At 45.7% G+C, this 72089-nt stretch overlaps 1 long non-coding RNA gene across 1 annotated transcript; it reads right to left on the bottom strand.

Moving 5' to 3' along the window:
- Positions 1-6846: 6846 nt before the first annotated feature.
- Positions 6847-30281, bottom strand: LOC115082476. The gene is made up of 3 exons (XR_003854178.1): positions 30127-30281; positions 7025-7182; positions 6847-6923 (listed from the first exon to the last, which is right to left on the bottom strand). It is a non-coding gene; the product is annotated as an uncharacterized LOC115082476 (long non-coding RNA).
- Positions 30282-72089: the final 41808 nt, after the last annotated feature.

Raw genomic sequence — 72089 nt, forward strand, 5'->3', positions numbered from 1 at the left:
CTTTGTGAATACTCGTGGTGCTGATGCAAGGCCGAATGGCAGCACTTTGTATTGAAAGTGCTGATCCAGTACCTGAAATCGCAGGTATTGGCGATGAGGAGGAAAGATGGGGATGTGAGCGTAGGCATCTTGAAGATCCAGAGAGCAGAGCCAATCTCCCCGTTGAAGAAGAGGTAGAATGGTGCCTAGGGACACCATCCTGAATTTTTCTTTTTTGAGAAATTTGTTGAGATTTCTGAGGTCGAGAATGGGACGAAGGCCTCCTGTTTTCTTTGGAATGAGGAAATATCTGGAGTATAATCCTCTGCCCTTTTGAGGTCCAGGAACTGGTTCTATGGCCCTGGCTCTCAGAAGGGTGGATAATTCTGTTTGAAGAATTATGGAATGACGATTTTCTGTCCAAGATGGAAGTGGTGGGTTTTCTTTTGGGACAGTTAGAAAATCCAGTTTGTAACCGTGGGCTGTGATGGATAACACCCACTGGTCGGTGGTGATGGAGGTCCAAATGCTGTGGAAGTATTTTATTTGACCCCCTACTGGCATATTTGGGAATGGGTTGATCTGGCTGCTGCTCTCTGGGGCTTTTCAAAAACCAGATGTAGTGGCAGTTTGTGGTGGTGGTTGAGCCCTTGCAGGCCTTTGTCTAGGCTGCTGGCGTTGAGATGGCCGGCCAGTTCTGGGCCTACTTGCTGGGGGGTAATATCGACATGGACGGTAATAAGGCCGTCGAGTGTCACGCCTTGGAAGCTTCCTTGCAGAAGGCTGAGTATCTTGTGGTAGAGAAGATAACTGCTTTAATGTTTCAGTGTGGTCCTTCAGGGTTGCCACAGCTTCTTTTATCTTCTCTCCAAAAAGGTTATCCCCCAAGCAAGGCAGATCTGCTAAATGTTCTTGCACCTCTGGGCGTAGATCAGAGGCCTTGAGCCATGCCCACCTCCTTGCAGCTATACCAGATGCTGATAGTTTTGCTGCAGTCTCGAAACAGTCATAGGTGGCTCGGACCTCATGTTTACCTGATTCGAGGCCTTTGTGAATGATATCCTGTAATGGTTCCTGATACTGTTCAGGAAGAGAGAGAGACATTTCTTGAACCTGTTTCCAAAGGTTCCTTTGGTACTGGTTCATATATAATTGATAAGATGATATGTTAGACACTAGCATAGAACCTTGAAATATTTTCCGTCCCAGGTTGTCCAGAAACCTACTCTCTTTTCCAGGTGGTACAGAGGAGTGGGATTTTTGTCTTTTCGCCTTCTTTTGGACGGATTCGACGACCACTGACTGGTGAGGCAACTGTGTTTTCTGAAACCCTGGGATAGTTTGCACCAAGTAAGTTGCCTCTGCTCTCTTGTTTACTGCCGACACCGATCCTGGATGCTCCCAAATCCTGTATTGCAGTTCCTGGAAAACTTCATGGACAGGGACTGCCAGCATTTCTTTGGGAGGGTCCACAAACTGCAGGACCTCTAAGGTCTTTTGTCGTGCATCCACCTCTGTTTGAATGGGAAAGGGGATGGTTTCAGCCATCTCTTTAACGAAATTTGTGAAGGAGAGGTCCTCAGGAGGTGACTTCCTGTGGTCATCAGGTGGAGAAGGTTCTGAAAATATTTCTTCATCCGAAGAATATTCAGAACTGGTGTCCACAGGCATCTCACGTGGTGTGTGGTGAGTGACTGGCTCCTTAGGTCGTGGTGGTAAGACAGGAGAACGAGGCCTTGGGGGTCTTGGTACTCCAGATGGGCCTGGAATAGGTTCCTCTGGTAGTTTATTAGAGAGAATGTCCAGGAGTGTGTCCAGTTTAGTAATCACTGGATGTAGCATGGAGACATCTTCTTTGGGCATCGGTGCTGGCATCGATGGCACCGGTGAAGGTATCGGTGGAGGTACGGCATCGATGTAGTTGGATCCCTCGGTGATGGAATTGGCATCGATGGAGGTGTCGATGGCTGAGGCGGAATGCCATCGCGCAGAGCCTGTTGCACCGCTTGACGTACGAACGTGTCAAGTTCCACTCTCATAGCTGGTGATATCAGAGCAGCTATGGAGGGAGGCGGTGTTGGCGATGCCGATACCTCCTCAGAGCCCTGAGGAGGTATGGAGCCCGTCACCGATATCGGTGGGGATCGGCCTGGATCACTAGGCCTCAGAGCCTCAGTCCCCGTCCGGGGTTACTTTGCAGGTGATGCCGTACCTGACGATGGATCCTCGGTCATCGGTGCCTGGCGTCTTCGATGCCGGTGGCGATGTTTTTCTTTTTGCTTCTCGCTACCCGAGGTCGATGCCTTCGAGATACGGAAGGGGATGGCGTTGAGGCATCTCCCGCCTCCGGACGTTTCTGCTTCAGCATTAGTTGACGGACTGAACCGGATGGCGATGATTTTGCTGACGTCGAAGGCCTTGGAAGCAACTGAATATTGAATAACTGCTCCATCTTCTCGGCTCGAAGACGACGACCTTTGGTAGTCATCTCCGCACAAGATTTACATGTTTGGATATTGTGATCTTTGCCTAAGCAAAGAACACATTCAAAGTGAGGGTCAGTTATCGACATTGTCCTCACACAATTTGGGCATTTTTTAAAGCCGGAGGCCATGGCGCCGGACAGCCGTCGACGGCGATGACCCAAAAAATATCGGTCCCGGCCGGGAACCGAAAACGGAAAAAGTTACCGCTGGTGATACTGAGGGAAACCCCTGCGGTGGAAGTAATTTTTTTCTGAAAAATATTAATTTTTTAGATAGGTGAAAATCACCTCAGGACTCCAATTTAGCCTGCGATGCTAACGGCTTCGCGGAAAAAAGAAGACTGAAGGGAGACCCCTGTGGCAGGGAATATCATGGCATGCTGGGCATGCTCAGTAGGCACTCCGGTGCCATTCAAAAGTTTCATGGAAACTTTTAAAGAAGTTTTTCCGTACATAGGGCTCCATTACCGATGTCACCCATATGTGAGGACTAGCATCCTGCTTGTCCTGGGATAATAACACTTTTACTATGGCAGTAGCTTTAAGAAGGCTTGCTTATTAAGAAGTGCCTGATGGATACCAGTACAGCCTACTTTTAAAAAGAAAAATACAATACTCACCTTCCTGCTGTAGACATTGCATGGTGTCTACCCACAGCTGCCTCAGATAAGGTGCTGAGTATCAACTGCTCAGAGGGAGTGAAGCTGATGTGGCTGCCTCTGCAATACTCCAGGCCTGCTTCTACTTCACAAGTCTCCTCAGGTCTCTCCACTTGTGCGTTAGTTCCCCAATACTACAGTTGTGGTGGAACTGCCTGATTCGCTTCCAGATCTGCTCCTTCCTGTAAGCACCCACTCTCAGACTGGGGACCATACAGCAGATTCTGGTACCACATGACATGGTCAACAAGCATATCTACCTCAGCTGGCAAGCAGTTAGGGTGGGAATCAGAGCTCCACATGCCTGACATGGTGAAGGTGGACCAATAGATCCTTTTGTAGGCCACATAATTTGTACCCCTCCCCGCATAAATTACACAAACAGGTGGGTCCTATCTGCATGCATAACAGTTAGGCATGCTGATCATTAAAATTGATGCAGATAATGTGCGTGCTGGCTGATTTGTGCAAGCTGCCAATTAACATTAATGGACAAGATGTGCACTCAGGTCAATTTGTGCATATAGCAATTAGAACTGATAGCCCATATGTGCATGCTGGTTGATTTGTGTGTACAATTGAGATTGCTGGTGCACATGTGCGTGGTTTCATTTCTGCATGTGAACTGAAGATTCATTTTCTACAAGAGTTAATTGCTATTTGGCTTAGGCTCCATCCACTCTTTAATATTGTGGAAGACCTGACTGCCTTACTGTATGGGGGAGTGGGTTGATTAGCACCTAGCCATGATTGAGTTGACCTTCTCTCTGACCTTGCAATCCAGATCCTGCAGTATTCACAAGGGCTATTATGTGCACAATAACTGTGCTGAGGCTGTTTAAGCAATCAAGGGGAGCATTTAGAAGGTAAAGCTTGATCATTGTGTAGAACCTTAACACTTGGCTATCTTGCTGTGTGGGGGAGTGGGTTGATTAGCACCTAGCCATGACTGAGTTGATCTTCTCTCTGACCTTGCAATCTAGATCCTGCAGTGTTCACAAGTATGTGCACATACTGGAGTGTTATATGCTGCTGCTATAGGTGTTATGCTCAAGTTTGTGAACCCTTGGGCCGACAGGAGGATGGTATACTTTAGGAGGAAGATCCGTAGGTTCTCCCATCGGGTGGCGAGGCAGAGCAGAAGATGCGACCAGCTGACCCTCGGCACTGGAGACTGAGGCAACTGTGGAAGCAGTCGAAGAGTCATGACGACAAGGAGAAGAATGGAGTCTTCGCCACTGGAAGTCCGCGGTCCCCCCACAGCTGGGACTTAGGTGGACCTTTGAGAGGTTAAGGAGTTGAGTGTTCGGTGCAAAGGCTAACTGGAGCTTCACCCCTGGAAGCCCGCGGTCCCCCCGGGAGGAGCCTGTAGGGACCCGGGCCGCTGGGACTTAGATGGGCCTTTGGAGACAATGGTCCAGAAGAAGTCCGAGGTCAAGTGCCAGAGGGTCGTTGCTTACCAGTCTGAGGTCTTACACCAAGGGATCGCCGCTTGCCAGTCCGAAGTCACACACCAGGAATCACCGCTAGCCAATCCGAAGTCAGGAACCAGGAACACCAAGACGAAACAGGAACAAGGATCCGAAGTACAAGAACTCACCGAAGCAAGCAGACCTGACTACGAGGAATGTTGCCAAGTCGAGGAATGAGTAGAGGAAGCCTCCTTTTATACTTCCTCTGCTCTGGCTCATAGGGAACAGCTATAGATGGTTAAAGGGATCAGGTCCCTTTAAATCTAATGAGGAGGCGCGGCCTCGTGCTTAAAGATGGCAGCGGCCATATTGGATTTCCTCCGCGGAGGAAATACTGCAGGACGCCGCGAGGGAGGAGCAGGGACGGCTCCCCACCCGGCGGCCAGACCGGGGACCTTCGCCGGAGCGACGGGCACCGGCTCAGGGGTTATTCTAGGAGCTGCTGCGGTGGGTCGCTACTGCGGTGGGTCGCTGCTGCGGGTGAGGTAGGGGGCCGCGCCCGTGGCCATCCACGGGCGCAGAACATAACAATAAGAACAAGAGTAAAACATTTAGGTAAGAATGATTTGCAAATTTATGCCTAGGGGGTCATGTTAATAATGTTTATCAGTTCAGGGATATTTATGTTGAGAGTTTGTATCTCCGATTTGGACTTTTCATTTTCTCTGTTAAGGGATCCATGTCAGATGTTAGCTTTCAAACATTTATTTATTTATTTATTTAAGTTTTTTATATACCAACATTCAAGACGGTGGTCCCATCATGCTGGTTCACAAGAAACAGGGGTGAAACTTTACCATTTAACAAAAGTGCAGAAAAGCAGTTACATAAAGCAAGGGAAAACAATAACTTGGAATGTCTTGTCTTGTCTGCTTCTCACATCTTCTCACATCTTGTCTTGTCTGCTTCTCACATCTTCTCACATCTTGTCTTGTCTGCTTCTCACATCTTGTCTTGTCTGCTTCTCACATCCCTATGTGAGGTCAAAAATCAATGTATTGTAGCTGCTCACTCTTCTATGTCACTTGAATCTCTTCCCACGAAACTAGTTCAGCTAAATATCTTGTAGCAAGACTGTATTCTATAGCTTTGCATGTTGAAGCCTTTTGAGAGGTAGAGGGGACCTGTATTACATACCAGGGACAACATAGCCTTTTTTCAAGGCTGGAGACAACCTGAAGCTCTATAAAAGTGGTGAGGTAACAAACTATTTTGCTTTTCATGTCCTAAACAATATGAGCATGTGGATGGGTGTACAAGATGAAAAGTGTGGATGTGAAAGAGTGGTAAATTGATAGGCAACAATGAGTACTCTGTTTCTATAATTTACTATGTATGTACTATGATAGTTGAAGAGTCTGATTTGCAGATATATTTTGGCCTATGCATGTCTTCACAGTCTGTATAGTACTGCAGAGTAGGCACTCTGTCTAATAGTAGAAAAAGGTATAGGGCTGGTAAGTACAATGGCATTCTGTCCTTCGGCATATACTCCTTCACCATGTGTTATTAATGATCCATATGTGCACTACACCTAGCTCCTGGGAGCCTTTAATCTTTTTCTGGCAGCAGTATTACAGTTACAATGTGTAAAAAAAACAAAAAAACAAAAAACCCCACACTTACCAAAATGTAACCAAAAAAGGTTTGCTACACAGCCCTATGTGCCTCCCTGGGAACCAGAACTGTGAAGAAATAATGAGAAGATTGCAATGGAAATCTTAGTAATGTGTTTCTTTATATGTGTTGCATGTCCATGTAGTTGGACCCAAAAAGCAAAGAGGAAGACGGTCTAAAAAAGCAGTGAGGAATTAAAACAAGGAATAGCCGAAAGTCCTTAAAAGATGTGTTTATTAAATAAATGAGTGCCCGACTCTAGGCCTGAGTTTCGCCCATTGTAGGGCTGCTTCAGGGGCTAAAATAAAATAAATAATTTAAATTAAAAACACACAGATGCAGAAATAACTTAACATAGACTTTTAAACGTACAGAGAATTATAGTCATATAAATACAGGTACGGGGGGGGGGGGGTACAAACGTGTTTTGAACAAAAGGGGGGGAAGGGGGGAACGAGGAGGGAAAAATTGGAGCACATATAAAAATTGATTTTTTACCTGAAAACAACAAAATGTTACTTTTAAGATGTGCTTTTCAATCACTCAAGCCTAACAAGAAAAAAATAAAACATCAAATAATGTATGAAAAGAGCAACTATCTTAGAAAGAAGTGGTAAAATTATGTAAAATCGTACCTCATTCAGGACAATGTCCAAAACATGAATGACAGGTTCAGTGGGTGTGCTCTTTCCATGGGAGTTCATAAACAGACTTAAACATAAAACAACTCGTATTAATACAGGAAATTGAAAAGTTAAAAAGATAAAAAAATAAAAATTGAAAATAAAAAATGAGTTCAAAAACATTATTACCTCTTAGGCACACGATTATTAAGCACTCAGGTTTCTTAAAATCAGAGCAGCTACAGAGGTAGTGTGCATTCAAACAGCAGCATAACTTCTGAATTTCATTCAGAGCGGCTCCAAACTCCGACAGGAGGTAATGTGCATTTCAAACAGCAGCAAATGTTCTAAATTAAATAAGATAACCCCATAGTAAAAATGTAAATAAGGATAGGCAATACATGATCCATTTGTATTTAAAACCTGTATCAAAATCTACTAAAAATTATGAATTTTTACTACCTCTTTGACTAGCTTTTCAAGACAAATTCACTAACCCTAACCCTTCCTCTAATTTTGAATAGCTTTTTATGATAAATACTCAAACTCTAAGCTTTTCCTAACTTTATGAACAAATATACAGTCTCTAAGCTCTTTCCACCATTTGGCTAGCTTTTTATAAACAAATACACAAACTAAGCTTTTTTCACAGTTTGGCTACCTTTCTTTAAAAAAACAAATACCCAAACTCTAAGTGGACACATCAAGGGTGGCATGTATTTTGCAAAGTTCACGCATATGTGAACTATGCGAAATATGAGCACACCTTTTTAAAATCTACCCCATAATGTCACTATTGTAGGAACCCAAAAATCTTTTTTGTTATCTTTTCTTTTTATTGTATATAACACTGTATTCAAACATCACAAGAACACATTCCTTAAAAAATACAAAGATTCACAATTTTTTAAAATATGGATTAATATTCAAAAGATGACCCACTCTTCTACTTACAGTATTAATGAAACATAACTTTACAGACTTCCTCTCCACAAGCTATTTAGCTGGAGTATAAATTCTCCAAATGTATAAGATCAGAGTCTAATAATACCAGGATTTCTCAAAGTATATAGGATCACAGAGTCTCCTAACACCAACATTTTTTTAAACTTTCAAGTAATGGAGTCTTCTACCTCAATGATGGACCCAAGAAGCAAAGAGGAAGGCAATCTATGATAGGAAACAGAAGAATAGATGCCAGATGTCTGAATGTATTTATTGTAGTGGAGACATGTTTTTATAAAAAGCCCGACTCAGCCGAGTTACGCCACACATCTAGTGGCTGCCTCAGGGGCTATAGTAAAATAACATCACATACAGAAAAATTAAAAAAGACATACACAACTTAAAAAATCAATATAATATTAATATACAAACATATAAAAGAACATTTAAAATGGTGACATACAGAACATGTAAAGGAGATCAAGAGCTAGAGCAACTACATATGCCTAAAATGTAGTAAGTGTAAAACCTACATAGGTCATGAAGAAAGTTAAGTGAAAGTCTTGTTAGAATCTTAAAAAAGAATTTTAAGTTCAATGTATTTCAGTAAAATTATTATCTATTGAAATTACTACATAAAAAAGATTTTTTAATTAAATGTATTTCAATTAAATGATTTTCTATTTGAATTACTATATAAAACTTTTTTTTAAAAAAAGATTAGACAATGAATTACCTCTGATTAATGAGTTTGGACCTAGTATGGTCTTAAATCAATATTACTTGTAATACATAAATTCACGATAAAACATCCGCAATCGTAGCATGTCTGTAAAATACACACAGAATATCTATGAGAACTCTAAAAAAAAAAATCTTATAAATGCTTCAATTGTGCTATTGTATTCTCAAACAAAGGGGGGAAAACCAACCTATAAATAAATAAGGCACCAACTAGTTAATAAAAAGGTCTGGGTCTTACTTGAATTGTAAATTAATACAATAAAAAAATACTAAAAAAATGAAAGTGTTATTCAAAAAATTGCACCATCGCCCGAGGATGAACCAATATTTATAGATCCCTAGCTGATCCCATAATGTATTATGCAGGCAGAACATGTAATAGCGAAGCTGACTTTTATAGAGGAAGCCTGTGGTGAGACAATGCCTTTTACACATACAAATCAAAATGGCTGCAAATACTCAAAGCAGCGGGTCATGTTACAGAGCTGTGGGCTGAGATCTACTTAAAAGCCTTGTTACGCCTGTCGGTTGCAGAAGGCTGCGACCACTTACGTTCACCTCTTTCTTCTCTGCACTGACTCCATTGGGGAGAGTGGCGGCCTCCGCCAGCTACCGCCGACCTGCCTGGCTTCCCTGGGATGGTGTGGGCGCTGCCGACCACCATCTTGCCTCCGGGATCACATAGGCATGCGAACACAGGTCAGTCTTAAGCACATCTTGACAGGAACCTCAGGGGCGTCCCCCTAGGACGTCTCCACTCCTGGATACTTAAGCCGACTGAACCTGACCACTGACGACTTGGCAACGAGTTCCCTCATTGCTGATTCCGCACCACACTCTATGGACTTCTGTTCCAGCTTCTACCTCGGCGTGAGACCCTCTTTGTACCCGCTCCTCAGGGGCCCTTCCTTGTCTCTGGCTATCCGCTCCTCGGAGGGTCTTCTGCCTTGGACTATCGTTCTACCCCGTATCCCAGGGCTACTTCTGGAACGCATCTTGCTGTGAGTACTTTGACTCTTTGGATTACTTCTACTCTCCAGTGTACCCCGCTCTGCGGACCATTACCGGATTGCTACTACTGAGGTATTCCCTCTGGGTATACCCCATCACACAGACAGTCTTCTCCTGCACTGCCCGCTCCTTGGGTAGTGTCTCTCTCTCACTCTAATAAAATACTCTATTCCACAGGTGTGTCTGACGTCTGCCAAGACCTTGCCTCCTGACAGTGAGACTCATAGGGCTCCTCCCTGTGGGTGGTTCCATCATTCCCAGGGGCCCACAAACCCTACAGATTGCCAAGTCCTGGACCTGGCACAGGTCTTGGCGATTCAGGCCATCCCTGGCCTGGCCCAACATATTACAAAGCAGTAAAAGGTATTAGAGACTTTGGCTAATGCCATAAACCAGTTAAGTAATTGGCTGGATTCTGCCTCAATGCCTGACAAGCCTACTCCTGCTTCACATGCGTCTCTGTTCCGGACTTCAGTGCTCTTGTTGGCACCTCCTCATTTTGCAGGTGACCCCTTGTCCTGTAGGAGTTTTCTGAATCTATGCAACATGCACTTTGCCTTACGACCTGCATGTTTTTCTGATGTAACTGCCAAAACTACATTCATCCTGTCTCTCCTGGACAGAAAGGCTTTGGCCTGTACATCACCCCTTTGGGAACAGATGGACCCGATACTCAACGACCTGCCGGGTCAGTATTTGATGACCCCAGTTGCAAGACCATCGCTGGATCCACACTCCTGCATTTACAACAAGGTACCCGGTTGCTGACCAAGTATGTCATTGAGTTCAAGACTCTTTCCTCAGAATTACACTGGTACCTGGACTGTCTGCGTGCCATATTCCTTGAAGGGTTAAGTTCACGCATCAAGGATGAATTAGCTGCACGAGAACTCCCTGAGGCTTTGGACTCCCTTATTGACCTCGCTGGTCGCATTGATCATAGGATACGTGAGCGATCACACGAGGCTAAAGGAGCCAAGAAAGTATCATCGGGTGTTCCTCGCATCCGTCCAACACCTACCATCTAGACTGCTCCTACACCCAGTATCATTGAGGATGAACCAATGCAAATGGGTCACAGTCATCTATCCGTGAAGGAGAAGTGTCATCGACAAATATCACGCCTCTGCTTGTAGTGCAGCCAACTGGGCCATACGGTACCCTTCTGCCCGGAAAACTCCCAGGCCTAGGAGCCGCTGGAGAACTCCTCCTAGGTCTAACAGCACCATCTCCTCCACAAACACTACCTGTCTCTATTAACTCGGACACCCTGGAGTTTCACACATTAGCGCTGGTAGATTCCAGGGCTGGCGGTAACTTTATACTTAAACAACTCGTGGATCACCTACAAATTCCCACCAACCAGATACTGACGCCACTGTTATTGTCTTCCATCCATGACGAGCCATTACCAGGTGAAGTCACCCGATCCATGGTTCCTATCCAACTTCACACCTGGTCAATGCACACAGAGACCTTCTCGTTCTTGGTTCTAGACAAAGCTATATACTAGGGATGTGAATCGTTTTTCAACGATTAAAATTATCGTCCGATAATTTTAATATCGTCTTAAATCGTTATAGAACACAATACAATAGAAATTCTAATGATTTATCGTTAAAAATCGTTAAATCGTGTTAGTGCGCACTAACTCCCGTTAGTGCGCACTAACAGAAAATGATACAAATTGACACTTTCCAGGTCACTGAAGGTCAGTTAGGAATGAATATGTATTCCTATTGGCTGGCTGCCCTCTTATCTATTGATGTTACCAAGGTTCCCACTGAGGTGATGGTTGGGGGGATGGGAAATGGAACTGGAAACTCACGAACACCAACGGAAAATGATACAAATTGTTGACACTTCCCAGGTCAGTAAAGGTCACTTAGGAATGAATATGTATTCCTATTGGCTGGCTGTGCTCTTATCTATTGATGTTACCAAGGTTCCCACTGAGGTAATGGTTGGGGGGATGTGAAATGGAAACAGTTGGAAGCTTGACAAAAAAAGTGTGACTAGAACTTGTTTCTTTATTATTTTTGTTAGCAGGTACGTGAAATGCTAGTGCATGTTGAATTCGACTGCAGGAGGTCGTTCCGGACCCCCGCTGGACTTTTGGCAAGTCTTGTGGGGGTCAGGAGGCCCCTCCAAGCTGGCCAAAAGTCCCTGGGGGTCCAGCGGGAGTCCGGGAGCGATCTCATGCCGCGAATCATTTTTCTGTACGGAAAATGGCACCGGCCATAGCCGTATGTATAGTGGCCAAATCTTCATTGAGCTGGATAACTTCTGAGTTATGCAGCTAAATGCTTTTGAATATAGACCTCTGTGCTACTAATGACTGATCCCTTCAGAAGTTACCTCTGCCTGAGAACTGAGATACCACCATTATTATGGTATCATGCTCAGCCCTATTGCTTTAAAAGTTATTTTTCTTTATGCTAATCACGCAAGGCCCAATTTAAACTTTATGTAGTAGGGCACCAGATGGCTCCATGTCACAAGGGACAGACACAACTGTAAGTGCAAATGCAGATACAGAATTTTCAAACAATGAGTTTCCAGTCTGTCACATTAGTATTGATTTTAAAGCAGAATTCTAACACTGCTGAGCTGAAAACCAGCTTATTATATCTTGAATCTAATAGAGCACAAAATCTACAGCAAAAACTGTTACATTTACAAGAAATTCTGAACTTATAAATGGGCACCACCAGGGTCTTACTCATAACAAGGAAGAGTGATTCACATGCACTGATCAAATGATACTGAAGCTTTTTTTGCGCCATTTTGCGCCGCCATTTTGCTCAAATGGAGATTCACATCTCTAGAGACCTGCCTTATCCCCAAGCTGGAGTCAGTGTGTGCAGTAAAGGAGACCTGCCTTTTCCCCAAGCTGGAATCAATGTGTGCGCATAATGCAATGCACAGGAAGCAATGATGTGACTGCTGGAGTGGTGCACTGCCTGCCTACCTAGGCTTGAATATATTAATGCTGCAGTACTAATAAAAATAAATTATAATTCTGCTAAAATGCCACTAGCCTCACCAGTTACACTAGGCTAATAGCCTAAGCCTAGTCAGACACCACCACCTAATAATAATTAATTATTAATTCAGTGATATAATAAATCATTTAAAAAAAATTGAGTAGGTTAATATAATAGATGACTGTAGTAGATTGAATAAAGATCTGATGTTTCTACTCTCCACACATCAAACAAAAGCAACACACAAACAGAGAAGCCCTTCTTATAAAGCTGAGCTAGTGAGTTAAGTAGGAGGAAAATTAAACATACTGGTAGCCAGTGTGGCTACTTAAAAAATACACTTACCAACAATCAATTACCACATAATATATTTGAACTGTGTAGTTCCAGCCAGGACCACCTTTCTAAAATGCACAGTGATTGGCAAATTCAACATGCACTAGCATTTCACGTGCCTGCTAACAAAAATAATAAAGAAACAAGTTCTAGTCACACTTTTTTTGTCAAGCTTCCAACTGTTTCCATTTCACATCCCCCCAACCATTACCTCACTGGGAACCTTGGTAACATCAATAGATAAGAGCACATCCAGCCAATAGGAATACATATTCATTCCTAAGTGACCTTTACTGACCTGGGAAGTGTCAACAATTTGTATCATTTTCTGTTGGTGTTCGTGAGTTTCCAGTTCCATTTCCCATCCCCCCAACCATCACCTCAGTGGGAACCTTGGTAACATCAATAGATAAGAGGGCAGCCAGCCAATAGGAATACATATTCATTCCTAACTGACCTTCAGTGACCTGGAAAGTGTCAATTTGTATCATTTTCTGTTAGTTAGTTAGTTAGTTAGTTAAGTGCGCACTAACACGATTTAACGATTTTTAACGATAAATTGTTAGAATTTCTATTGTATTGTGTTCTATAACGATTTAAGACGATATTAAAATTATCGGACAATAATTTTAATCGTTGAAAAACGATTCACATCCCTAATGGCCAGGACCTCTTTTGGAGGGTCCACGAACTATAGAACTTACAAAGTTTGCTGTCTTGTGTCCTCTTCAGATACCAAGTTAAATGGTATTGTGTCTGCCATGTCCTTAACAAAATTAGTAAAGGACAAGTCCTCTTGTGGGGATTTCTTCCTACCTTCCGGAGGAGAAGGGTCAAACATAAAACTCTTGGAGGAAGTATCCGTATGCTTGTCCTCCCAGGAATCATATGGGTCTTCTCTACAAGGAGAAGTGGGAGAAGACCGCGGTGGTCGAAAAAGTCCTGAAGGTCCTGGCTGTGGATCATCAAACGGTGTCCGTCCAGGGACTTCTTCATGTGGTTTGGATGGAATCTATTTTGGTGGTAGAGCACATACGATCGCATCGAATTTATCCATGAGAAGATGAAATAACGCTAATTCAGGTTCTCCTGGGGCCCCAGGCACTGGCATCAGTATTGTCGGAACTGGATCCAGTCTTGGTCCGGGTATCGGCGATGGTAAAGGCATCGGTGTCGGCGGATGCTTTGGTACCGGTAGGCAGCGGCTTCGGTATTGGTACCGGCATCGGCATCGATGGTCGATGATCCTGTAATGCTTGCAGTACCGCTTGACGGATAAATCCGGTCAATTCCTCCGTGATAGCTAGTGCAGGCAGAGCAGCTACACGTGTGGCGGTGGAGGTGTTGTCGGTCCTTCCACAGGGCCCTGTGGAGGTTCGATGGTCAGTACATGGAGAGGAGGTGAACGCCTCAGCATCGAAGGCCTCGGAATATCCTGAAGGTAATGCCATTTGGCGGTCAATTTCTCTGGGGAGAGTAGAGCTTCCGGGATCGATGGATGGCGATGTCGATGCTTCGGTCGATGTTCCGCCGCTGACTTTGATGTGACGGATGGGGTCGGCAATGAACGATCCCCCGAACCTTCCGGATGACGTTTTTTGAGAATTAGATGTTTTGAAACTCCAGCTGGAGATGATTGAGTGGACGTCGATGGAGAAGGTAACAGTTGTAGATGGAACAAGTGTTCCATCTTTTCTTGTCAGGCCTTTCGACCCTTCGCGGTCATTTTGGCACACTTTGGACAAGATGTTACATCGTGTGTTTGACCAAAACAAAGAAAATACTCGAGGTGTGGATCTGTAATGGACATGGTCCGATTATACCTGGGACATTTTTTAAATCCCCTGGCCATATTTCCCTCGACAGCCGTTGATGAAAATGAGAAGAAAAAGCAAAATGTTGCTTACCTGTAATAGGTGTTCTCACAAGACAGCAGGATGTTAGTCCTCACATATGGGTGACATCACAGGATGGAGCCCAATCACGGAACACTTTTGTCAAAGTTTCTAGAACTTTGACTGGCCCCTACTGGGCATGCCCAGCATGGCACTAACCCTGCAGCCAGCAGGGGTCCCTCTTCAGTCTTATGTAAAAGCTACAGGTAGTGTCGAAAAATAAAATAATAAAACAAACCCAACACCGCAGGGTGGCGGGCAGGTTTCGTGAGGACTAACATCTTGCTGTCCTGTGAGAACACCTGTTACAGGTAAGCAACATTTTGCTTTCTCACAGGACAAGCAGGATGGTAGTCCTCACATATGGGTGAGTACCGAGCTGAGGATGTCCGAACATGCACCAAATGTAGCCAAAGGCATGCAACAGGCACAACAAGTGGGGCGGAATTTGGTACAGGGCATCCTGAACCCCACCGGGCAGGCGGAAGGGTGTTGGTATGTCACGTCGTAAATAGGTTATGCAAGACAGACTGGCAGAAGATGGAATCTTGTCTTCCGGCTTTGTCTAAGCAATAGTGAGCTATAAAAGTATGGAGAGAACTCCAAGTGGCAGCCCTGCAAATGTCAGGAAGCGGCACAGATCGTAGGTGTGCTACTGAAGTCACCACCTCACAGTGTGCGCTTTAACACGGTCCTGGAGTGGAATGCCCGCTTCTGATAGCAAAAGGATATGTAGTCCGCTAGCCAGGAGGAGAGAGTCTGCTTACCCACAGGCTGCCCTAATTCGTTAGGATGGAAAGACACAAATAATTGAGTGCTCTTCCTGTGGGCAGCTGTACGGTCTAGGTAGAACGCTAGAGCCCGTTTGCAGTCAAGGGTATGCAGAGCCTGTTCTCCTGGATTGGAATGGGGCCTGGGAAAGAAGGTAGGTAGTATAAAGCAAAATTGCTTACCTTGTAATAGGTGTTATCCCAGGACAGCATATGGGTGACGTCACTGATGGAGCTCTAGTGCGGGAAATCTTTCTGTCAAAGTTTCTAGAAACTTTTGACTGGCCCTGTGAGGCCACTGAGCATGCCCAGCATGCCATGATATTCTCTGCCACAGGGGTCTCTCTCTAGTCTCATATGTAGCAATATGCTTTAGCAAAAATAAAATAATAAAGGTATAAGACCCAACTCCGCGGGGTGGCGGGTGGGTTTCATGAGGACTACATCCTGCTGTCCTGAGATAACACCTATTACAAGGTAAGCAATTTTGCTTTATCCCAGGACAAACAGGATGCTAGACCTCACATATGGGTGATTAGCAAGTTATAGGCTGAGTCATTTTGTAGTGAAGCAACATTGAAGTATTGTTGGTGAAAATGAGGCAGCCGAAGATCACAGTAGATTGGATGTAGAAGGAGTTGGGGTTAAACTGGAAACAAGTTCTTTAAGAACTTGTTGCCCTTGTTTGTCCAAACAGTAATGAGCTGCAAAGTTGTGAAGAGAACTCCATGTTGCTGCTTTACATATGTCAAGAATTGGCACTGAACGATAGTGTGCTACTGAGGTTGACATTGCTCTTACTGAATGCGCCTTTACTCGCCCTTGGAGAGGAAGGCCTGCTTTTTCATAGCAAAACTGTATGCAATCTGCTAGCCAATTGGATAGAGTATGTTTACCCACTGCTTTACTTGGTTTGTTTGGATCATAAGATACAAAGAGTTGTGTGGATTTCCTGTGGACTGCAGTGCGGTTTAAGTAAAAGGCCAGTGCATGCTTACAGTCCAAGGTATGTAAGGCCCGTTCCCCTTGGTGAGACTGAGACCTTGGAAATAATGTGGGTAAAACTATGGATTGGTTCAAGTGGAAATCCGTAACCACTTTGGGAAGGAATTTTGGATGGGTACGGAGAACCACTCTGTCATGTAGGAATTTTGTATAGGGTGAGTACGTGACAAGTGTTTGTAACTCACTAACCCTTCTAGCTGATGTAACATAGAAACATACATAGAAATGACAGCAGAAGAAGACCAAACGGCCCATCCAGTCTGCCCAGCAAGCTTTCGCACTTTTTATTTCTCTCTCATACTTATCTGTTTATCTTGGCTCTTAGTAACCTTTTTTTATTCTATTTCCCTTCCACCCCCACCATTAATGTAGAGAGCAGTGTTGGAACTGCATCTAAGTGAAATAGCTTAATTAAGTTAGGGGTATTAACCACCGCAATAAGCAAGCTACACCCATGCTTATCTGTTTACTCAGACTGTGTAATTCAGTCCTTGTTGATTGTTGCCTGAATATAGCTCAACCTTTCTTCATTCTCCCCTGTCGTTGAAGCAGAGAGCCATGCTGGCTACGTATTGAAAGTGAAGTATCAGTCTTGCCCCCCTGCCGTTGAAGCAGAGGACTATGCTGGATATGTGTGAAGTGTCAAACTTCCTCCCTGCTGTTGAAGCAGAGAGCTATGCTGGCTTTATATTGAAGTGAAATATCTGACTATGGCTATGGCTACGGCTATGAGGAAGACAGTCTTCCATGTGAGAAATTTAAGATCACAGGAAGTCATGGGTTCAAAAGGAGAACTCATGAGCCTTGTTAAGACCAGATTCAGGTCCCATTCTGTGACTGGCGGCTGAATTGGTGGTTTAAGTTGAGTTAAACCTCTTATAAACCTGCTGACAAGAGGTTGTATGGATATTGGGGCATCTCTCATCTTGTTATGGTAAGCTGAGATTGCACTTAAATGTACTCTTACAGATGAATTCTGGAGACCAGAGTCTGAAAGATGGTATAAGTAGTCTAGTAAAGAAGTTGTGGGGCAGGTGAAAGGATCAATATTCTTTTTCCTGCACCACAAAGGAAACCTTTTCCATTTCGAAGAATAGTTCTTTCGTGTTGAAGGTTTACGTGAAGCTATAAGCACTTGAGATACATTGGTTGAGAGATTGAGTGGTTGTAAGATCTAGCTTTCAACATCCATGCTGACAGGGATAGGGATTGAAGGTTGGGGTGGCGCAACCGACCCTGATTCTGAGTTATGAGAGTCGGAGCTACTCCCAGACGAATTGGATCCCTGACTGAGAGGTCTAGAAGTGTGGGAAACTATACTTGTCGAGGCCAATACGGAGCTATGAGAATCATGGTCCCCCTGTCCTGTTGTAGCTTCACTAGAGTTTTGGTTATGAGCGGTATTGGAGGATACGCATATAGAAGGCCTGAGTTCCAAGGGCGAGCAAAGGCGTCCTTGGCTGGCTGGTTCTTCTGTTTGTGTAGAGAACAGAATTTGTCCACTTTGTGATTCAGATGTGACACAAAGAGATCTATTGTTGGTTGCCCCCAACGCTGAAATATCCTGGTCACTACTGAGGGATCCAGGGACCATTCGTGTGGTTGGAAGTGACGACTGAGTCGATCCGCTCCTACATTGTGAATGCCTGCCAGATAAGTGGCCCGGAGGAACATTGAGTGGTTCAGGGCCCAGCCCCAAATCTGTGCAGCTTCTTGACAAAGGAGATACAAGCCCGTACCTCCTTGTTTGTTGATGTACCTCATGGCAACTATGTTGTCCGTTTGGATGCGAAGAGGCTTGTATGAAAGGCAGTCCTTGAACGCATGCAGAGCATAACGTATAGCTCGAAGCTCCAGAAATTTGATTTGAAATGTTGCTTCGAGTCTTGTCCAAGTACCTTGGGTTTGGAGGTTGTGTATGTGAGCTCCCCAACCCAAGGTGTAATTAGCGTTATTTGTGGGACTGGTTGTTGGAAGGGTAGGCCCTTGGGCAAAATGTCCTTGTTCACCCACCAAAGAAGAGAGGAACGTAGCCGGTGGGTTACTTGAATTGGAGAGTATAGTGGTTGAATGGCTTGGGTCCATTGTGATCTTAAAATCCATTGGGTTACTCTTATGGCTAGCCTTGCCATAGGAGTGACATGAACTGTGGAGGCCATGTGGCCTAGCAAGGTTAGAAACTGATGAGCTGTTGCTTGTTTCGTTGAGTAAATGGAATTTGCCAAAAGGGAAAGTGCCTCTGCCCGATCCTTGGGTAGAAAGGCCTTTGAGAGGATGGTGTTCAATTCTGCTCCAATGAATTGAAGTAGGTGAGATGGAGTGAGATGGGACTTTTGATAATTGATGAGAAAACTCATTGAATGAAGTAGAGTAATTGTTCGACTGAGAGAAGCCAGAGCTCCGTGTTGAGATTGACTTCTGATGAGCCAGTCGTCTAAATAGGGAAATACATGGACACTTTCCTTGTACAAGTGTGCTGCTATTACTGCCAGACATTTGGTGAATACTCTGGGAGCAGAGGCAAATCCAAATGGTAGTACTCTGTACTGGAAATGTTGATGCCCCACCATGAAGCGCAGGTACTTGCGATGAGGATAGAATATTGGAATGTGAGCGTAAGCGTCTTGAAGATCCAGAGAACAAAGCCAATCTCCTGTTTGAAGAAGTGGAAGCATGGTGCCTAGAGAAACCATCCTGAACTTTTCTTTCTTCAGAAATTTGTTGAGATTTCGGAGGTCTAGGATGGGACGTAGGCCTCCGGTTTTCTTTGGAATGAGGAAATACCGTGAATAGAATCCTCTGCCCTGCTGAGTCCGGGGTACTGGCTCTACAGCCCTGGCTCTCAGTAGGGTGGATAATTCTGCTTGCAATTGGATTGTGTGATTCACGTTGAGAGAGAGAGAGATCTCGGAGGAGAATCTACTGGAAATGAGAGGAAATTGAGTTGGTAACCTCGAGATATTATTGCAAGCACCCATTGGTCTGATGTTATTTGAACCCAATTGTTGTAAAAAGAGGATACTCGACCTCCTACCAGAAGTTGTGGCTGAGGATTGGAGAGGTGGCTGTGTTCTCTGGGAGTGTCTTCAAAAGCCAGCAGCAGGTCCTGTCTGTGGCGTTGGTTGAGGCCTAGCCACCCTAGGTTGTCTGGGCTGAGGCCTATGTTGTAGTCTGAAGACCTGGTTCTAGATGTAGGAGGGTAGTACCGTCTTTGCCTATAGAATGGTCTTCTAGTATCTTTTCTTTGAGGCCTACGAACTGAGTGCGTAGGTGGATCCTGTGAGATTGAGGAAAGCTGTCTCAGGGTTTCCGTATGCTCTTTTAACTTCGTAACTGCATCCTGTACTTTGGATCCAAAGAGGTGATCTCCCAGGGATGGGAGATCTACTAATTTATCCTGGACTTTAGGCCTGAGGTCCGAGGCTTTAAGCCATGCCCAACGCCTGACACTGATCCCTGATGCAGCCACTCTGGAAGCTGTCTCGAACCCATCATAGGCTGCACGTACTTCATGTTTGCCTGTCTCCAGTCCTTTTTGGATGATGGCTTGGGCTGCTTCTTGATATTGTGATGGAAGAGATGGAATAAATTCTTGCATTTGCTTCCACAAATTTCTTGATATTGGGTCATGTAAAGTTGATATGAAGATATCCTAGAATTTAACATGGCCCCTTGATAGACCTTCCGCCCCAGAGAATCTAAAAATCTGTGATCTTTACCTGGGGGATTTGAGGAATGTGGTCTAATCCTCTTGGACTTCTTTTGCGCAGACTCTACCACTACTGACTGGTGAGGGAGCTGTGATTTTTGGTAGCCAGAGGTAGACTGCACCAAATTTGTACTGTCCATTCATTTGTTAACAGCTGGCACTGAGCATGGATGTTCCCAAATGCGATGTTGCAAATCCAGCAGAACATCATGAACTGGTATAGCTACCACTTGCTTTGGAGGGTCTACAAATTGAAGCACCTCCAATGTTTGCTGTCTGGTATCTTGCTCTGTGACCAAAGTGAATGGTATGGTGTCAGCCATTTCCTGTACGAAAGATGTGAATGAGAAATCTTCTGGAGGAGATTTTTTCCTTGGATCTGGTGAGGATGGATCAGAAATAAAAGCTTCAGATGAGGTGTCTGCATATCGCTCCAAGTATCATATGGATCTTGGGCTTGAGGAAAGGTTTTGGCAGTTGCAGGTGGTCGATGAATCCCTATAGGTCCTGGTAATGGATCATCAATAGGTGGTTCCTCAGGTTGTTCTTCCAGTGGATTTGAGGGAAGAGAATCGAGCAGTTTATGACATTTTTTCATTAACAGCTGATATAGTGCCAATTCTGAATCTCCTGGATCCCCAAGCAAGGTTGGCATCGATGGTGACTGTTAGAACCGAAGATAGTGTTGTTGACTTCAGTGGTCGCATCGATGTCACCGCAGTTGTCATCAGTTTAGGTACCGGCATCGATGTAATTAGTGACATCAGCATCGGTATCGACAAAGTCGTTGACATCGGTATGGTAACCGGTGTTGGCGGAATCACCAGCATCGGCGAAGGTATCTGCATCGGTTCAAGAACCGACATCGGTGTTGACACCGGCATCGGTGACGCCACCGGCATCGTCGCCGGAATAGGTGTCTGTTCTTTCAGTGCCTGGATCACCGCTTGTCTTATAAAATTAGACAATTCCTGCGATACAGCTGGTGTGGTCAGAGCAGCTGTATGCGGTGGCGGTGTAGGCATTGATATTACCTGCACAGATCCCTGTGGAGGTTCAATTGATGATGGTGTAGGCCCCGGCACCGCTGGTATCGCAGTTTCCTGAGGTTTCTGCCACTTAGCTGTCGGTTCCTCCGGGGAGAGGGTTGACGCTAGAGTCGGTGTGTGTCGATGTTGATGTTTAGGCCTATGCTCAACTACTGACCTCATCGATGTCGAAGTCGATGGTGATGCTTGATCTCCCGATCCCTCCAGACGTTTTTTCAGTAAAACATTTTTTGAAACTCCTGCCAGGGACGATTTCGTCGATGTTGAAGGAGAAGGAAGAAGCTGAAGGTGGAAGAGATGTTCCATCTTCTCCTGTCGAAGTTTTCTTCCTTTGGGAGTCATCTCTGCACATTGGGGGCAGGATGAGACATCGTGTTTATCTCCCAAACAGAGAACACTCTCAAGGTGTGGATCTGTTATAGACATCGTCCGATTACATACCGGACATTTTTTAAATCCTGAAGCCATCTTTTCCCGACAGCCATCGATGAAAAGAGGGGAAAAATTCTGAGAGAGAGTTTTTACTTAAAATAAAAATGAGACTATGATTTCTCACTGGCCAGTGGAAATGTGAGAGAAATCCCATATGGGAGAAAAATATGTTGAAAAAAATCAATGACTTTCTAGTCAGTAAGTCTGTGAGAAACTCACAGGGCTCCTTGCTACGTGATGCTTTCAGCAGCACGGAAAAACGAAGACTAGAGAGAGAGACCCCTGTGGCAGAGAATATCATGGCATGTTGGGCATGCTCAGTGGCCTCACAGTGCCAGTCAAAAGTTTCTAGAAACTTTGACAGAAAGTTTTCCCGCAATAGGGCTCTGTAGTGATGTCACCCATGTGTGAGGACTAGCATCCTGCTTGTCCTGGGATAATGGATTGATTGAGATGAAACTCTGATACTACCTTAGGTAAGAATTTAGGGTGAGTGCAAGTACCGCCCGGTCTTGCATAAGTTTAGTGTAAGGCGGATAGGTAACTAGGGCCTGTAACTCACTAACTCTGCGAGCCGAAGTGATTGCCAAAAGGAAGATCACTTTCCATGTGAGAAAGTGAAGTTCACAGGATTGGAGAGGCTCAAATGGTAGTTTCATGAGCCGACCCAAAACCAGGTTGAGGTCCCAAGAAGGGGCCGGAGGATGCAGTGGAGGCTTGAGGTGAAGCAAGCCCTTCAAGAAGGGGTTGCACTGAGATAGGGACATCCCCGATACCTTTATGGAAGGCGGCTACCGCACTGACATGCATTCTATGGAGGAAGTTTGAAGACCTGACTCTGACAAGTGCCAGAGGTAGTCTAGAAACTTCGGGATGGGACAGGTAAAAGGATCAAGGGCCTGAGAAGAGCACCATGATGTGAACCTGTTCCATTTGTAGGAATACGATTTTCTCGTGGAAGGCTTCCGTGAAGCAATCAAGACATGGGAGACTGGATCAGAAAGGTTAAGCAGCTGAAGGATTAACCTTTCAACATCCATGTTGTCAGGAACAGGGCATGAAGTTTGGGGTGGCGAAGGCACCCGTCGTTCTAAGTTATTAGAAGCGGGTCTGTTCCCAGAGGAATGTGCCTGCGAATGGAAAGATCCTGAAGGATTGGAAACCGCACTTGGCGGGGCCAGTGGAGTGCTATCAGGATCATGGTTCCCTTGTCCTGACGTAACTTCACGAGAGTCTTCGAGAGAAGTGGAAGTGGAGGGAATGCAGATAGGAGAGTGGTTGACCATGATAGGGAGAACGCGTCTCTTGGTGGATAATTGTGGCTGCGAGTGAGAGAGCAGAAACTGTTGACTTTGCGATTCTGGGGTGACGCAAAGAGGTCTATTTGAGGATAAACCCATTGTAGGAAGATGGAGTTTGCTACTAAGGGGTTTAGAGACCACTCGTACGGTTGGAAATTGCGACTCAAATTGTCTGCCAACAAGTTGTCCACTCCTGGCAAGTAGGTGGCCCTGAGGTACATTGAGTGGGAGAGGGCCTCCGTCCATATCTGTGCAGCTTCCTGTCACAGAAGGTAGGATCCTGTCCCTCCCTGCTTGTTGATGTACCACATGGCTACCTGGTTGTCCGTCTGGATCAGGATGACTTGATTGGACAGGCGATCCTGAGATACTCTGAGAGTGTTTCTTATTGCTCGAAGCTCCAGGAAATTTATTTGGTGCTTGGCTTCCTCTGGAGACCAAGAACCTTGTGTCTGGAGATCGGCCACATGGGCTCCCCATCCGAAGTTGGAAGCATCGGTGGTTAGAGTTATTTGAGGGTTTGGCGCCTGAAAGGGTAAGCCCTGTAGAAGATTGATGTGATTTGTCCACCAGGCGAGAGACAGATGGAGTGAGTCGGTGACGGGGACAATGGTCAACAGAGGCTGAAGGGACTGTGTCCATTGCGACCTTAGAGTCCACTGCATGACTCTCATGGCCAGGCGGGCCATTGGTGTGACCTGAACTGAGGACGCCATGTGACCAGAGACACGAGAGTGAGGGCTCGTTGTTGAGGCAGGAAAGCCTTTGCCTGTAAGGTGTCCAAGTCTGCCCCAATGAACGATAAGGTTTGAGATGGGACTAAGGAGGATTTGTTGTAATTGACGAGAAATCCGAGTGAAATTAGAATGTGTAAGGTGAGATGTAGGGATGACAAAGCGGATTGCTGAGTCGGAGCCCTGATTAACCAGTCGTCCAGATAACGTGTCCACGTCTACCCTGAGTCCTGAGGAAGGTGGCAACTATGACGAAGCATTTTGTAAAGACTCGTGGTGCAGATGCTAGGCCGAATGGAAGCACTCGGTATTGATAGTGCTTGGGGATGGCTCGATGGTGCCTATGAGGGTATCGTATCGATCTCGATGGCTGAGGCAGAACTCCTGAAGGAGGGATGCGGAATGGTGTTTCTCCTCCCGATAATAAAGTCAACGGGGAGGGCACCGGAGCCATCGGTGACCCGGGATCCACCGGTGGAAAAACGGCAATAAGTGCTTCCATCCTCGATAGCAGTGGTGCCAATGCTGCTGGAATTGGGTCGGTGCTCGGTTCCACTATCGGTACCGATATCGGTGCCGGGGGAACCTGGAGTTGATGCATCACCTTGTCGATGGCCTCCTGAACCATCCGGTCCAGTTCTTCTCGTAGACCTGGAGCAAGCAGCCCTGGCTTCGGAACAGAAGAAGGAGGCAGAGGTATAGCTGGAGGGACCACCGTTAAAGGCGGAGTCGCAGTTCCCGACGCCCTGCCGGGTGAGGATTGCCTCGGTGACCCGGTTGCCGAAAAGGTCGGTGCCTTTTCTGGATGGGGTTTCTTTGGTGGCAGCTCGGACGATAGCGAAGTCGATGGTTTCGATGCCTCGATGGTCCAAGACTTTCGGTGCCGATGGCGATGTTTCTCCTTACGATCCCCTCGGTCCTGAGGGGGAGAAGAGGGTGTCGAAGGCCGGGAAGTGATCAACGCCGGGCGGTCACCGGTCGGTGGACGAAGCTGGCGCTACCTTGACGGTGCCGGTTCCGATGATGTCGATGCAATGGACGGAGTTGGGGTTTGAGCATGGAAGAGAAGTCCCATCTTCTCCATTCTGACCTTGGGACCTTTTGGTGTCATTAGGGCACATTTGGTGCAGGTCAAGACATCGTGCTCTTGTCCAAGACACATTACACAGACTTTATGCGGGTCTGTAATGGACATGGTACGAGTACAGTCTGGACACCAACGGAACCCCGACGCCATGGCCACAGAAAAAACGAGCCGCGGTACGGTCGATGGCCAGTAGGCAGGGCCAAACTCGACGGTAATCGATGGAAAATGGGTAAAAACTTACCGGAGTACCGCGGACTGAAAAACGTTAACGGAGGGACCCCTGTGGGGCAATTTAACTTTAAATTATTCCGTGAGGAAAATTCCTGTCAGGAATCCTTGCAGAGCTCCTTAACCGCGTAGCTACTGCTGTGCAGAAAAAAGAAGACTGAAGAGGGGCCCCTGCTGGCTGCAGGGTTAGTGCCATGCTGGGCATGCCCAGTAGGGGCCAATCAAAGTTCTAGAAACTTTGACAAAAGTGTTCCGTGATTGGGCTCCATCCTGTGATGTCACCTATATGTGAGGACTACCATCCTGCTTGTCCTGTGAGAAATAATTTTACTCAAAAGAGTGAGAATGAGACAAAAATTACTCACCGGCCAGTGGTAACGCGGGAGACCCCAATATGGGAGAGAATTGTTTTGAAATCTGATTTTTAGTCAGAAAGTATGTGAGAAAACTCACACAGCCTCCTGCTCCGCGATGCCAAAAACAGCGCGGACAAAATGAAGACTGAAGGGAGACCCCCATGGCTGAGAATATCATGGCATGCTGGGCATGCTCAGTGGGCTCAAAGTGCCAGTCAAAAGTTTCTAGAAACTTTGACAGAAAGTTTTCCCCAATAGGGCTCCGTCAATGACGTCACCCATATGTGAGGACTAGCATCCTGCTTGTCCTGGGATAAAGTATTTTTTTCACTCAATGCCCAATTAAATTGTGGAATTTGTTGCCAGAGGATGTGGTGAAAGCAGTTAGTGTACCTGGGCTTAAAAAGGGACAAGTTCCTGGGAGAAACATTCATTACACATTAGCCATGTAGACCTGGGAAAGCTACTGCTTATCCCTGGCTATGAGCAAGACGATTTAGACCTATTCTTTGAAATCCAGGTATTTGTGATCTGGATTGGACAGTATCGGAGAAAGGATGCTGAGATTGATGAACCTTTGGTATGACTCAGTATGGCATAGATTTATTTTTAATTTAATTTATATTCTGCTTTGCAGGCACTTCAAAGCAGATTACATTCAGGTAGTGTAGGTATTTTCCTGTCCCCAGTGAGCACACAAATTATGGGGAGACTTATCAAGCCAGACACCCAACCCTATTACAATAAGCTACTTGGGTCATGCATACTGAATCCTATGTAAATAAAACAACAGAGCTGATTTAGAAATCTGTCAGCCATATTATTTTATCTACACTTATGTAAAATCTACCATTGGAGCACAGAGACTTTAATGCAGGTACCAATAGGGTCCTGTGACCCAATACAGCATCCCCCCTAAAATAATCAAAAAAGTTGCCAGGGGTCTTATTAGACACCTCCTCACCCCCCCTGTTCATGCCAGGGTCACCAATTTAGGCAACTCCACAAAAAAAAAAAAAAAAGAATTTAGAACAGTGCTGCATGCAATGGTGACCCCCTGCCCATTTCCCCTCCCTAATAGTGACCTCTTTCCATAAAAATCATTCGGCTTGTAGGATGCTCCCTCAGTCCCCTGACCCCCAACCTTTGAAAAAAAAAATCATTGGTGGCCAAATAGTCCCTCGCCCTTAAACCTTTAATTTGCCATATCTGCAAATGTAGAGGACCTAGAGCACATCCTAACTCAGTTAGCACCATTTTCCAAACTGGCGCCGACCAGACTTTAACTTTGTCACATGACAGGGTCAAGGTCTGGGAACTGGATCATGGCCACACGGTTTTGGCCCAGTTCCATGAACCTTGCCCCTCTCACATAATAGGGGCAAGGACTGGTCGGCATCATTTTGGAAAATGGAACCAACCGGGCCCAGGGCTAGGGGCTGCCTTTGGTCCTCTACATTTGTAGATATGGTCTGTAGGAATCTGGGGTGAGGTGGCCACTAGGTCACCAAAGATTTTTTTTACAATTGGAGGTGGAGGGTGATGGGCCCTATTGGCCTAGATTTTTAAGGAAAGGCGAGGGGAGTCACTATTTCGGAGAAAGTATAAGCGCATCAGGAGGAGGGTAGCCGGAGGGGGGGGGGGGGGGGGGTGTCGTCGTCATACGGCAATGTTCTACATTTTTTTTCCTTTTTTTCTTTTCAAGGGCTGCCTCATGTGGAGGTCCCAGGGTAGGCATGGCTGGGGGTGGTGCCCTAATAAGACCCCTGGTGACTTTTTTGATTCTTTAAAGGGGTGTGCTGTATTGGGCTATATCACTCTATAAAGCAATGGCAGCCTTATGCACTGGGTTCTGCCATCGCGTTTTGCCACAGCCCCCTTCCACATTGTTTTGTCTCATGGACTTTTTCTGCGAGACAAAAGAACACAGCAATATGGCCATGATATTTTGTCAGAGAGGGGCAAAATATTGCAGGACCGCTCCCCTTTGGCCCCTCCAATAAAATATCGCAGCTTCATTAATCCAAACCTAAATTTGTACCTGAGGCAATGGAGGATGAAATCATATGCCCAAGGTCCCTAGAAGTAGCAGTGGTATTTGAAACCTGGTTTATAGCCCACTAACCAGTAGGTTAGTGTAATTAGGTTAGTGCTTCTCTCCACTCCCTCCATTTCTTATGTTCTTATGAAATGGATAGCTTGTTTCTGTTCTCTGAGAACAAGCAAACAGCAGGGAAACCAACCAAAAATGGGCTCTATTCTGCAAACAGATGTAATTATCCAATTACTCAATTAAAAATAGTGTTCTCTGTCACTGCAATGCCCAATTTGTTCAGATCAAACAAAACAAAAAGCTGGGTGAACTTTTTATAAGTCTTAGTCCGCTCCAGATATATGTAAATTGCAGATTCACTGTTCTTGGCATGTGGCTTACATAAGCACAGTGGAAGAACGACAGACTGATTAAGGTAAAAATCCAATCACTTTAGGCAGGAACTGAGGATGGCCAAGCACCACCCTATTATGACTTTTGGTATAAAGTTACTAAGGCCTTAAGCTTATTGACTATGAATGCTTAAGCTCCATATAAAAAGTGACCTTCCACTTAAGGAATTTGAGCTTCAAGAATCTAGAGACTCAAAAAGGACTTTTATCAGCTGAGTTAAAACCAAGCTGATATCCTTTCATACAGGGGGAAGCTTGATGGAAGGTTTCAATAGAAGTAAGCTCTATACAAATCTGACAATTAAATGCTGGACAGAAATTAGGTTCCCTTTGTAAACATGCTGGGGTGTGGCTAGAGCACCCTTCTGAAATGGGTTCTTGGATCTCTTAGGGCCTGATTTGCAAAAGCATTTACATGTTTAAAACTGGGTTTTACAAGTGTAAATGTACTTTACTCATTTAAGTGGGCTTTTGAAAATTGCTACAGTATATGCCATTGAATTAATAGGTTTTACAAGTATAAGTGCACTTTACACTAGTAAATGGCTTTTGAAAATTGCTACAAAAGTATGTTACGCTTACATGTTAACTTCTTTGAAAATTGACCTGTTAGAGTAAACAGAATCACATGTTTATATACCATCAATGTGAACTATTGTAGCATTGGTAATGGATAGGGATGTGAATCGTTTTTTGACGATTTAAAATATCGTCCGATATATTTTAAATCGTCAAAAATCGTTAGGGCCACGATACAATACCAATTCCCCCGATTTATCGTTAAAAAATCGTAAATCGGGGGAAGGGGGAGGGCAGGAAAACCGGCACACTAAAACCCCCTAAAACCCACCCCCGACCCTTTAAATTAAATCCCCAACCCTCCCGAACCCCCCACAAATGCTTTAAATTACCTGGGGATCCAGCGGTGGTCCAGAACGGCGGCGGTCCGGAACGGCCCCCTCAATTGAATCCTTTTGTCTTCAGCCGGCGCCATTTTGCAAAATGGCCGCCGCAAAATGGCGGCGGCCATAGACAAAAACGATTCGACGCAGGAGATCGTTCCGGACCCCCGCTGGACTTTTGGCAAGTCTTGTGGGGGTCAGGAGGCCCCCCCAAGCTGGCCAAAAGTTTCTGGGAGTCCAGCGGGGTTCAGGAAGCGATTTCTTGCCGCGAATCGTTTTCCGTACGGAAAATGGCGCCGGCAGGAGATCGACTGCAGGAGGTCATTCAGCGGGGGTTCCGGACCGCCGCTGAACGACCTCCTGCAGTCGATCTCCTGCCGGCGCCATTTTCCGAACGGAAAACGATTCGCGGCAAGAAATCGCTTCCTGAACCCCGCTGGACTCCCAGAAACTTTTGGCCAGCTTGGGGGGGCCTCCTGACCCCCACAAGACTTGCCAAAAGTCCAGCGGGGGTCCGGAACGACCTCCTGCGTCGAATCGTTTTTGTCTATGGCCGCCGCCATTTTGCGGCGGCCATTTTGCAAAATGGCGCCAGCTGAAGACAAAAGGATTCAATTGAGGGGGCCGTTCCGGACCGCCGCCGTTCTGGACCACCGCTGGATCCCCAGGTAATTTAAAGCATGGGGGGGGGGGGGTTCGGGGGGGGGGGGGATTTAATTTAAAGGGTCGGGGTGGGTTTTAGGGGGTTGGCTCACGATTTTAACGATTTTTCACGATATTTTTAAAACCCAAACGGCAACAATACGATTCCCTCCCCCTCCCAGCCGAAATCGATCGTTAAGACGATCGAGGACACGATTCACATCTCTAGTAATGGAGGTCTAAGAGTTAGAACTACAGAAACAAACAAACAAACAAATAAAAGGAATAGCTAACTTTGCCTCAGTACTAACTAGCCAATAGCATTTTTCACTATTTGGGCCATCTAGGTCTGTTAGCCCCCAAACAATAACAATTTGTAAAACATATTTACCATAATAAAAAATGTGTTAAAGCTTCAATTTGTTTTAATTGTGTATTTTAACTAGATTGTAAATTCCACAGATCAAGAATTCTCTATTATTTGTATCTCTACATACACTGCATATCTAGTATTGCTATAGAAAAGACAAAAAGTAGTAATAGAGTGGTATCTTGCATGTCAAATAGCCTTATTTACGAGGGTTCATATATCCATCTGACCTACAAGTGACTAATTGGGCAGGTCCAATTCTCTAATTAATTTTATAATGCTGTAATGCAACTTTCAGTTCATTATTCATACAAAAACTGTGTGACCAGAATTATCTACTCACATGTATCCCCTGACCAGTCTTCTCAATCAATATTACCCTCACTATATACTTATAACGGTCAAAGTCCATTTTCTTCACAGCAACTAACATGTCAGCTGACAAGGAAAGTGCTAGGGCTTTGCAAATCTCTGGGTCGTACTTGAGTCCATTAACTTTATCCTAAAGAATAAAAAAAAAAAATTTTATCTTCAGAAGAAATCATTTTCAAATTATAACATGGGAGGAGCAACAATGAAAAGCATTTCCATGGGTAAAATGTTGTTTTACTTGCAGAAATGGACATAATTGCCCACCCTCTACAAAAGTGAAATTACATGCATATATCAATCATGCATTTACTTTTACTCATGCATTTTGTAGGTGTTCCAGTGGGTAGAGTTAGGTTGAGGAAAGCAATAGGTGAATAATTTTTAAACAATATACACACAGATTTTATTATGTATTTTCAAAGAGAGCTTACATGTATAAGTTATTTTTGAAAATACTCAGGCAAAGTGATGCACGCAGGGAAGAGCAACCGAAAATACAGCTACATAATGCAAGGTTCCACAATAAGAGTCCCCACCCAGGAAAAGGATCTAGGTATCATCGAGGATATGTTGAAATCCTCTGCTCAATATGCAACAGTGGCCAAGAAAGCAAATAGAATACTAAGAATTATTAGAAAAGGATTGGAGAATAAAAGAGAATATCATACATAAGACAAAAAAAATTGAAAAAAAGAAAAAAAGCAGCGCTGAAACTGGGAAGAGATGAATTTGAAAAGAATAAAAGGTCTGAAGGACCCGCCCCCCCCCGACATCATCGCTTATGGAACTGATCCATTAAAAGCGCCAAGCCAGCAGGCGCCGCACGCCATAGGGGCGTGACAAAGGGGCACTCCTCTTTGTGCACCCCTTCGTGCATCCCCTAGTTTTAAATATTCCCCTTGTTATCTTTTATCTATTGTTAACAATTTCTTCTTTATAATTGTTTTACATTTCTGACAAAGGTAATATATGCTTTTTAGTATAATTTGTTGATTGTTCTATGTAATGCTCACAGGCGAAGTTATGTTTTATTGTAAACCGGTGTGATTTGTATTTTATACAGGAATGTCGGTATATAAAAGTTAACAATAAATAAATAAATAAATACTTCTGTATTGCTCCACAGTGCGACTGCACCTCGAGTATTGTGTGCGATTCTGGTCATCATATCACAAAAAAGATATAGAATTAGATATAGATATAGAATTAGATATTAGATATAGATATAGAATTAGATATAGATATAGAATTAGAATTAGATATAGATATAGAAAAAAGATATAGAATTAGATATAGATTATAGAATTAGAAAAGATACAGAGAAGTGTGACCAAAATGATAAAAAGGGATTAAACTATTCCCTTATGAGGAAAGGGTAAAAAAAAGTTAGGGCTCTTCAGCTGAGGGAAGATATGATAGAGGTTTATAAAAAGAGGAATGGAGTGGAATAGGTAAACACAAATCAGTTGTTTACACTTTCAAAAAGTGAAAGACTAGGGGATACGCGATGAAGTTACTTAGTAATACATTTAAGACAAATAGGAGAAAATATGTTTTTTACTCAGCGCATAATTAAACTCTAGAATTCATTGCCAGAAGATGTGGTAAAAGCTGTTAGTGTAGCTGGGCTTAAAAAGGTTTAGACAAGTTCCTGGAAGAAAAGTCCATAAACTATTAAGATGGACTTAGGGAAAATCCACTGCTTATCCTGGAATATGCATCATGGAATATTGACCTTTTGGGATTCTGCTAGGTACTTGTGATCTGGATTGGGCAATATGGGAAACAGAATAATGGGCATGATATTCTTTTGGTCTGACCCAGTATGGCAAATCTAATGTTCTTAATTGGCAGAGTATGTGCCATATTCATTTTTGTAAAGTTACACCTCTTTGGAAAAGCAAGTTTGCTTACCGTAAACGGTGTTTTCCATAGATAACAGATGAATTAGCCTTGCTGTCTGGGTACGTCCTCTGTGCCATTAGGTGGCGGAGCTCTCTAAGATCACCCAAAGTCTTTTGGTGAGGTGTTCCTCCCTGCATATCAGCCGTGCCTCCTCGAGGCTCCTCAGTCCGTGTCAAAGCAAGATGAAATGCAATGCCGAGCTGTCCGGGGAGGTGGGCAGGTCAGCATGGCTAATTCATCTGCTATCTACGAAAAACACCGTTTACGGTAAGCAGACTTACTTTTTTCCCCATAGATAAGCAGCTGAATTAGCCATGCTGTCTGGAGTCACCAGCTGAAGTATTGAGCATGTAGTTTATGTGAGTATTTAGATGTAATTGAACGCTCAATATTATGTAATAGGCGGGACAGTTCCTATAAGTAAGTTCAAGTAGAAGTGCTCTTGGTTACGATTATCCGCCCCATCACTGCATCGTCTTTGGCTTGTTTGTCTAAACAATAATGAGATGTGAAAGTGTGCAGTGATGACCAAGTGGCTGCTTTACGGATATCTGAGATAGGGACATTGTGAAGATGTGTGACGGAGGCAGCCATCGCTCGCACCTGATGGGCTTTGGGTGTGGAGGATAATGTTTCAGAATGTTTTTGGTAGCAGAAACGTATGCAGTTGGAAATCCAGGATGATAAAGTTCATTTAGAAACAGGAAGTTCTGGAGCGTTTGGATTGAATGAGAGGAAAAGTTGTGAATGTCTGTTGGGAGACTGAGTTCGTTTCTTATAATATGCAAGTGCATGTTTGCAGTCCAATGTATGAAGGCGCCGCTCGCTGTCATTTGTGTGTGGTTTGGGATGGAAAGTTGGCAAGGTCATGGTCTGATTCAAGTGAAAAGTGGAGACTACTTTTGGAAGGAAATTAGGATGTGTACATAGTGACACCTTGTCGTGGTAGAATTCAAGATAATGTGTGTAGTATACTAATGCATGAAATTCACTGATTTGCCTTGCAGATGTAAGGGCGACTAAAAACAGTACCTTCCAGGACAGGTATTGAAGATGGCAGCTGTCCATTGGTTCGAAAGGTGGTAACATGAGTTGTTCCAGAACTGGGTTGACATCCCATGGTACTGGTGGTTTCCATAAGGGGGGTTGTAATAAGAGTATCACAGGCTATTGATTCCCCGTTGAGAGGAGTGTGGTAAGCTGCTATCGCGCTAAGGTGGACTTGAAGAGAAGCAGTGGCCAGACCTTGAGTATAAAGTAGATGGACGTAACTTAGAAGACACGGTGGACACGTCAGTGGGTCTGTGTTCGTTGAGGAACATCAGGATATGTAATGTACCCATTTGCGTTGGTAGTTTTGTCGTGTTGATGGTTTCCTAGATGCGATCAAAATATCTTCCAGTTGAGGTGAAATGTTCAGATTTTGGAACGAGACCCTTTCAATCTCCATGCAGTGAGATTCAGTGATGTGTGGAGTGGATGGAGCATTGATCCTTCTTGCTGGGTGAGGAGGGTCGGGGCATTCCCTAGAGGCATTGGCTTGCAAACTGATAGTTGAACTAGGTAGCTGTACCACGGTTGACATGGCCATGCTCGAGCGATGAGGATCAGATTCGAACCGTCCTTGATGCACCTTTGTACTGTTCGGGAGATCAGTGGAATAGGAGGGAATGCATAAAGGAGGTCCTGGGACCAGTTCAGGAGAAAGGCATCTTGTGTCAGCCGGCATGCGCTGGGGTACACTGAGCAAAAAAGATAGACTTTCTTGTGGTCTGTTGCAAAGAGGTCTATTCGAGGAAGACCCCAAATGGAGAAGAGTCGGTTGGCAACCCTTTGAAAGAGTTCCCACTCGTGTGGGTGAAAAATTCTGCTCAACTTTTCTGCCCTGAAGTTGTTGATCCCGGGTATATATGTGGCTTGGAGGGAGATCCCCTTGGAGTGGGCCCAGTCCAGAATCTGTATTGCTTCTCTGCAAAGGATCCATGAACCGGACCCGCCTTGCTTGTTTATGTAAAACATTGCCATTTGATTGTCGGTGTGGATCATGCCGACATGGCATAGTAGGGCGTGTTGAAAGGCCTGGAGGGCGTACTTGACAGCCTCAATTCCAGGAAATGTATGTGATAATTGGGTGGACCACAACCCTTGAGTCTGAAGGTCGGAAAGGTGGGCTCCCCAGACTTTGGGGGAGGCATCCGTGGTTAGAATCAGTTGATGTCGTAGGGGTCTGAGAGGTGAGCCCTTTGATAATGAAGGTGGGGTTAGCCACCAATGGAGGTCTATTTTCATGTTGATTGTTAGTTGTACAGTTGTGTATAATGGACTTAGGAATTGAGACCATTGGTTTTTTAGGCCCCACTGTAGACGACGGATATGTAGTCTCGTGTGTGGGACCATGCTGTCATGTGACCCAGTAAGGTTAAGACTTGACAGGCTGAAGTTCTGGCAAGTGGTAAGAGACTCTGGGCCAATGTGGTGAGAGCCAATGCTCGAGGTTGTTGCAGGAAAGCTCTGTCTTGAATGGTGTCTATAGAAATCCCTATGAAGGTTAACGTTTGTGTCGGTTGCAGAGATGACTTTTCGTAATTTATGAGAAGACCTAGGTTGTTTAGGCAGTTTATCATTTGAAGTAAATTGTTCCGTAGAAGGACTGGATTGGGGGCTACTAACATCCAGTCGTCTAGATAGAGAAAGATTTGAACTCCTTGTCCTTGTTGACGTAAGTGAGCCACCACTACCCGATAGACATTTCATGAATACTCTGGATGCGGAGGAGAGACCGAACGGAAGAACTTTGTACTGGAAATGTCTCATCTTCGTCTGAAAACATAGATAAGTCCAAGAATTTGGATGCATTGGTATGTGGGCATACGCATCTTTCAGATCTATGGAGCACATCCAGTCTCCTAATTGTAGGAAGGGGAGAATGGATTTGAGAGAAGTCATTTTGAATTTCTCCTTTGTTATGAATTTGTTGAGGGAACGTAGGGTCTAGAATGGGGATAAGGAAGTATTGTGAAAAGAATCCCTTGTGGTATTGGGATGGAGGCAACTCCCGTATGCAGTGTTGATGGAGTAGCTGGTTTACTTCCCTAAGGAGAATTTCCCGATGAGTTTTCTGGTGCTTGTGTAGCACTGAATGTGGTAGTGATGGAAGGGATATAAAACTGAGAGAGTATCCATCTCATATGATATTGAGGACCCATGAGTCTGATGTTATAGTGCTCCATTGAGAAAGAAAGTGGGACAGCCATCCTCCAACTTTCTGGTCAGGTAGTGGTGGCCGCTGACGAGCAGCTGGCTGTTGATAAGACTGTTGACGAAGATTGGGATACTGTTGTGGCCTATAGGCAGGGTAAGGACGATATTGTCGTCTAGGATAAGGTTTTTTTTATATGTACCGAAAGGTCGTTTAGAGGATGGTGTCTCATGCTGAGTTAGCGAGAGTACTGCTACCTTTTGTTCTTTTAATTTAGCAACAGTCTCTGTTAACTTGTTTCCAAACAAGTTGTCTGGTCTACAGGGAAGGTTGGCAAACTTTTCATGCACGTCATCACGTATGGCACTTGCCCTTAACCAAGCCAGTCTCCTGGCTGCAATGACATTAGCTGATGTTTTTCTAATGTTTCAAATCCTTCATGAATTGATAGCACGAGATGACGAAGACCCTCTTCCATATCATGGAATTCAGGTGGAGTGGTGTTATCAAGCGATTGTTACGGTTTAGCAATGTTTGGGTGGATTCTTGGGTACTGTGGCAGATGACCATGGACACAGAGAGGAGCCCCATAGGGAGCCACAGTACTGGGCTAGACTCAAGATGCACAAACAAAGATTTAGTTCTTTTATTGTACAGCTGATGTATACCACCAGAGGTGGCAGTAGTGAGGTGATCCAGAGGTAGCAGTCCAGGGACCCTCGGCAAGGGGACCCGTCTCACCAAGTTGGTATAGGGATATCCAGATGTAGACTTCCCCGCACGGCAATGCTGTGGATGAGACAGACTGAGAATAGATTACTCACTTAGATGTTAGCTGTAAGGTTAGCAATTCCACCAGGCAGAAGTAGATGGTAAAAGGCACTGAGGCAGGGAGAGCAGGCCCTCGAGGAGAGAGTACCTGATCCCAGTAAGGCACCTGAAAGTAAAGCAGAGGGCCCCCGAGGAGCGGGTACCCAGGTTAGAGAAATACCCCGAAGGGCAGAGAGGGCTTCCAGCAGCAGCAGGGAAGCAGCAGAGTAGCTTAGACCGGCTGAGACCAATCCTTGATAACTCAATGAGCTAGCAAACAAGTGTAGGCTATATACCCGGATATCGTGACGTCACTCGAGAGGGACGCCTCAGAGGTTCGCGCCAATGCTGGCATAAAGACGTGGGTAGCGAGCGCACCCTAGAAGGTCCTTGAGAGAATCATGGCGGGAGGCAACGCCATAGCCGTTCCGGGGACGCCGGAGAGAGCGGCTTACAGACGCGGCGGTGTCCATTTTCCCAAGGCTTGCGGGAGGAGTCGAGAAAAAGGTGAGGCACAAGGGGCGAAGCAGTCTTACTCCGACGGACGCAACAGTACCCCCCTTCAAAGGGTTCCCTCCAGTCCTCCTACCTGGTCTTGATTTCTGAGGATGCATTCTGTGGAATTAGTGAAGCATCTCTTTATCTATGATATTAGCAAAAGGTTCTTAAGAGTTTTATTCAGGTCCATAACCTTTCCAAGATAGAAGGTATTCCCATACTCTGCCTCTCTTTCTCACGTCAAGGATAGAGTCTACCTTGTATTCGATGTCTTCTTCTGCATCAATAGGTGTAGGTTCCGGTGTCTTAGTTGAGAACTCACTAAGAACTAATGGCTTCAATAGTGAGACGTGGAATGCATTATGAATCTTTAGCGCTGATGGAAGTTTCAGGGTGTCCAGCCAGTTTAGAGTCGTGAGCCCAAATTAACAGCTTCTTTTCCTGGCTTAGCACAGCCCCTACGCCTATGTCTGAGGCATCGACCTCAACAATGAAGGGCCTGGTAGGATCTGGATGTCTGAGGCATGGCTTGCTCGAGAAGGCTCTGAGTTTCTGCAACGCTGTTACTGCCTCTGTAGACCAATTGGAGGCGTTGGCAACTTTCTTGGTCATAGCTATAAGAGAAACAGCTAGTGAGGAGTAGTTTTTAATGAATGTTCTGTAGTAGTTGGTAAATCCCAGAAATCATCTAAGAGCCTTTAGACCTGTGGGTTGTGCCCATTTCTTTATGCTCTCCAGCTTCTTCTGTGGGTCCATCTGGAAGCCTTGGTTGGACACAATGTACCCCTAAGAAAGGCACTGATTCCTTGTGAAAATCGCACTTACACAACTTGGCATATTGACTATTCTCGCGGAGTCTTTGCAGCACTCTTTTGACATCCTCCAGGTGAGTGTTCATATCCTGGGAGAAGATTAAGATGTCATCTAAGTACACTACGACACATTTGTAGAGTAAATCATGCAGAATGTCGTTCATCATGTTTTGGAAGACAGCTGGGGCATTGCACAGGCCAAAGGGCATCACTAGATATTCAAAGTGCCCATTCCGGGTATTGAAGGCTGTCTTCCATTCGTCGCCAGAGCGAATGCGAACTAAGTTATAGGCTCCCTTGAGATCCAGCTTGGGGAATATCTTGGCTCACTGTAGTCTATCAAATAGCTCTGAGATGAGTGGTAAGGGATAACGGTCCTTCACAGTGATCTCGTTTAGACCTCTGTAGTCAATACATGGACACAATGTTCCGTCCTACTTCCTTACAAAGAAGAAGCCTGCACTAGCAGGAGACTTGGAAGGTCTTATGAAGCCTTTCTGAAGGTTCTCCTGTATGTATTCAGACATGGCTTTATTCTCAGTCACAGAGAGAGGGTAAACCCTGCCTTTGGGTGGTTCAGTGTTAGCCTTCAGATTGATGGCGCAGTCGTAGGATCTGTGTAGGGGGAGTATGCCTGCAGCTTTTTTGGAAAACACATCTTGAAAAGATGCATACTGAGGTGGCAACCCCGGCATCGATAGGGTAGTTGGCAGCAGGGTATTGGAGAGACCTCCAGACATTTACCATGGCAATCAGTGTGAAAGTTCCAGGGTGGTCCAATTGAATTGAGGCATATGCTGTTGTAGCCAGGGTAACCCCAACACTATAGGGTGCATGGCCTTCTCTAGGACAAAGAAGGAGATGGTTTCTGAATGGAGAGCACCGGTTCATAGACTCAGGGGTTCAGTGAGCTGGGTTACTTCGCCCGGTAAGGGCTATCCGTGAATTGAAGACAGAAGTAGTGGAGTTATCATGGCAGTGGTGGGTATCTGCAAGTGTTCCACTAATTGTCTCAGAATAAAATTGCCTCCTGCCCCTGAGTCCACTAGGGCAAGAGTCTCATACTCTAAGGGTCCGCAGATCAAGGATACCGGAATAGAGAGTGGAGAAGTGGGTGCAGTTAGACCTAAGAAGAGTCCTCACGCAGGACTTAGGTCTGCCAGTTTTCCCGGACATATAGGGCACGTCTGTACAGCATGGCCAACTTGTCCACAATACATACATAGGCCTAATCTCTTCCTCGTTCTTCTCTCTTTTGACGTCAGGCGACTGCGGCCTAATTGCATAGGTTCTTCTTTGCCAGCAACTGGAACCGAAGGAACAGACCTGGGTGTAGGTTTAACTCTAGTTTCACTCAGAAGGGGTCTTCTGAAAGTCTTGGTCTCTTGAACCTTGTTACGAAGTTGGCGATCAATCCTTGTTGCCAACTTCACCAGTTCAGCCAAGGTCTCAGGCATTTCACAAGCGGCCAGCTCGTCTTTTAAACGAGAGTTCAACCCCTCAAAGAAGAGGGTCCTCAGGCATTTAGGGTCCCAATGCAATTCAGACGCCAGTGTCTTGAATTCTATGGCAAAATCCAATAAATGTTTATTACCTTGCTTCAAGTGCATCAGCGAAGATCCCGCAGTGATATGCTGGGCAGGGTCATCAAAACCTGATCTGAATAGTTCAAGGAACCCGGCAAGATCACGTAGAATAGGATCATCGCGTTCCCACAACGTCTAGGCCCAAGCCAATGCTCTTCTGTCCAGATACGACAAGATGTAGGTGGTCTTGGCGTAGGCTGAAGGAAAATGGTTAGGTTGCAGGGAAAAATGCATGCAACATTGGTTGACAAATCCTCTACATTTCCAAACTTCCCCTGAGAAGCGTGTTGGAGCAGATAGAGGTACAATTGTCTTGACCGCCACTTCAGGCGGTGTAACTTCTTTACCTGTGATGGTAGGTAAGTTCATCTGTGCATGCAGCTGGTTAAATACAGCAGTCAAATTCTCCAGCGCGTTCTGCTGTTCGGAGATTCACCGGGCCAAGTCTGGAATGGGCTGCAATGTGGTGAGCTGAGACGGATCCTTGGGTTAGCAATCTGTTATGGTTTAGCGGTGTTTGGGTGGATTATTGGGTACTATGGCAGATGACCACGCCCACGGAGAGGAGCTCCGTGGGGAGCCACCGTACTGGTCTAGACTCAAGACGCACAAACAAAGATTTAGTTTTTTTATTGTACAGCTGATATATACCACCAGAGGTGGCAGTAGTGAGGTGATCCAGAGGTAGCAGTTCAGGGACCCTTGGCAAGGGGACCCGTCTCACCAAGTTGGTATAGGGATATCCAGATGTAGACTTCCCCGCACGGTAATGCTGTGGATGAGACAGACTGAAAATAGATTACTCACTAAGATGTTAGCTGTAAGGTTAGCGATTCCACCAGGCAGAAGTAGATGGCAACAGGCACTGAGGCAGGTAGAGCAGGCCCTAGAGGAGTGAGTACCTGATCCCAGTAAGGCACCTGAAAGTAAAGCAGAGGGCCCCCGAGGAGCAGGTTACAGAAATACCCCGAAGGGCAGAGAGGGCTTCCAGTGGCAGGAAGGAAGCGGCAGAGTAGCTTAGACCGGCCGCGACCAATCCTTGCTAACTCAACAAGCTAGCAAACAAGTGTAGGCTATATACCTGGATGTCGTGACATCACTCGAGGGGGTGCGCCCCCGAGGTTTGCGTCAATGCTGGCATAAAGACATGGGTAGCACGCGCGCACCCTTGGAGGTCCTTGAGAGAATCATTGTGGGAGGCAATGCCATAGCCGTTCCGAGGACGCTGGAAAGAGTGGCTTGCAGATGCGGTGGTGGCCATTTTCCCAAGGCTTGCAGGAGTCGTCGAGAAAAAGGTGAGGGACAAGGGGCGAAGCTGTCTTACCCCGACAGATGCAACAGCGATCCCTGCTGTAAAATAGGTTTCAAAGATTGCAGACATTCAAAGAGGTATTGCGCCACATAAAATTGATGGTTTTGTATTTTGGTGTTTAGAACCCCTGATTGAGAAGCTCTTTAGCGAAATCATCCAGAGTTTTATTGTCACGACCTAATGGATTGTTGGAGTGTAGCCTGGTTTTCCTTGCTTTTTGCATGGCTGATTCTACAACCGCTGAAACATGTAGTAGTTGTACGTTAGTATAGAAAGGTGAGTCACGCATTCTGTATTTCAAGTCTGTTTTCCTCAAAGTGTGCGTCGTGGAAAACGGAGAGTCCCAGGACTTTTCTAAGAGTAAATCTAAAACTGGATGTGAAGGTAGTGCTGTAGGTTCAGCAGGAGTGTAAAAAATTTTAAGGAAGCCAAACATTTCTTGCCTGGGGCTGGTATCTTTTTCATTTCTACCCCAACTGGAGACCCACTTTTTCCAGAAATTAAGAGTAGGTTAGATCTTCTGGCGGGGAGATCGGCTCTGGTGGCATAGAAGACATCATTTGCATCCCACCAATCCTGTGACTATAGGAGGTGGCAACATCCACTCCTGAACAGCGTTGGAAGTCTATGGAGCTGGCTGTCCAAGAAAGACTCTGAGTTACACACAGAAGATGATCTTTGATGTCAAACATTGTTTGAACAAACTTTCTGCAGAGTTTAATCTTGGCCAAGGTTTTTTCCCTGTGATTTCCTTCACAGACTTCAGAAAGCGGTCTGAGAGAAGTGTTTCCAGTCACACTAGCACTGTGAAATGTAAGTTAAGACTGAATTTTGCTCATTAAAGTACATGCAACGTTTTGCCTGATTTACCCTGAAAGAATATTTAGCCAATTAATGTTTTTATTCTTTTTCTGCCGTCACACACCACAACGTCTGTGAAATTGAGAAATTACTACTTACCTGATAATTTCCTTTTCCTTAGACCAGACAGATGAACTTAGAACCACTAGGCTATGCACCTCTACCACCAGATGGAGATGGAGCAAATTGGACATTACTCCTGCAGTGACATTAGCCTGCCAGTAGTCGCTTATAAAGCCAACTGTAGCCAGATGCCCTCCCAGGCCTGCACATCCAGATGATAATACCTGGAAAAGGTGTGTAAGGATGTTGTAGCTTGGCAAATGTCAATGGGAGACAACAAGTGAACTTCCAGCCATGACACTTCCTGAGCCCTAGTGGAATGAGCCCTAACGTGACTAGGTAACTGCTTTTCAGCATCCACATAGGCAGTCGTGACTACTTTCTCAATCCAGCGAGCTATTGTAGCCCATGAAGCTGGCTTGCCCTGTTTACCTCCATTATGAAGGACAAACAGGCGATCCATCTTCCGGAAAGGTTTAGAAAACTCCAGATACCTCACGATATGTCTCTTGACATCCAAGGGTCACAAGAGGAGATATTCCTCTGCATCTCTTTCCCTATCCAGAGACTGCAGGGAAATAGACTAATTAAAGTGAAAAACTTAGACCACTTTGGACAAAAAGGAAGGAACACTATGCAGTTGTATCGCCCTCTAGAATCAACCGATATTCGACAAGCAGAACAAATTGCTACAAGAAACATCATTTTCAAGGTCAGTAACTGCATGGAAAGGCTACGCATTGGTTGAAACGCAGGGCCTGCAAACCCAAAAACAGATTAAGATTCCACAAGAGTACCAGTAATTGCAAGGGAGGACGAAGACTCTTCACTTCCTTCAAGAAATGGGCCACATCTGGATGACCCGATAAGGATTCACCATTCACCTGATCCCTGAAACCAGCAAGAGCCGCTACTTGCACCTTTAAGGAATTAAACGCCAATCCTTTATTCAATCCATCCTGCAAAAATACCAAAATGAGTGGGATCTTAACAGAATGAGGAAAAAACCTCGATCTTCACACCAAGCCTCAAACACTTGCCAAACCCGAACATCGGCTAAGGAAGCAGATAACTTTCTCGCTCTTAGCATGATAGTAATCTCTGCTGTAGAATATCCACGCTTCAGCTAATGAGCCCTCTCAAGGGCCATACCGTAAGACAAAATTGAGTCGGATCTTTGTGAAGAATAGGTTCCTGCCGCAACAGATTCCTGTGCACCGGAAACCAGAGGGGGAGGAAGTCTACCAGGAGTCATTGCAGATCCGCATACCTTGGTCTCCTGGGCCAATCTGGTGCCACCAGAAGCACCCTATGTGACTCACAACCCTCTAAAACATTCTACCCAGCATAGGCCATGGGGGAAAGGTATACAGCAGCTTGTCCTCCGGCCATTCCTGCATGAGAGAATCGATACCCAAGGACTTCAGATCTCTTCTGCAACTGAAGAATCTAGAAACCTTCGTATTGCGAGAATTTGGCAGCAGGTCTAGAAATTTTTTATTTATTTATTTATTTAAGGTTTTTTTATACCAGCATTCAAGAACTCGTTCTCATCATGTCGGTTTACAGAAAAACAGGGGTGCAATAATATAACCAAAAACATAAATAAACGTGGAGAAGAGAAGCAGTTATAATTAACAAGGGCTAATGAACTGGGATTGTAAGAAATAAAAGAGATAGAGGAGGATAATTATATACAAGTGTACAAAGTAAATAAGGAGTCCACTATATATACAAGAGAACAAAAATAAATATGGAGTCCACTATATACAGCTACTAGCATAGGAATTATTGATGGATCTTGTTAGGTGGAGTTCGGGAAGGCTTGCCTGAAAAGCCATGTCTTAAGTCTTTTCCTAAACGTTAAGAGGCACGGTTCATTTCTGAGATCTGGTGGGATAGAGTTCCATAGCGGAGGACCTGCTGTGGAAAGGGCTCGGTCTCTCAAGGTTCTGTGATTAGTAGTTTTTACGGGTGGAACAAGGAGGCATCCTGTGTAGGCTTCCCTAGTCGGTCTTGTTGATTTGTGAACACGGGGAGGAATTTGTAGGTCGATTATGGTATGTTGGTGAATGATTTTGTATAATAATGTGATGGATTTGTAAATTACTCTGAAGTGGATTGGTAACCAGTGGAGGGCTTGAAGGACTGGAGAGATGTGGTCTCTTTTCTGGTGTTTGTTATTAGATGTGCTGCTGCGTTTGGACCATTTGGAGCGGTTTTGTATATGAGGAGGGAAGGCCAAGAAGAGTCGCGTTGCAGTAGTCTAATTTGGAGAAGATGAGGGCTTGGAGAATGGTTCTGAAGTCTTTGGCGTGGAAGAGTGGTCTTATTCTTTTTAAAACTTGCAGTTTATAGAAGCAGTCTTTGGTCGTTTTGTTGATGTGGGCTTTGAAGTTCAATTTGTTGTCGATTAGCACACCTAGATCCCTTACATGAGTGGTTTGTATGTTGGTTGGGAGACAGACTGTGGGTTTATTATCAGGAGTTATGAGTAGGACTTCAGTTTTAGATGAGTTTAGTACCAGATTAAGGCTGTTGAGGAGGCTTTTAATTTCTAGGTGGCAGGATTCCCAGAATTCGAGGGTTTTAGAGTATGATTCTTTGATAGGGATCAGGATCTGGATGTCGTCCGCATAGAGAAAGTGTATTAAGTTGAGGTTGGTGAGGAGTTGGCATAGTGGAAGGAGGTAAATATTAAAGAGTGTAGGGGATAAAGAAGAACCTTGTGGGACTCCGACGGTCGAGTCGTGGCGAGATGATTCTTTGTTCTGGATTTTTACCTTGTAGCCTCTGTTGGTTAAAAATGATTTGAACCAGGAGAGCGCTAAGCCAGAGATTCCTATAGCAGCTAACTGTTTAATGAGGATCGTGTGGTTTACGGTATCAAAAGCTGCTGAAAGGTCCAGAAGGACCAGCAGAAATGATTGTCCTTTGTCTGTACCTAGGATGAGGAGGTCTGTTAGGGATGTAAGTAGGGATTCTGTGCCGCGATTTTTGCGGAATCCATGTTGTGAGGCGGAAAGCAGTTTGTTATCTTCAATGAAGTCTGATAATTGGGAGTTCACAAGCTTTTCCATAATCTTAGCAATGATAGGGAGATTAGCTATTGGGCGGTAATTGTTGGGGTCTTTTTGGTCCAGGTTGGGTTTTTTAAAAGTGGTTTGAGTGAGGCTTGTTTGAGGTCTTCTGGGAAGGAACCTTGGGAGAGCGAACAGTTGATTATGTCAGCCAATGTTTTGGAGATGGTGTCTGGTATTGTGATGAGAAGTTTTGTGGGTATATGGTCCGCTGGGTGCGAAGATGGTTTCATTTTTCTAAGGATGGTTTGGATTTCGGAGGAGGAGGTAGGTTCAAACGTTTCTAGGTGAGTGTTTTTGATGTGGGGCATTAGAGCTTGTGTTAGGGGAGCGATATTGGAGGAAAGTTGAGTAAGAAGATTCTTGATTTTGTTTTGAAAGAAGAGAGCGAGTTCATCTGCTTTGGCTTGAGCTTGATTACTAGGGCATTCTGGTGAGGGAACTTGGGTGAGGGTGGAAACATAGTTGAATAAAGCTTTCGCGTCAAAGACTAAGTTGTGAATTCTGGAGGCGAAAAAGTCTCTTTTTGTTTTGGAGGTGTAGGCTTTGTATTGTTGTAGCGTGCGTTTGTAGGCTGAGAGTGTGCTGGGATTTGGGGTTTTCCGCCAGTTAGATTCCTTTTGTCTTAGTATTTGTTTAATCCTTCTAAGATCGTTTGTGAACCATGGTTGTTTTTTGGAGGCATCTGGGTGAGATTTTTTTGTTGTAAGAGGGCAGAGCTTATTGGCTATGGATTCCGTGATCGTATTCCTGGAGTGTAAAGCAGTATTAGGATCAGTGAGAATTATATCGGGAAGGTATTTGGTTAGTTGATTGGTAAGGTCATCTGGATTGCAGGGTTTCCTGTAGATAAAGGATGGAGAAGGTGTGTGACTGGTAGTAGATTTTTCCAGTGAGAATGATGTAGAAATCAGGGACTGATCAGACCAGGGTACTTTCAGATTTTTTATTGGAGAGGTCGATTTTATGCCTTTGTTGATAAAGATCAGGTCTAGTGTGTGTCCTGCTTTATGTGTCGGGTTTTTGACTATTTGGGAGAAGCCCATCGCTGAGAATGCTAGTAGAAGAGTTTGGCAGCTAGGTGAGAGAGCAGGGTTGTCCATGTGGAGATTAAAATCTCCGAGTATTATTGCTGGGGTGTCCAGGTTGAGGAGAGTTGTTGTTATTTCGATGATGGATGAGACGTCAGATTCTAAGAGTCCCGGGGGGGCGTAGACTAGAAGTATTAGGAGTTGGTGAGATGTGAAGAAGCCAATCTCAAGTTTAGTATTGGATTGGATCGGATGTTGAGAGAATTTGAGGTCTTTTTTAGTAGCAAGAAGGATTCCTCCTCCCCTTTTTTTCAGTCTAGGAAGGGAGAAGATATCGTAGGTTAGCGTCGGTAATTGGTTTAAAATTGCCGTATCTGATGGTTTCAGCCATGTTTCTGTTATTGCGCAAATGTCAGGCTTGGTGTCGGTGAGGTAGTCATTGAGAATTAGTGACTTTTTAGTTATAGATTGCGCATTGAAGAGAGATAGGGTGAATAGGGTGAGGCCTAGAAGTTGTGTTATCGGAGCTATTAGTATTGGTGTGAATGATTTTAGGTTGTGGAGGTTTGCTTGTCTGGTTAGATTTCTTTTCTGTGGGAAATAGTGATGTATGATTGGGATTGAGAATGTTGGATGCATTTTGGAGGCTGGATCCTTTTTAAATTGTATGTGTTGTTATATAGGATGCTTGATTCGATTGAGTGCAGTTGTTGAATTGATTTGTTGAGTTGTGGATGGATTTGAATAGATTTGTTGAGTTGTGGATTTGTTGAGTTGAGCTTGATTCTATTGAGTGCAGTTGTTGAATGGATTTGTTGAGTTGTGGAGTAGTTGCTGGGTGGATGTTGGAGTCCTGTGGAATTGTTCGAGTGTGGCTTCGGTTGAGAGGTTTGATTGTCTTTGTCTGGAGTGGCTGAGTGGGTGCTGTGGTCTTGTGCGTTGTTGCATTGTTCGTCCTGTGCGTTGTCAGTGTATGTCACCGGAGTCGTCGTTTTGTCTCTGGCTGTGTCGTCATGAATTGGAAGTTTCAGAGGGAGTGATTGAGTGATAGATAGTTGACTTGGATGGTGTAGACGGTCCTGTTCTGGCACGCTAGAGGCCTTGGTGGATTTTAGTAGGAGTCCGGCTGGCTTCCTATATTGATTAGGGTGGTTAGAAGATGTAGGTGGAAGAAATGGGTGGTCAGGGCCAGGGGCTCAGGGGCTGCACGAAGGGGCGCACAAAGGGGCTGGCCCCTTTGTCGCGCTCCTTCGGCGCGCGGCGCCTCGGATGTCCGGGATTAAAAACCTTGCGTGCTTCTCCTGGATTGGTTGAGGAAGATTGGAAATAGGAGGGCCTGTCTTGTGGCTTCCTGCGGCGGTGGGCGGAGAGCGGATAGTCAGCCGGATCGGCGCGATTTCAAGCAGGAGGAGGTAAGTGTGTAACTTCCCCGTGGCCGGGGCGGGGGCCCACGGAGGTAGGGCGAGATTTAAAGGCCTTACCCCGATGGGCTCAAGCGCCGGCTGCGCGGGCCTCTCTCCCAGCACCTATCTGCTCCGGGGACCTGCTTTCCACGTTGCAGTCTGGCAAAGAGGGCGACTGCGATCGGGCCGGCGTTTTTAAATTTGGCGCGGTCGCGTTGATTTCACGTCACTGGCGCGACTGGGTCGTCTGGCGCGACAGTCATCGGACTGTCGTTCGGTGCCGGCGGGCCTGGCTTGTGGCTTCCTGCGGCGGGGGGGGAAGAGCGGATAGTCAGCCAGATCGGCGCGATTTCAAGCAGGAGAAATGGAGAAATGGAAAGCCCCAGCAACCCACTATCAGCTGAAATGCCTCATCCAACAATACTCATTCTCCTGGGTTCAGACTCTCCCTGCTGAGAAAGTCTGCTCTTAGACTGAATTTTCCTGCAATATGTGAGGTTGAGATCTGCTGAAGATGCACTTCTACCCTTTCCATAAGTTGGTCTGTATCCTGCAACACTTGCTGGCTCTTGCTTCCTCCCTGCCGATTGATGTAAGCCACTATCGTTGCATTTTCTGGACCACTTGACCCTGCAACCTGCTGCTGAACTGCAAGCATGCCAACAGGACTACCTGGGCTTCTAGCCGATGTATATTCCAGAGATACTCTTCTGCACTCCAGTGCCCTTGTGCTTTCAGTCCTGACAGTGAGCTCCCTAACCCTGGAGGCTCGCATCTGTCGTGAGTACTAAACAGTCCATTAATTTTAGGGAAACTCACTTTCTTAGATGATCCACTTATAACCATTGCTGTAATTGAAAGCAAACCACCATTGGCAGGTGGAGCCAAATCAAATAGTCTTGAACCTGTGGGCTCCAATGAGACAGTAGGTAGCATTAAAGAGGATACATATGTGCCCTCGCCCAGAGCACTACTTCCAGAAATGCCACCAAACTGAGTACCTGTAGATAGGACCACACTGTCAGGCGTATAGTGTTTATCAGGTACACCTGTGCCATCAACTTCTGAATATGATCTTCTGGCAGGAAAACCCTGCCCTGCTTTGTGTCAAACCGAACATTGATACAAGTACAAAAAATTTAATTACCCAAAGATCCAGGTAAATCTTGGTCATCCTTTGAACTGTTAGTTCTCTAGAAATTCGCTCCATTTTATCTAATTTAACACCTGCCAATCATCCTTGGGATCCGATTTCTCTAACATATTTTAAACTTTGTCTTGACTGTATTACCCCCACTATCACAGATATAGCAAATGTTGCTTACCTGTAACAGGTGTTCTCACAGGACAGCAGGATCTTAGTCCTCACATATGGGTGACATCATCAGGATGGAGCCCAATCACGGAAAACTTCTGTCAAAGTTTCCAGAACTTTGACTGGCCCCTACTGGGCATGCCCAGCATGGCACTAACCCTGCAGCCAGCAGGGGTCCCCCTTCAGTCTTATTTGATAGCTACAGGCAGTGCCGAAAAAATAAAACAACAAAACGTTACGAACCCAACACCGTGGGGGCAGGTTTCGTGAGGACTACCATCCTGCTGTCCTGTGAGAATACCTGTTACAGGTAAGCAACATTTGCTTTCTCACAGGACAAGCAGGATGGTAGTCCTCACATATGGGTGAGTACCGAGCTGAGGATGTCCGAACATGCACCAAATGTACCCAAAGGCGTGCACCAGGCACAACAACTGGGGTGGAATTTGGTAGAGGGCATCCTGAACCCCACCGGGCAGACGGAAGGGTGTAGGTACATCACGTTGGAAATAGGTTACGCAGGACAGATTGGCCGAAGATGGAACCTTGTCTTCCGGCTTTGTCCAAGCAATAGTGGGCTGCGAAAGTGTGGAGAGAACTCCAGGTGGCAGCCCTGCAAATGTCAGGAGCGGCACCGATCGTAGGTGTGCTACTGAAGTCGCCATAGCCCTCACAGAGTGTGCTTTAACACGGTCTTGAAAAGGAATGCCTGCTTGCTGATAGCAAAAAGATATGCAGTCCGCCAACCAGGAGGAGAGAGTCTGCTTACCCACAGGTTGCCCTAGTTTGTTAGGATGGAAAGAGACAAATAACTGAGTGCTCTTACTGTGGGCAACTGTACGGTCTAGGTAGAACACTAGAGCCCGTTTACAGTCAAGGGTATGCAGAGCCTGTTCCCCTGGGTTGGAGTGGGGCCTGGGAAAGAAGATAGGTAGTATGATGGATTGATTAATGTGAAACTCCGAAACTACCTTAGGCAAAAACTTAGGGTGAGTGCGGAGTACCGCCCGGTCCTGCAGAGTTTAGTGTAAGGCGGATAGGTAACTAGGGCCTGTAACTCACTAACCCTGCGAGCTGAAGTGGTAGCCGAAAGGAAAATCACTTTCCATGTAAGATATTTTAGGTCACAGGAGTGAAGAGGTTCGAATGGTGGTTTCATGAGCCGCCCTAGAACCAGATTAAGGTCCCTTGAAGGGGCCAGAGGACGCAGTGGAGGATTGATATGGAGCAAGCCTTTCAGAAAACGTGTTACGAGGGGTTGTACCAATATATGGACATCTTCGACACCTTTATGGAAGGCGGCTACCGCACTGACATGCATTCTGATGGAAGAGGTCTTTAGACCTGATTCTGATAAATGCCAGAGATAGTCCAAAAACCTTGGGATTGGACAGGAAAAAGGATCAAGGGATTGCGAAGAACACCATGATGTATACCTTTTCCATTTATAGGAATAAGACTTTCTTGTGGAAGGCTTCCGTGAAGCAATCAGGACACGAGAAACCGAATCTGAAAGGTTAAGTGGTTGAAGGATTAACCTTTCAACATCCATGCCGTCAGGGACAAGGCCTGAAGATTGGGATGGCGTAGACATCCGACGTTCTGAGTGATCAGAAGCAGGTCCGTTCCCAAGGGAATGTGCCTGCGGATGGAGAGATCCTGGAGTATGGGAAACCACACTTGGCATGGCCAGTGAGGTGCTATCAGGATCATGGTTCCCTTGTCCTGATGGAGCTTCATGAGAGTCTTCGAGAGAAGAGGAAGTGGAGGGAATGCATAAAGCAGACCGGCTGCCCACGAGAGGGAGAATGCATCTCTGGGCTGAGAGCGCTCACTCCGAATGAGGGAGCAGTAATTGTCCACTTTGTGGTTCTGAGGGGACGCAAAGAGGTCTATTTGGGGATAACCCCATTGTTGGAAGAGAGAGGTCGCTACCGAGGGGTTGAGAGACTCAGTTTGTCCTCCAAGACATTGTGCACTCCCGGCAAATAGGTGGCCCTGAGGTACATCGAGTGGGAGAGCGCTTCCGCCCAAATCTGCGCAGCTTCCTTACACAGAAGGAAGGAGCCTGTGCCTCCCTGCTTGTTGATGGACCACATGGCCACCTGGTTGTCCGTCTGAATCAGGATGACGTGATTTGATAGTCAATCCTGAAAAGCTCTGAGAGCAAATCGCATTGTTCGAAGAAACCAGGAAATTTATTTGGTGTTTGGCTTCCTCTGGAGACCAAGATCCTTGTGTCTGTAGATCGTTCACATGAGCTCCCCACCCAAGGTTGGAAGCGTCGGTGGTGAGAATGAGTTGAGGATCTGGTAGGTGAAAAGGCAGTCCCTGGAGGAGATTGTTCTGATCTTTCCACCAGGCGAGAGACAGACGGAGTGCATCGGTGATGTGGACAATGGTTGACAGAGGCTGAGTCGCTTGAATCCATTGTGACCTCAGAGTCCAACCCACAGTCAATCATGGTCCTCCAAACAGAGCCTATCATAACTGTGTTGGCTCTACCAACGCCATCATCATAGCTGCCTTACTGCAGAGTATGATGACAAACAAAATGTCCACGGGTAATCCATCACTAATGACAGATGATCACACAGCCTTCTAGCACAGGTCCTGACGTCAAATAAAATACTTCCATACTCATATGTGAATGGCTCCCTGGAGCATAAGCCTTTGGCTGATCCCGCATTACCCATGTGTCGTCCATATGGAGGTGGCAGAACACAAGAGGAGGCTGCACAGGGTGGAATGTATGGATGAAGGGGGCTAGATATACGGCTATGCAGGTGAAGAGGTACATTGGGGTATAGCCCACTCCCCTTTCCTAAAATGTGTAGTAATCCTGTGCAGCACCAAACAAGGGGTGGTATAGGAAGAATAGGTGATCAATGAGCGGGAACAATGGATCTGTGCTAGGTGTCTGGATAGAGAGTACCAGCCTTTCAGCACACAACATATGGGCAACATATTCCAGAGCTCTTTGGAACAGCTGCACATGGATGGGTGTCAGTGACAATCCATTAGCTGACACACATAAATGTACAGCAACAGCTGCTTCCACACTTGCTACTTGCAGTGATGAGGACGACAGGGGTTCAGACAGGGTGCCAAACTAATGTCTTGCACTCTCATAATATTGGAACCATTTGTGGGTGATAAAGTATGTTGGATTAACTGCACTGTCACCCTCATACTGTACAGTACAATGGTAGGCTGGCCTGGAAGTTGAACAGTTGGGATGATGTTAGGTCTGCACTCTGACCAGACCCGTATCTCCACCCAGTCTGCCCACAATATATCAAAGGCCATCCCACCCAGCTTCTGTAAATGCCACAGGTCTGTGTGTGTCTCTGCCATTATGACAAAGATGTTGCTGGCCACAGCACCAGCCAATACCAAGATGGCATATCGGGGTACAGGTGGTACCTAGCCTCTGCGTAACACACCCGTCCTCTGCACCAACCACTCTCAGGTGTGCCCCTCAACCATGATACCATGCCGATTTACACATAGAGCCTTCATGTACTGTACCATATATGTGTGCACCCTTATGGCAGCAGGCCACATGCCTGCACCTGGAGATGTCCTCCACAAGGGGATGTCAGAAGGGCCAAACTAGCCATGAGCCCCTGGTATTCTAGGCTACAGTGTGGTAATACCTGCCACTTGGCCAAGCACATGTGCATCCTTAGCAATTGTGCTCCATGCAGCGCCACAGTTATGTGGTCCAGGAGGTCAATTAACTGGATGCGCATAGGTTAAACAGTCAGAACGATACATGCTGTATTCTTGGACATGGCAACCTGTCCTTCATGAGGTGGAATGTGTCAGGGAAGCAAGCTGTGCCTAAGGGTGCCAACAAACAGCATTGCAACGTTCAGCAGAGCTCTCTGCTTCAACGACAGGGGAGAAAGACCGATACTTCACGCATATCCAGCATAGCTCTCTGCTTCAACGACAGGGGAGAAAGACCGATACTTCACGCATATCCAGCATAGCTCTCTGCTTTAACGGCAGGGGAGAAAGACCGATACTTCACGCATATCCAGCATAGCTCTCTGCTTCAATGGCAGGGGAATGAAGAAAAGTGGATCTATATACAGACAACCAACAAGGACTGAATAACATAGGCGGGGTAAACAAGCATGGGTGTAGCTTGCTTATTGCGGTGGTTACTACCTCTGACTAATTAAGCTAGATATTTCACTTAGATGCAGTTCCAACACTGTTCTCTACATTAAGGGTGGGGGTGGAAGGGAAATAGAACCAAAAGGTTAATAAGAGGCAAGAGTAACAGATAAGTACGAGAAAAAAAAAAAGTACAAACCTTGCTGGGCAGTTTGGTCTTCTGCCATCATTTCTATGTTTATATATATATATATGCAGTGTTGTCCCTGGACTGTGAAGTACTACATACACAGGCCACACAGTGGGTTTGACATCTAGGCAACACCTTACAGCATGTATGGCAAGAGGTAGAAGGCTCAGATTCCAGATGTCCAATTATAGTGGCAGACCATCTGTCAAGGATTGTGTCCTCCACGGCCGCACAAACCTACTCATAAAGGAGTACAGAAGCGTGGGACACACGGTGATACATATAGCTTCACATGTTGGGACTATGGCAATGTGTGACAGCCTATATGTGGACAAGACCCCTTAAGCTCGCTGCCCAACTATGTATTCCACTGGAGCTGCCGAACAGTGGTTATCCCAGTCAGTGCTAACTGAGCTGTGTGCAACAATAGAGGGAATATGGCCCACATATGGCCCTACATGTCCCTCCAATTGAGAAAGATGCACCCATAATCGCTCCATTGGGAGGGTATGCGTCCCATTCACATGATGTCCCTCAAGAAAGGCTTGCAGGTACAGGAGCTTCAAGACGGAGTATGTAGAAGAACAGGGGTGAGGTGGGTATATTATGTGATGGTGTCACAGGTCATACAGTATGTGCAAACACTAATATTCTGCCGATACTGATGTGTGAGCAACATTCGTTACCTGTAACCTTTTGAACAGCACACCTGTAGGGAGGAAAGTCCACTGGGGTTCTGCAGCATGTAACTGTTTGTTGTTGTGTTAATAGTCATTAATGTATACCTAATATTTTACAACACTGACAGATACGTGTCAGTGGTCTGTACTGGTTTTCCAAACATGCACTATCAACAATGTCAGTAAACATTGGAGAGTGGCTCGTATATCAGTGTCTGGCGATGTAATATTTGTGAAGAGACTGTAGGACTGTATACTACAGTGTTGCCCGTCAGTGTTCACATGTTGGACGTGCACACACCACAGCTGGGAGACGCCACCGGAGGGATGTGTGTCACAATGGATGATGACCACATCTTGCAACCTTTGGCCTTTTCTGCCCATCCAATTAATATATTGGTAGTTAACAGTGACTGCACACCAGCAGTCACCACTCCTGTGTGCACATGGACACCAGATAGACACACTTAAGGCCTGTTGAACAATCCTTACACAGGTTGCACCATGTAAACGGGTATGACACATTAGCATTAATATATTAAGCTCTCCCTACGACTTGCAACAGCCTAGTAACCTATCTGCTGACAGTCTGTACAACTGTGTTAATACACGGCATGCAGATAGCTACATAACCCTTCCCAGGCATCACCTTTCAGTGGCCCACAACCTTAAGGCTAAGATAGTAACTATAGGAATCCTTCCCTGCCATACAAGGAATCAATGTACAAGCTACCATGTGGTGTATATACACTGATATATCAGTATGCACAGGGTACATGCTTTGCATGTGCAGATGAGAATGGCTACACACTATTGTATGCCTACAGCACCTGGACATTTAGCATAAGCATGATCCACCACTATAATGGATGTCCTGCATGGCACCAGCAGTTGGTAATCTGCCTGTCAGTCACCAGGAGTTGGTGGAAGGCATCTTCCGTTTACCAGCACATGTGAGAGACCAATATAGGAAGCAAACTCAGTTTGTACCCTAGCATTGGTTTGGCTCACATACGTGGCGTTTGTCAGGCTCAGATAGCTATAATACTGAACACTGCTAAGAAATACGTGTTTTGAGTCATCACCACTGACAGTGGCTGAAATGATCACTGCAATTTGAATACACTGCTGCCCACCCCTTCCCCTTTCCTCACAGATCATAAAAGTATGCATACATCAGAACGCTCCCTTACTGTGCATTGATTGTACTGAGGGACAGTACCTTTTCTACTGTGAGGGACATGTGATGTATTCCCATAGGGGCGGATTTTCAGAGCCCTGCTCGCGTAAATCCGCCCAAAACCGGGCGGATTTACGCGAGCAGGGCCCTGCGCGCCGGTAAGCCTATTTTACATAGGCCTACCGGCGCGCGCAGAGCCCCGGGACTCGCGTAAGTCCCGGGGTTTTCGGAGGGGGCGTGTCGGGGGGCGGGCCCGAACCGCGCAGCATTTTCGGGGCGTGTCGGGAGCGTTCCGGGGGCGGGCCCGGGGGCGTGGCCGCGCCCTCCGGACCCGCCCCCAGGTCGCGTCCCGGCGCGCAGGAGGCCCGCTGACGCGCGGGGATTTACGCCTCCCTCTGGGAGGCGTAAATCCCCCAACAAAGGTAAGGGGGGGGTTTAGACAGGGCCGGGCGGGTGGGTTAGGTAGGGGAATGGAGGGGAAGGTGAGGGGAGGGAACGGGGGTAGGCTGCGCGGCTCGGTGCGCGCCGGCTATACAAAATCCATAGCCTTGCGCGCGCCGATCCAGGTTTTTAGCAGATACGCGCGGCTCCGCACGTATCTACTAAAATCCAGCGTACTTTTGTTTGCGCCTGGAGCGCAAACAAAAGTAGGCTATTCGCGCTCCTTTTAAAATCCACCCCTTAGGCGCAAACAAAAGTACGCTGGATTTTAGTAGATACGCGCGGAGCCGCGCGTATCTGCTAAAAACCTGGATCGGCGCGCGCCGGCTATACAAAATCCATAGCCTTGCGCGCGCCGATCCAGGTTTTTAGCAGATACGCGCGGCTCCGCGCGTATCTACTAAAATCCAGCGTACTTTTGTTTGCGCCTGGGGCGCAAACAAAAGTAGGCTATTCGCGCTCCTTTTAAAATCCGCCCCTTAGGCGCAAACAAAAGTACGCTGGATTTCAGTAGATACGCGCGGAGTCGTGCGTATCTGCTAAAAACCTGGATCGGCGCGCGCAAGGCTATGGATTTTGTATAGCCGGCGCGCGCCGAGCCGCGCAGCCTACCCCCGTTCCCTCCGAGGCCGCTCCGAAATCGGAGCGGCCTCGGAGGGAACTTCCTTTTGCCCTCCCCTCACCTTCCCCTCCCTAACCCACCCACCTGGCCCTGTCTAAGCCCCCCCCCTTACCTTGTCGGGGGATTTACGCCTCCCTCTGGGAGGCGTAAATCCCCGCGCGTCAGCGGGCCTCCTGCGCGCCGGGACGCGACCTGGGGGCGGGTCCGGAGGGCGCGGCCACGCCCCCGGGCCGTAGCCACGCCCCCCGGGCCCGCCCCCGGAACGCTCCCGACACGCCCCGAAAACGCCGCGCGGTTCGGGCCCGCCCCCCGACACGCCCCCTCCGAAAACCCCGGGACTTACGCGAGTCCCGGGGCTCTGCGCTCGCCGGTAGGCCTATGTAAAATAGGCTTACCGGCGCGCAGGGCCCTGCTCGCGTAAATCCGCCCGGTTTTGGGCGGATTTACGCGAGCAGGGCTCTGAAAATCCGCCCCATAATGTTTATTCTGCAGGGTCCCCCTTAGCACCCTCCTAGTACATGAAGCTAACTGTAAGGTATGTCAATGGCAGGTGCAGATGTTGCTGTACTGAATCTCAAACAGGGGGCATTTAGGAAACTCTGCATTGTTCCAACGTGTGATGCAGCATGCTAGGTGTGGCGGGTGTAAACCAAGGGCACATTAGGAACATAAAGAGGACACAAAAGGTGGCAGGTTAAACCGGATATTTATTCCTGACAACATTGTGCAGGGTATAGTATTAGATCAGCAGTTTAACCATACATTAGACATTCCTAGGTAGTCATTATCTGCAAGTACTAGATAGCTAATTGCTCCCAAATGGTCTAAATCCATGCTACATCACTCCAACATAAGGAGTATACTGCACACATATATGCAGGTAGTGGGTGTTATCTGTACTGGCAAAAGCATGATTAGCTAGTGTAACCGTTAGATAAGAGGCAGTAAAGAGGTCCAGACAACTGATCCGCAAAGAAAAACCTTTTATTGCCAGCAAGATGCAGCTAAGACAAAGGCTTAGAACAACTGCATGCCACTCCCCTAAAGGAGCAGAATTTTATACATTCTTTCTAAGTAGGCGTAACTTACAATCAGACCATTGCATATGTCAATTGACAGACATAATATTGGACATTTTCTAGCAGCGTTAATTATTACAGTACAAAAATGTAATTATAAAATGGTAGTGCGTTCCACTGTGTGTCAGTACGTCAGTACGTAGTGCATTTCAGTGCGTGTCAGATATTAGTGTATTCAATATGGTGCGTTTCACTGCTGGCGTTGTTAATCAGAAGTTTTCAGTTTCTCACATTCAACGGTTGCGGTTGTTCAGATAGGAATCTGAGCTCCTACATTCCCCCCTTTGATACTTCAACTTCTTTAGAAGGCGTAAGTATCACCTTATGAGGTAGCTGAAAAGACAAACATGTAATTAGTACAACATTTATTGTTAAGGACCCTAATATTCTGTCAGGTTGTTGTTTTCTTCCCCGGGGTTGAGACGAAGGGTCCCTAGAGGAGCACCCCCCCTCCCTTTGTATCCGGACTTGATCCTAACAAGAATGGTGGTCCTTGTTAAACTTAACTTTATTGTAAATGGTATTTAAAAGAAATCTTCATAATCTGAATCTGAGGGGAGTGTTGAAACTGAAGTATACTGATTCATCATCATAATATGAGCTGCTGCTCTTCGGTCAGCTATGGTTTCCATCATTGTACGTAAATATCTGAGAATAAAAGGAAGACAAAGGGATTAAAATACAAGAGATTAAACATAATATTATAGGAATGAAGAGTTCCTTAAATCCTGGGATGGAAGATATCCAATTAGGCATTGATGAAGTCCAATCAAAGGCTCCAGACCAGGTTTGTACAGGAACATGAGCTAATCGTACCATGCGATCAGTAATTTCTTCAATAACTTGACTCATCATCAATCTGTAAACAACAATTAGAGAGATTAAATTTTCCACATACTCCACCTTCCTGAGCTAGAAGATAGTCTAGTGCTAATCGATTTTGATATACGGCAGTGATGAGTTTAGTGTTTTGTTTGGCTAGAATATTCAGGGCCATTGCTGAGTCATTGGTAAGTAATTCAAGTACTGCTTGAAGTCTGATAATACGATTTAACATGTAGATTGGTGTTCTGTATCCATAAGAACCATCTTCAGCCCATGTTGCTGGTCCATAGTATTGAACGATGCGTTCTGGTGGCCATTCTTTATCAGTCTTTATCAGGCCATTCTTTATCAGGCTTTACAGTGCATTACAGCCACTTTGCGAGGTAACCATACTGCATCTAGTAATTCATGTATTTCGGGTGCATTGTTCAATTGTTTTCCTTCTGCAGTTAAGAATCCTCGTTCTTTGTATAATGCTCCATGTACTTGAATTGTAAGAAAGGCATATTTAGAATCTGTGTATATATTGACAGTTCTCCTTCTGCCAATTGTAGAGCTCGAGTAAGGGCAATTAATTCAGCTTTTTGTGCAGATGTTCCTGGAGGCAAAGGTTCAGCTTCAACAATTTCATCTTCAGATACTACAGCAATCCAGCAAAACGTGTTCCATTAATGATTTGGACTGCTTCCATCAGTGAATAAAGTCCAGGCTCCTTGCCAAGGCTGATCCCTTAGATCTGGCCTACTGGAGTGTATTGTAGCCATGACTTTCTTCACAGTCATGGGCAACTGGTTCAGGTGCTGGCATTAGAGTAGCCGGGTTCAAATTTTTACTGTCTTGTATTTGAATTTCAGGTGTTTCAACACAGTAAAAGCTTGATATTTGACAAGACGTGAATTAGTCATCCATTTTGGTCCATGAGTTTCCAGTAGTCCTTGAATAGTATGAGGAGTTGTTACTTGTAAAGTCTGTCCAAATGTTAATTTAACAGCTTCAGGTAGCAGTAAACATGCAGCAGCAATGCTTCGAAGACAACCAGGCCATCCTTTAGCAACATTGTCCATTCCTTTTGACAAATAGGGAACAGGTCGTTCCCATGATCCTAAAGTTTGAGTCAATACCCCCAATGGCCATTCCTTTCTTCTCATCTATGAAAGATGAAAGGGTTTTGTTATATCAGGTAACCCTAGAGCAGGAGGGTGAGATCAAGGCTTCCTTCAGTTGATGTAAATTCGTCAATTCTTGTTTTTCCCATTGAAAGGGCTGAGATTCTGCTTCTTTACCTCGTAGTTTATCATATAATGGTTGAGCAATAATTGCATAGTTTGCAATCCAAAGTCTACAATATCCTGCAGCTCCCAAAAACGCACGGAGTTCCTTTTTACAAGTGGGTACAGGTTGATCTCTTATAGAACTAGTACGAGAGATTCCAAGTCGACGAGTGCCTTCTCTAAGACGAAAACCCAATATTCACTTCTATTTCACAAATGTGCGCTTACTTTTTGCTCGCACGATACTCCTTCGAGTACAAGTCTTCAACAAGTATAGGGTTGCTACCGCACATTCATGTATGCTTCCCTAAATACAAGAGATCATCCACATATTGCACAACTGGTCCATATGTGACCTGGTACATCTTCAGGTCCTTAGCCAGTTGCCTCCGAGAACAGAGTGGGTGAATTTTTAAATCCTTGGGGGTAGGCGAGTCCAAGTATACTGCTGCTTTTCTCCAGTTTGCGCATTTTCCCAAGTGAAGGCAAATATTTTCTGACATTCTTCTGCTATTTGAACAGAGAAGAAAGCATCTTTGAGATCAATAACACTGTACCATTTGGAACTAGAAGAAACTTGAGCCAGGATTGAATACGGATTTGGCACGAGTGCTACCAAATCTGCCACTTGAGTATTCAATTTTCTTAAGTCTGTACAGGCCGGTAGTCATTAGTACCGGGTTTCTTACTGGTAACAGGGAGTATTCCAGGCAGATCGAATTTGTCTAAGGATACCTAAATCAAATAACCTTTGAAGATGTATCTGTATTGCTTGTCTGGCCATATATGGAATGGGGTATTGAGGTTGATTAATGACCTGAGCATTTTCTTTCATTTCAATCCATAAAGGGATGGCTTTCGTTAGCTAATCCTCCTGGATTAATTTCACAGCCCATACTTGAGGTATACTGTCCATCAGTTGTCTTCGTTTTTATGAGAGGTGTATCTTTTTCGTATCGATGTTCAATTGCTTTTTTCAATGATAGGAAGATGAAGTCTCCATTCTCTTTGAAGAGGACAAACCAAGGAGATTGGTTTATTAGCAAAAGAAGCTTTAACTTCACCAGATGGCTCAAATTGTAAGTTTGCTCTTAATTTACAAAGAAGATCCGACCAATTAACGGCACTGGACATCCTGGAACATATAGAAATTGGGGAGATACTAATTGTCCTCCAACTCGAATTTGTCGATTTGAAGAATAGGAGCTGCTAGTGGTTTTCCTGAAGCTCCTACAATAGAATACTTTAAGATGTTGGAGTAGTTATTGCAGTAGTCATAACTGATCGTTGTGCTCCTGAATCCAGTAGTCCTTTAAATGTTTTTGCTCCCACCTTTATCTCTACTAAAGGATCAAGTGGAAGATCTTCCTTGTCTAGTCAGGAATCTCGTTCACCATCATCTCCAGACATCTCATCCAATGCCAGTTGCCATTCATGCTCTCGAGATTTAGATTGTTGTTTATACTCTTTTTCCTTTCGTTGCGTATGTCTGGACAATCAGACTTCCAATGTCCTTCCTTCTTACAATATGCACATTGATTCTGTCCTAAGGAGCTCTTCCTAGAGGTCTTCCTCCTCTGAATGATCCTCTAAATGGTGATCTGCCTCTTCCTCTATATCTAGGATATCCTTGATAATAATTTCTCTGACTCTCTGGCTGAAATTGGTTTCTTCTAATGCTGCAGCAAGAAGACTGACACTCTCTCTCATTCGACGTCCAGCTTCTCTTTTGTCTTCTTTTTTCTTCTATTTCCATAAACTCTATCAGCCATTGCTTTTTGACTAATAGTCATTCCTTCAAATCCCTCTGTCTTCTGGGTTTGCGACGTATATCTGGATATGACTGACCCACAAAACTCATTACTATAATAGAATGATTTTTTAGATCTTCGGGATCAAAAGGACTATATTTACGATATGCATCCATCAAACGCTCTAGAAAATCTCCAGGAGTCTCTTCTCTTTTCTGCACAATATCTTGTATTTTGCTCATATTCATAACTTTTCTTTTTCCTTTTTTCAAAGCTTCCAAAAAAGCTTTTTGATAAGCAGCTATGCATTCCCATCCTATTGACGTCTGATAATCCCAAAAAGGATCTGTAAGAGGGGCAAATTCTCTCATGCTTCATCTGGGTTCCCATCAGATCCGGCTCCTTCTTTTGCTGATTCTCCATGTTTTGTTGAATCTGTCGCCGTTCTTCTGTAGTTAAAAGAAAGGAGGCTAAATGACGAATGTCAGCCCAATTAGGGTTATGAGCTGTAAAAATCCCAGATAAAAAATCAATCATCTGATCTGGCTTCTCTGCATATGAAGGACCATGTTGTTTCCAGTTAAAAAGATCAGCAGATGAAAAAGGTACATATGTATAAAGTTTTATTGTTTGTGTAGTATTAAAATCATTCTCCTCTGTTGGTGGTACTGGCACTATTGTAGCGGTTTCTCTAATAGGTAGCTGTAAACTAGCGGTTTTTATTTTATTTCGAGTACGCTCCGAAAAGAGGATGTTTCTTCATTTTTCTTTATTCCCGTTGCATATTCTAATCCAACTCCTACGGGTGTAGATGTTGAAGAATCATCTTTTTCGTACAGGAATCAATAAATCAGTTAATTGTGGATATATTGGAACGTACGGTGGAGGTTGGTCTTCCGGTTCATCTGTTAATATAGGTTTTACTAAGGGAGGCTGTACTTTCACTTTTACTTGGTTTTCCTTACTACCTTTAGCTACAAAGATGGCCGGCGGACTTTCTTTCATAACTAAGATGGCCGACTCTTCCCTTCTCTTCCGGTTTATGTCTTCTTCCCTTCTCTTCCGGTTTGAAGACTTCCGGTCTTTCGTTTTTGTACGTGCGCCACCATTGTTAAAGCGGCTCCCTCCACTAACTTTTTAGCCCATGACGGTGGATCAAGAATTACAGTAATCCAGGCATCAATATACGGTATGTCTTCTGGACATCCTGGATTTCCTTCACAATTACTATATCTGAACTTTTGTGCTATCTGAAAATCAAAAGTTCCTTCTGAAGGCCAGTTAACGGATTCTCCTAAACTCGGCCACTTGTATGCACATCGCTGAATCATTCCTACTTTTGTGCATTTATGCTTATCAAACACTTCGCTAAAGTGTTCCGTCATGGTTTTTAATGGAGTAGAACCTCCCCCTCCCATTTTAGAATAGAACAGACAAAGAAGGGAAGGGAAAGCGGACAGGTAAGGGGTCCGTATCCGCCAGACACAATAGGGTCACAATCGCCTCGACTAGAACGCGGTCACCCGGCCTAGAACTGCGAGGCCATTCACTCTCTTTCACACAACAAGAAACCTATTCCTCCCAAGCCTGTGGGGTTTCAGAACCTAGTTCTTACTCCACTTGGCGGGGTTTGATCAAGACCCCCTTCATCCGTTAAGGGATCGGACTAAAATTCCCAATACTCGCCTGCAAGGTTCCAGATCAGATCCGAGTCGTCAAGAAAGCCTTCTTTCCGGATCACCAATCCAGAGGTCTCAGAAGATTTCCGTGGAATGGTCCCCTCAGAAACCTGATCACTGAACTCAGCGGTGGCCACTCACCAGGTAAGTCTGGGGGATCACTCCGCCACCAAACTACCGGACCAACTGGGGGGCTAATATAGCGTCCCCGAACCTCCTGGCTGGCTCGCCAAATGTAACCGTTAGTAGGAGGCAGTAAAGAGGTCCAGACAACTGATCCGCAAAGAAAACCTTTTATTGCCAGCAAGATGCAGCTAAGACAAAGGCTTAGAACAACTGCATGCCACTCCCCTAAAGGAGCAGAATTTTATACATTCTTTCTAAGTAGGCGTAACTTACAATCAGACCATTGCATATGTCATTTGACAGACATAATATTGGACATTTTCTAGCAGCGTTAATTACAGTACAAAAATGTTATTATAAAATGGTAGTGCGTTCCACTGCGTGTCAGTACGTAGTGCATTTCAGTGCATGTCAGATATTAGTGCATTCAATATGGTGCGTTTCACTGCTGGCGTTGTTAATCAGAAGTTTTCAGTTTTTCTCACATTCAACGGTTGCGGTTGTTCAGATAGGAATCTGAGCTCCTACACTAGGAAGAGAGAAACAGGAAGTGGCACCCCAATAGCTCGGATACTGCAATACATAGATTACTGCTGGACAGTATACAATGTGTAGACAGGCATAGGGCCCAGGCGGTCCATGTTGAAAGAGTGCACTGAAAGGGGAGTGCCTGAGAGGCCTGCCAGCAGAGTGAAAGTCCAGGCAGCAGACAAGGTATCCCACAGTTCAGCATGTAGGCAGAAGGGGAACACATCAAGGGTGTGGCAACAGCAGTGAAGGCTCAGGACGAGGCAGCAGCGGCATGGCAACAACAGTGAAGGCCCAGGACAAGGCAACAGCGGCATGGCAGCAGGAGAAAGCAAATGTTGCTTACCTGATGTAACAGGTGTTCTCACAGGACAGCAGGATGTTAGTCCTCACAAATGGGTGACATCGAGGATGGAGCCCAACCACGGAAAACTTCTGTCAAAGTTTCAGGAACTTTGACTGGCCCCTACTGGGCATGCCCAGCACGGCACTAACCCTGCAGCCAGCAGGGGTCTCCCTCAGTCTTGTTTCAAAGCTACAGGCAGTGCCGAAAAATAAAATAAAAACAAACCCAACACCGCGGGGTGGCGGGCGGGTTTCGTGAGGACTAACATCCTGCTGTCCTGTGAGAACACCTGTTACATCAGGTAAGCAACATTTGCTTTCTCACAGGACAAGCAGGATGGTTGTCCTCACAAATGGGTGAGTACCGAGCTGAGGATTTCCGGTCATGCACCAAATGTACCCAACGGCGTGCAACAGGCACAACTGGGGTGAAATTTGGTAGAGGACATCCGCACCCTACCGGGAGGTGGAAGGGTGTTGGTACATCATGCTGGAAAAAGGTTATGCAAGACAGACTGGCCGAAGATGGAATCCTGTCTTCCAGCTTTGTCCAAGCAATAATGGGCTGCAAATGTATGGAGGGAACTCCAGGTGGCAGCCTTGCAGATGTCAGGAAGCGGCACCTATCGAAGGTGTGCTACTGAAGTCGCCATGGCCCTCACAGAGTGTGCTTTGACACGGTCTTGGAAAGGAATGCCAGCTTGCTGATAGCAAAAGGAGATGCAGTCCGCCAACCAGGAGGAAAGAGCCTGCTTACCCCCAGGTTGACCTAACTTGTTAGGATGGAAAGAGATGAATAATTGAGTGCTCTTCCTGTGGGCAACTGTACGGTCTAGATAGAAAGCTAGAGCACGTTTACAGTCAAGAGTATGCAGAGTCTGTTCCCCGGAGTTGGAGTGGGGCCTGGGAAAGAAGATAGGTAGTATGATGAATTGATTTATATGAAACTCCGAAACTACCTTAGGTAAGAATTTAGGGTGAGTGCGGAGTACCGCCCAGTCCTGCAGGAGTTTAGTGTAAGGCGGATAGGTAACTAGGGCCTGTAATTCACTAACCCTGCGAGCTGAAGTGATAGCCAAAAGGAATAACACTTTCCATGTGAGATATTTTAGGTCACAGGAGTGAAGAGGTTCGAAAGGAGGTTTCATAAGGCGACCAAGAACCAGATTAAGGTCCCAAGATGGGGCCGGAGGGCGTAAAGGTGGCTTCAAATGGAGCAAGCCTTTAAGAAAGCGTGTTACAAGAGGTTGTACTGAAATAGGGACACCCCCGATACCTTTATGGAAGGCGGCTACCGCACTGACATGCATTCTAATGGAAGAGGACTTTAGACCTGATTCTGATAGATGCCAGAGATAGTCCAAGAATTTAGAAATTGGACAGGAAAGGGGATCAAGGGACTGAGAAGTGCACGATGATGTATACCTTTTCCATTTGTAGGAATAAGATTTTCTTGTGGAAGGCTTTCGTGAAGCGATCAGGACACGAGAAACTGAATCCGAAAGGTTAAATGGCTGAAGGACTAACCTTTCAACATCCATGCCATCAGGGACAAGGCTTGGAGGTTGGGATGGAGGAAGCATCCATCGTTTTGAGTGATCAGATGCGGGTCTTTTCCCAGAGGAATGTGCCTGCGGATGGAGAGATCCTGAAGTATGGGAAACCACACTTGGCGTGGCCAGTGCGGTGCTATCAGGATCATAGTTCCTCTGTCCTGATGTAGTTTCATGAGAGTCTTCGACAGAAGAGGAAGTGGAGGGAATGCATAAAGCAGACCGGTTGTCCACGTGAGGGAGAATGCATCCCTGGGTTGAGAGTGCTGGCTCCGAATGAGAGAGCAGTAATTGTCCACTTTGTGGTTCTGAGGGGACGCAAAGAGGTCTATGTGGGGATAACCCCATTTCTGGAAAAGAGAGGTCGTTACCAAGGGATTGAGTGACCACTCGTGTGGTTGGAAGACACGGCTTAGCTGGTCTGCCAATACATTGTCTGCTCCCGGCAAGTAGGTGGCCCTGAGGTATATGGAGCGGGAGAGGGCTTCTGCCCAAATCTGCGCAGCTTCCTGACACAAAAGAAAGGAACCTGTGCCCCCCTGCTTGTTTATGTACCACATGGCCACCTGGTTGTCCATCTGAATCAAGATGACATGGGTCGATAGCAATCTTGAAAAGTCCTGAGAGCATACCGTATTGCTCGAAGTTCCAGGAAGTTTATCTGGTGTTTGGCTTCCTCTGGAGACCAGAATCCTTGGGTTTGTAAATTGTTTACATGGGCTCCCCAACCGACGTTGGAAGCATCGGTTGTGAGAATTAGGATCTGGTAGGTGAAAAGGCAAGCCCAGTAGGAGGTTGGATTGATTTGTCCACCAGGCAAGAGACAGACGGAGTGCATCGGTGATGCGAACAATGGAGGACAGAGGCTGAACAGCTTGGATCCATTGTGATCTCAGAGTCCATTGCATGACTCTCATGGCCAGGCGGGCCATGGGAATCACATGAACTGAGGAGGCCATGTGTCCCAGCAGAATGAGGAATTGGCGAGCTATTGCTGTGTGTTGAGACTGCAACTGGCAAGCTAGAGACACAAGGATTTGGACTTGTTGATAAGGAAGGAAGGCTTTTGCCTGTAAGGTGTCAAGTCTGCCCCAATGAAGGATAAGGTCTTAGATGGGACTAAGCAGGATTTCTCGTAATTGACAAGAAACCCTAGAGAAAGCAGAGTTCGAATTGTCAGGGTCAGGGAGGACCGAGCGAATTGCTGGGTTGGGGCCCTGATTAACCAATCGTCTAGGTAAGGGTAGACGTGGACACCTTCCTTCCTGAGAAAAGCTGCAACCACCACGAGGCATTTGGTAAAAACTCATGGTGCGGATGCCAGTCCGAAAGGGAGCACTCTGTATTGGTAGTGATTTCGGCCTACTAAAAAACGGATGTATTTGCGATGAGATTGAGTTATCACAATGTGAGTATAGGCGTCTTTTAGGTCTAGAGAGCATAGCCAGTCCCCTCTTGCAGCAGAGGGAGAAGCAATCCCAGGGTTACCATCTTGAACTTCTCTCTGTAAAGGTATTGTTGAGAGCCCGTAGGTCCAGGATTGGTCGAAGACCTCCTGACTTTTTTGGGATCAGAAAGTACCTGGAATAGAACCCTAGTCCTTGTTGTGAGGGAGGAACGGGTTCTATAGCGTTTGACTGGAGGAGAAGGGAAACTTCCTGCTCTAGAAGAACGGAGTGATCGGTGAATCTCCACGCCTGCAGGGGTGGGGAGTCCGAAGGGAGAGTCAGGAAGTTGAGGTGGTAACCCTGTGCAATTATCGCTATCACCCATTGATCTGTGGTGATGTGATGCCATTTTTCTAGAAAGTGGCTTAACTGACCCCCTACTGGTATGGTAGGAAGAGGGATGTGGCATCTGCTCTCTAATTGAAAGTCAAAAACCCGATGCAGGGCCAGGTTGTGGAGCTGCTGCGGGCTTTTGTTTACGAGACTGGCGAGGCTGAGATTTATGATAAGGCCTCGCAGACCTAGACTTGGTTAGTGGGGGATAATACTTCCGTGGACGGAAGAATGACTTTTTTGGGTCCTTCTTAAATGGCTGTTTAGAAGGTAAGTCAGAAGGAATGGATGAGAGCTGTTTAAGTGTCTCATGATGATCCTTCAATTCAGCAACAATTGCTGATTTGCTCCCCAAACAAATTGTCCCCGAGACAGGGCAAGTCAGAGAGCCTGTCCTGAACTTCCGGGCGAAGGTCAGATGACTTAAGCCAAGCCCAGCATCTGGCGGAGATGGCCATAGCAGAAAGTCTAGTGGAAGCATCAAAAACGTCATAAGCTGTTCTTATCTCATGTTTCCCAGCTTCAAACCCTTTATTTAGTAGGGATTGAAGTTGTGGCTGGAACTGTTCTGGTAAGGCATCTGAGTACTCCTGTATCTGTTTAAGGATGACCCTATTGTATTGGGTCATATATAGCTGATAAGAGGCTATTCTGGAAATCAGCATGGCTCCTTGGTATACTTTCCTACCTATACTATCTAGGAATTTATTTTCCTTAGTAGGAGGTATGGAAGAATGTGGCTTTATTCTTTTAGCTTTCTTTTGAGCTGATTCTACCACAACAGAGTGGTGGTCTAGCTGTGGTTTCTGAAAGCCAGGTGCTGACTGTACAAGATAGGTAGAGTCAGCTTTTTTGTTTACTGGAGCAACAGATCCAGGAGATTCCCAATTCTTTTTTAGAAGGTCCAGAAAAACCTGATGAATTGGAATAGAGGTGATGACTTTAGGGGCATCCAAGAATTGGAGCAACTCCATCATCTGGTGCCTGTCATCTTGTCCGATTGAAGCTGAAAAGGGACCAACTCCGACATTTCCTTCACAAATTTATGAAAAGAGAGGTCCTCAGGGGGAGACGCTTTCTACTTTCCGCAGGAGAGGGTGGTGAAGGCAATCATCGGTGTCTGTAGAGGTATCATCACCCCAGGTGTCATAGGGATCAGGTTGCTGACCTGTAGGACCATGAGGGGGCTGAATACCTGAAGGCCCCGGTTGAGGCTCCGAGAAACTCGAAGGAATTACCGGGGCATCGAGAATGTCCTCGATGGAATCGGTGTCGGCATCGGCACCTGTGCCAGCATCGAAGGAACGGTGTCGTCATCGGTGGAGCTGATGTGCGTATCGCCCCCGAGGAATGTATCGGTGGCGAGGGACGACATGGCACCGATGGAACTACCCCGAAGGGGGAATCCGGTACGGTGTTTCTCCACCTGAGAAAGCTGTCTGTAACCCGGGTCTTGCCGGTGGAAGGGCAGTCATGAGCGCTTCCATCCGGGCAAGCGCGGTGCCAGTGCCGCTGAATCAGGTGTCGGTGACCGGTTCCACTCTCGGTGCCGGAGGAGTCTGGAACCGTAGCATCGCTTTGTCGATGGCCTCCTGGACCAGCCGGTCCAGTTCTACCCGGAGACCTGGGGTAACAAGACCCAGCTCAACGGGAGAGGGAGGCTGAGGCTGAGCCGGAGGGACCACCGTCGCTGGTGGAATCGCGGCTCCCAAACCCCGAACGGGTGAGGGTTGCCTCAGTGTCTGCGAGACAGAAGTGGACGGTGCCACTTCTGGTCGAGAATTCTTCGGAGAAGGCTCGGACAGTACTGAGGTCGATGACTTCGATTCCTCGACGGTCCGAGACTTATGACGTCGATGGTGATGTTTCTCTTTCCGATCCCCTCGATCTTCGGGGGAAGGGACAGGAGTCGATGGCCGTGAAGTCGATGGCGGACGGTCACCGGGAGGCTGTCGATGATGAGACTTCGACAGTGCCGGTTCCGATGACGTCGATGCAAACGATGGCATTGGAGTGTGAGCATGGAAAAGGAGTCCCATCTTCTCCATTCTGGCTTTGCGACCTTTTGGTGACATTAGGGCACATTTGGTGCAAGTCAGGACATCATGCTCACTCCCTAAACACAAAACACAGACTCTATGTGGATCTGTGATGGACATAGTACGTGTACAGTCCGGGCACCGACGGAACCCCGACGCCATGGCCGTATGCCAAAAATTTAGCCGCGGGATGGTCGACTGCCAACAGGCCTCAGGGCCGAACTCGACGGTAGCCGACCAAAACTATGGCAAAAACTTACCGAAGTCCCGCGGAGGAAAATTTGAAGAAGGGAGACCCCTGAGGGGCAAATTTTTCTTCAAGAATTAGTTGAAAGAATTCCTGTCAGGAATGTGGTAAGAGCTCCTTAACCGCGTGGCAACTGCTACGCGGAAAAAAGAAGACTGAAGGGAGACCCCTGCTGGCTGCAGGGTTAGTGCCGTGCTGGGCATGCCCAGTAGGGGCCAGTCAAAGTTCCTGAAACTTTGACAGAAGTTTTCCATGGTTGGGCTCCATCCTCGATGTCACCCATTTGTGAGGACAACCATCCTGCTTGTCCTGTGAGAAGGCCAAGTACGAGACATCCCAAGTGGTATTTGGAGCCATGAGGCATAGAATGCACCCCACAACCAGCATTAGCAGCCCTTGAGTACACAGGGCACCCCCACAGCGCGCAGCAGGTGCAGATGGCACACAGCAGAGTGGCGCAGCGGATGCAGATGGGCCAGCTGACCAGGAGGGTGGGAGGTGGCACCTCATCTGCTTTGGATGATGCATCCTCTTCCATCTCCATGGCACTGCAACTCTGCGTGGAGCAGGCAACGATGCTGTTGCTTCCATCTCGACGGCACTGCAACTCTGCGTGGAGCAGGCAATGATGCTGTTGCTTCCATCTCGACGGCACTGCAACTCTGCGTGGAGCAGGCAACGATGCTGTTGCTTCCATCTCCACGGCACTGCAACTCTGCGGGATGGCCATCCCAATGGTGGTTGGGCGATTCTGACCTACCCAGTTTCGGGTGTCTTGTCCCCTCAGGGCCCTTTGCCATGTCGCGCTGGTCCTATGGGAGGTGGCATCTTCTTTGGGGGACGTCCCCTGCAGCTTCGGGACCCTAAGGGACTGGCTTGGGGTGTAGATGTTGTGGAGGATGACGTCTGCTGGTCCGGCATCCGCTGCAGGATTTGTAGCATTATGGTGTTAAGTGTGCCAATCGCTGCAGTCATGCTGGTGGATGGATGTTGTCGTGTGGAGCTGGAAGTGGCAGGTTAGCTGTGTTACGGATCTCCTTAGGCCACGCAGTTCTATCCACAATTGCTCTGCCTGTGTGCCTGTGATAGGGTCCTGGGGCGGTAGGAAGGGTGGAGCTGTTGTAGCTGGTTGTGGTGCTGGTGGTGGGGCTTCTGGTGCTGGTGGATGTGGTATTGGTGCCACAGGTGCTGGTGCAGGGCTGAATGGGAGGATTCATTCGTGCATCCCATAGTGTTAGCCATTCCCCATGTTCTTTTATATCCCTTGTTAACAATCCCCATATTTATGTTAAATCTGTTTTTATTATATATCATATAACAATGAACATTACCAAAGCATATCCTATTACATACTATTAAATAAATATTTCCTTGCCCCTACCCATTTTCTTACCCCTCCTCCCATAACCCTACCTCCCTCCCATCCCTCATTCCCTCCCTGCACCGAAGAAGCACAATGATCACATATCAGATATCTATACGATTTAAAAAAAAAGACTTTTAGATTCATGTGGTAAGGTTAGAATAATGGGAAGCCAGACTGCGTTTATTGCTCTTCTAGTCTTGATAGACAGGTGATTAATAGCCAAGGGTTCCATGGTTAGTAGATTTATTATAGAAGAACGCCATAATAATATAGAAGGTCCTTCTAAAGTTCTCCAGGATGTTAGTATGGCTTTGCGAGCTAATTAAAAAAACTTTTGTAATCCAGAGAATCGAGCCTTTATTTCTTTTGAATGAGTTAGGAAAGATTCCAAAAAGTGCCACCAGTGAAGAAAATGGAATTTTATAACCCACAACTCTATTTGCAGAATGATAAACTTTCTTCCAAAATATTTGAATTGTTGGACAACTCCAAAAGGAATGTCCCAAGTGTGTTGGTCCTCCTTTACACCTGATACATATAATCAGTTAGTGAAACCTGCTTTGAATGCTTGATGCTGGGAAATGTACATTCTATATATAATTTTATACCTAGTTTCCTGCAAGAGCGTATTGATTGTAATTTTACGCGTACTAACAAATGCAGATTTCAATACTGCAACTGATATCGGATGCTCAAGTTCTAATTGCCATTTAAGTTGCACCTTCTCCAAGGACCAAATCTTATATGCAAACTCTAGTTGTTTGTACAAATATGATAGAACATTTCTGGGGGTTTTCTAGATCAAACCAGTTACTTAGAAATTGCCAATTAGTGTCCATGAAGTTTGGTGAACCAAGCAATTGTATATAATGTCGAGCGTTAAGGTATTGGTAGTAGTCAATAGCTGAGAGTTTATAAAAAGAACGAAGTTCTTTAAAAGTAAGAAAAGATCCATCCGTATGTATTAGTTGTCCAATGCATCTAAGTCCCGAACAATCCCAAAGTCGAAATAGTGATACATCTGATCCTGAAAAGAACTTTGGATTACCACAAAATGGAAGAAATGGTGATATATTGTCAGATAACGAATTCTTCCGCATTAGCCATATCCATGTTCTTCGTAAAGGTTGTAAAAGCAGATCTAATTTGATTGTGCGAGATAAAGAAGCATTAGGAGCATGTAAAGCATAACGAAGCGATATTGGAATAAGTAATTGTGCTTCGATGTAGGTGTCTGAAAATATTGTGTTCCCATCAACCAGTCCCCTATCTATCGTAAATTAATTGCATTATTATAGAGTTTCAAATGCAGAAGACCCATACCTTCCATGGATAGTGGTTTCATTAGGATAGATAGTTTAATTCTTGGTTTTTTCCCCTGCCATAAGAATTTGGTCATTACTCTCTGATATTTGCTAATAGTCAGCTGGGTTAGTAGAAGAGGTAGAACACTGAGTACATACAGCCAACGTGGTAATAATGTAATTTTCAATAAGTGTATTCTTCCAATAAGAGAGAGTGGGAAACAGTGCCAAGCATTTAGAAAGCTGTCAGTTTTCTGTTGCAATGGAGATATATTTAAGTCATATAGCTTGGAAAGACTTTTTGGAATCCAAATACTTAGATATCTTAATTTATCATTTGTCCATTTTAAGGGGAATTTCCCATACCAAGGTATAGATGCATCAGGACCTATTACCATGGCCTCAGATTTATCGAGGTTTAAACTAAAACCTGCATAAAGACCATATTCTTCAATCACCTGAAGAGCAACTGGGAGAGATTTGGTGGGGTTTGTCAAATGCAACAAGAGATCATCCACAAATGCAGCTAATTTGAATTTTGCTGATCCCATTTTAATCCCTTCTATATTCTTATTATCCTCCAAGATACGTAATAAAGGATCCAAGGATAATACAAATAATAAAGGGGACAAGGGGCAACCCTGCCTAGTACCTTGAGCCAATGTAAAGTCTGATGATAGTTCCCCATTTACCCAAATATTAAAAATAAATAAATTTTAGCTTTTGGTTGATTATATAGATTTTTTGGAAATGAAATAAAGGAGCCTAGAAATCCATAATGATTCAAGGTTTCAAATAAAAAGACCCAGTTCACTCGATCAAAAGCTTTCTCAGCATCAAAGCTCACTATAAGGGAATTCAAATGTAATTTTTCTGAGAAGGCTATAGCTGCCAGAACTCTGCAGACATTTGTTACTGCCTGCC

Source organism: Rhinatrema bivittatum, unplaced genomic scaffold (genome assembly GCF_901001135.1).
Source record: "Rhinatrema bivittatum unplaced genomic scaffold, aRhiBiv1.1, whole genome shotgun sequence".
NCBI classification, from domain to species: Eukaryota; Metazoa; Chordata; class Amphibia; order Gymnophiona; family Rhinatrematidae; genus Rhinatrema; species Rhinatrema bivittatum.